The sequence below is a fragment of the Anabrus simplex genome, chromosome 8 (assembly GCF_040414725.1).
Source record: "Anabrus simplex isolate iqAnaSimp1 chromosome 8, ASM4041472v1, whole genome shotgun sequence".
Lineage (NCBI taxonomy): Eukaryota > Metazoa > Arthropoda > Insecta > Orthoptera > Tettigoniidae > Anabrus > Anabrus simplex.
The window spans coordinates 170,182,361-170,254,449 of NC_090272.1; positions in this window are offsets into that span (position 1 = coordinate 170,182,361).

Sequence of the window (72,089 nt, forward strand, 5' to 3'; positions counted from 1 at the left end):
CTGTATATGTATTGTTTTCCGGTTACTTATCATCCGGTGCTCAACTTGCCCAACCCTGCTGTGGGCAAACGAGAAGAACAACGTAGGCTGGTCTAGCACAAGCACATATCGTATTTATCTAAATAGCAGAGGGGCGCACTAAAAACTTTCTGACCATGTGGCAGGTGCTCAGGAGGGTGGCTTTCTGTAGTTCAACATAGGTGTGATGATGCAGATTTAATGCTTCCAGGGAGCTGTGCATGCTTTTCAGAATAATACCAGTACATGATATAACTAGTGGAACTGTGCTGACTGATTCTAGTTTCCATATGCGTTGTGTTAGTTCGTTTCACCCTTTCCAAGGTTGATAGGTTCCTCATTATTAAATGTGACCAGATAATTTCAATGCCATAAGTCATGATTGGAAGAATTTTTACTCTGAATAGCAACATTGCTGTCTCAAGGCTGAGTGATCTAATGTATTTTATGCATTGCCATTATTGCTTGAATTGCCTTTTCTGTGACGTGTTTTGTGAAACAATATGCGCTCGATTGCAGGGTGATGCCTAAATATTTGAAGTCTGGTACTATCTTTAATTCTTTATCCCGAATGAAGACCTCTGCTGAGCCGGGTACTCTCCCTCCTTTCCTGAAGATCATGGTGTCTGTTCTTGAGATGTTTATGAACAGGTTGTTTTCGGAGCACAAATTTTGCACCTTGGAAAGGGTGAAAGCGAGCTATATAAAGAAGCTGATAGGCGTATCAAAGACGACACGATCTAGACTCGTATATCTCCTGGCAAGGGAATCATTTCTCGTAGAAGATCTCAGGACAAGTATGCCCCTACTGAACACCGATGCATCAGAGAAACTGCTGGCAGAACCGACGGAGAAGAGAGAAGAAGAAGTCCAACCAGACTTCTATGGCACAGGGGCAATGATATATCGCTCGTGGATAAAAGCTAATTTTGAATTAAGACATGCCATTACAAGATTAGCAGTTCACGGTTTTCATCACATACTCTGCAATTCAAAACTTCCATGACCCAAGTATAGACTGTGAGTGCACACGATGTGGAAAAACGTGTGAACAGTACCACTTTTAATTATGTACAAGAAGAACAATTTCTATAAGTGATTATGCAAACATGTAACCCATCAAAGTAATCTATATTCTCAGTTATGGCTATTTGGCTGTATTAAATATATTATTATTTTATGCATTGTATTTCTATTGCCAGTTCTGTGTATTTTGATATATTTTTGGCTATTGTTGTTTGTTGATTGGAGGTGTTTGGACAAGCAATTTTTTTTATAAAGAATACGGGCTTTCTTGATTTATCGATTAAAATAATATCTGGCCCATTGTTGCGGAGCGTAACATCGGTTATGACTTCTCGGTCCCATAGAAGGTTTTATGAAAAGTTTTCGAGAACGGGTGGAGGTGTGTATATCCAATACGCAGTTGATGACTGAAGAAATCCACATTTATTATTATTATTATTATTATTATTATTATTATTATTATTATTATTATTATTATTATTATTATTATTATTATTATTATTATAGACAGTTCTAGAATGTAGGTTCATCTTCAATCACATATGAGCACAAAGATAACTAGACTTGCGCAGTGTGAAGTGGAGCAGATGCACCTTTATCAATTTCCCTGTAAGTGACGCTCTGCTAAAGGCTTCTGGTAGACGGCGGCCCTTAGCCTATATCCTGTTCTTTGTGAACTTTAATGAGAAACCGGGTACAAAGAGGAGAAGAGCACGTTGACAGGAAGAACTTGGAAGGAGTTGTGAAGATTCCATCACGTCGTACATTTTGGCTAATTAATACGCTGTTTAGTTATTTCATGAATTCAAATTTTCACTTTAACACATGCCCAAAGGTAGAATAAGAAGAAGAGTTACGCGATTTATTCTAGCAATTAAGCATGCACTCTGTTGCTTTAAACTGTAAAGAAATACAGGTGCACGCTAGAGAGCGAGTCTTTGAGTTAAAACTCATTGTATTTGTGTCTTACAAAGAAAAAGAAGTGAGAGAAATAAACTGCAGGGAAATTTCTCAAAGAGCATCAAAGTATTATTCATACAATGAAATACATTTTCTAAGTTAAAAGGAGCTGGCATGATTTAATTAGATATTTTCAAACCAAAGAATATGTACTCTTCAAGATTACTTGTAATGAAAAAGCATCAGGGGAATTATAGACACTTCACTTCTTTTCTATGCAAATATTTTTTCTTTTGGTAATGAATGCTTTGAAGAAGGGAGATCTTTAATTTAAATCGTGGGAAAGAGAAGACATTCTGGAATGGAAAACCGATATATAAAGACGATGACTAAATGACAGAATTTCGTCTTAGACAAACGTAATGATAGGCAATGGGTGAAATAAACAGTGTTGATTAACTCGTTAGATTGCAAAGAACTACTATTATTCTCTAAGAATGATTATGTAACATTAAACACCAACGCTCTGTGGGTGGCGGCGGTAAAAGAAATCCACGGTATCCACTTTCGGTCATAAAAGGGGATTAAATTGAGTACCAATGGATCTGAATTTGGTAGCCATGGTTCCCCTAGCTGAGTCTGGCATTGTTTCCAGGAACTTATCTCGGGCTGCTCACTGTCATCTTTCTCGTCCGACCTACATTTGTCACCTTTTGTTCTCTTCCCAACCCGACAGCGTTTAGGCTTGTGAGACCTAGGGCGTTTTTCATGGCCTTCGTTATTGACCCTTCTCTTTCCTTCGCCAATATAATCATTCATCGTTGTGTCGGAATTCACCAATTTTCCTTCTGATTCGTGCTAACAGAGGATGGTTGCCCAGTTGTACATCTGCTTAAGGGGGGCCTACACCTTTGACAAAATGGGGTGTATTAACCTTTTTTCCTGCAGCAATGGAAATGAAGACTAAAAGGAAACTTACTATGACAAACACACGATTCCTTAACAATATGCCTAAATGCCTAAATATTTAGAAATCATATAAATCTATGCCTTTATATATAATTCGTTACTAAAAATGGTGGTGTCTCATGGCCACTATTTTGCCTTTTCGCTGATAATCTCGAAACACATGAATATTTTTCTATTATTTTTAAATTATCAATATTTAGCTACAATATAATATTAGAATCAGATATTTTTCATGAAGTTGTTTTCAATTAATGAACTTTGTTTATTAATTTTCATAAGAAAATATTTTTCAAACTTAACAAATGAAGCTATCTCAATAATTCTAGTATATCATCTTCTTGTATATGCAATGTTCATACATACAGACTTTCATCTTAATATTTAAAAACCTTTCAGAATTATCGGAGAAAGGATTCTGAAAATCGAAATTTACGGGAGACGAGCAACAAATTTACCGATGAAGGGCTTGCTTGGGTGACAGGGCTTCACATTTCTGGTCATAACTTCCAAAGTACTGGAGATATTAATAAACTTTTGTACTAATATAAAGATAAAATTTCAATTTTTAATGAAAAATATAAATTGGAAAATCTAATTTTGGTCGGTCAAAGGTGTCAGTCCTCCCTACAAACAATCAACCATCAACACCTTAAAAACCAGAACATAAGTTATTAGGGGAAGAGAAATAAAGACTATAAATCGTTTAAAATAGATCACACAGAATATATTATTAATAATTAGTTTCTAAATGCCTTGGCTTGTCGAAGCAAACTTCATCTTTGAACTTCATCAAGTGAATAGTGGTATTCGGATGATCTTGCATCAGATATTGAAGGTACTTGCTCCTTGAACTCCCTAACCTTCTCTTTCCCAGATAATTTATCTTAACAAGGTCGGTCAGGAAGCTATTATGTCTCCGGGTATGCCCAACTAATTTTTCCATCTTTTTTCCTCATTATCGTGAAGAACTTTACTATCATTCAAGAAGCATTCATTGGATCTCCTTTCGTTTCAGCTAATTCCCAGCATTCGACTTTTCCCAAGTTTCGAGCCATTTTTTGTTTAGTTAAAGCCCTGGATTCTTAAAAAACATACTTGCATGGTACATTCAAGCTATTTTGCGAAGCACTTTTCAACTTAAATATCCATGAGCTTACTTGCCAGCAAATTTCTTTTGTTGATGTAAGCTTATTTGGCCAGTGCTATTCTCCTCTTGTTCCCCATGCTACACCTGTTGCCCAGTGTAAAAATGCTTCGAAGACTGGGGATTTTTATAACTTGTTGCTCAGCTGAGTGGCTCAGGCGATTGTGCTCCTGGTCTTCGGAACCCAACTTGGCAGGCTCGATACTGGCTCAGTCCGGCGGTATTTGAAGTTCCTGAAATTCGTCATCCTCGTGTCAGTTGATTTACTGACACGTAAAAGAACTCCTACAAGACAACATTTCGATACCTCGACGTCTCCGAAAAGCGTCCAAAATACAGTAGTTAATGGGATGTAAAAACATAAGATTATTATTAAATGCTGTAAATTGTTCAACCTTCCTGTTCATAAAGCTTGATATTTTTATGAATTACCTCAGGTTGTACGATGACAACTAACTTCTTAGTTTTCTTTGAACATAGCTCACCTTTAAGTCAGATAGTGTGGATGATAGCACTTCTAGCATTTGAAGTATGTTCTTTTCCTGAGTTCCGGTCTAGAAAGCAGAGAATAACTGCCGAAAGATTCGTCGTGATGACCACACGACACCTGGTAATTTTTAGGCCTTTCGGGATGAGCAGCGATCGCTTGTTAGGCCCTTCGGGGCAGTTGCACCATCTGGAGGCGGGGGGGGGGGGAGGTTCTTCTGAGTTGGCGACTACTGCTGCATCATCTCCAAAACGAATGCACTGAATTTACTGACTATTGAACTTAATGTCGTCTGTGCTGGCCGTGAATTTTTTACCCCCTCTTCAGGAAATACATTATACCAGTGTGGAGAAAATGTGCTGCCTTCTCTGACATCTTTGGTAATGCCTACTGTTATGGGGAGGAGGGGGTAAAGTAAACAAAAAATCTAAGATTTCATCGTGGTCCAATACACATTTGAAACAGTTTTTGAAGGTCTGTTCAGTTTAAAAATTGAAGTGTGGTAACTTACAATATGATGGAATTCATGAATGCCACTAGGGAAAGCAAAGGGGGAACCTCCAATTAAAATAAGTTATTAACTAATTGAGAACGAATTATATTAGATTTAGAAAATTGTACTAATCACCTAAATAAGATTTAAAAGTATACATGTTCAACTCTATGATGGTCTAGAATTACTTAGTGTCATTAAGTAGTAGAAATGGTGGACACTAGTTAAATATAATGGCAGTGCAGGGATGATTAATCTTCATTCTCAATTTGCGAGGAACCTACCGGATGGGTGTCGAACTGATAAGAAATTCTTCTTCGTGGTCATTAACAATGTCGTCTACACTGTTGTAGACTATCTCATCTCTAGATGAACTTTGAAGCACTATATGTTTTGGCGATTTTAATTATTTATCGTACGGCTTTTATTGCCGGGAGTATCGGAGGACATGTTCGCGTGGTGCAGGACTTTCTATGTGACGCTCATGGGTGAACTGCACGTCTTCATGTGGGATGGTGATAATGACGTAGGGAGAGGACGAAGCCGGATGTTGGTATATGGCTTACTCCTATTGAATAACACCAAGGGCCCTGTTCATGGCTTAGCGTCTCCATCCCTTGGACGAATGATCATTAACAACGTTATATGTCCTCACCCCACATGAATACTGAGAAGAGATTTGGAAATTGAATCTAGGTTTTTGTCACGAAATCTTGTGATTAGAAATTGTATACCACTATTTCTCCTACACTGCCGGCCAACATTCTGGAGAACGAGAGAAGATCCAAAATAAGCAACTCGATTTAATCTGAATGACTGCCGACAAGAAAAGTACAGTAGTGTTACAAAAATGTTGCAAACTTTTGGCTCGGAGGACATTGGAGTGTGGAGACGAGCTGCTCGGCTAAGCGATAAGTTCCGAGCTGTCAGTGGAGAGGTGATGTGGAATGAAATCACTAAACGAATAAGTTTGAGTGGAAATTTTAAAGGAAGGAAAGATAATAACATGAAGATAAAGTTTGAATTAAAGATGGCAAATTGGGCCCAATATTAATTTACAGGAAGTGAAATTAGCATTTCGAATAATTTATCAAAGGATATATTCAATATATTTGCAGGTTCTTTGAAATCTTTTAAGAAAAGTCAAGATAAACAATTGATAGTGAATCTGCCACCGGGATGACGGCCCTAACTGCAGATCATTGATTGATTGATTGATTGATTGATTGATTGATTGATTGATTGATTGATTGATTGATTGATTGATTGATTGATTGATTGATTTATGGAACTAATATTTTGTTACAATGTCAAAGAACCTTGGGTATTAAGATACTTCGGCACTAGAGTTCTTGACGAAATGATTTCTTCTGTGGAGTTCGGAACGAAATTCCAATCAATGTAAGGGAAATATGAGAATGCGGTAGACGTAGTTTCTAGAATTTAAGGGTAAGTATATGCTCCAAATATTTCAAGGTTGCTGTGTCTCAGAAGATTGAAAACCAACACTACTATGTCTGGTCAGACCGTTCGAACGTTTACAATCACAGTCCACATGGAATTACACGTGCAATTAGCAGTATTTTATGATCATTAAAGATATAGTTGGTGTTCATCTTCAAAAATATTGTGAAAGTAATGTTTATTATTTCCTGCGTGTATGCGATACCCGACTTCTCGGCTTAATGGTTAACGTAGTGGGCTTTGGTTCAAAGGACCTTGGGTTCGATTCTGGGAAGGGTCGAAAATTTCAACTGCGTATAGTTAATTCCCCTGGTTCCGGGACTGGGTTTTTGTGTTTGTCGCAATTCACATCTTCATCTACACACAGCTCACTTCAAACCACCACAGTAAGATGCAACAATGAACGCATCCTTCCACAGTGTTAGCGTGAGGATATCCGGTCATAAAACTGGGTTGAATCCATACACAATTCTGACCCCAGAAACCTGAGCACTCTTTCCTTTCAGGAAAAATTCCAAGCTATTGCAATGTGTAACGTTCTGGCCCCGAAAATTTCAGAAATATGGACGCAATTATAATGACGTTGCAGACCTTTGTTTCGGGCAATTGTTTGCTAATTGGTAAGTCGTATCACAAAACAGATAGCATAAGCGCCGCTCACTTTTCTGAGATCTACAACTTTGGTCAAATGACATTTTGTCATGTCTCTATCCCATTTTTCTCTCTTTCTTTATTACAATCAAAACTCTCCAACTCGACTGTGAATAGCAATAGGAAACGTGGCCTGCCAGTATCATCAAAACTTCCCAACGGGCACTTATGTCGGGAACAACGTATGGGGACCTCCCCGTGGTGTTTCTCGGATAACGCTGAGAGACATGCAGTTTAATATAATCTTACTCACTGCATGTACAGTAATTTACGTAGAAATCCGTGTACAATATAGAATACCGCGGCGAAGCACGGGTATATTTACTATGAAGTACACACAGTAATTTATTCGGTAGGAGCCAATGACCTTCAATATTAGGCCCCTTTAAACAACAAGCATCATCGTCATCATCATCATCATCATCATCATCATCATCATCAATTTATTCGGTAGTACGTCGGTTATTTCAGCGACGACGTTTGTCTGTAAGCATGATGTACATTTTAGTCAAAATTTCTCGTAATTCTTTGAAGCAATTAAGTTTTTTTTTTTTTCATTATTAAGGTAATCTCCATGATTTTGGTGCAAGCAACTTCTCCCAATTCCTTCTTTAATTTCGGAGTTCGAGTTTTATATTTGTAAAATATATACTTTACCTTTTCATAGATAAAGATTCATGCCGTATTTCACACACTGTACAAGTATAAAATGAGTTGATAAATCTCTTATGACATAGTTATTTTAAAAACATTTCCTAAAAAGTGCACGATATTTCTGAGGGAAAGGAATAATCAATCTAATATCATCTCTCTCGCAGTAATGTTTTGCTCTTGTTGGTGGTTGTATTGACTAACTTTGGGAGCTTAGGAAGACTTCGTGGATTGAGTGTTTTTGGCATGTTTTGTTTTTTTTTTTTTGCTAGGGGCTTTACGTCGCACCGACACAGATAGGTCTTATGGCGACGATAGGATAGGAAAGGCCTAGGAGTTGGAAGGAAGCGGCCGTGGCCTTAATTAAGGTACAGCCCCAGCATTTGACTGGTGTGAAAATGGGAAACCACGGAAAACCATCTTCAGGGCTGCCGATAGTGGGATTCGAACCTACTATCTTCCGGATGCAAGCTCACAGCCGCACGCCTCGACGCGCACGGCCAACTCGCCCGGTGGACATGGTTTTAAACCGGCTGTACTCGTAATATAGGGCTTGTGTTGGTATGTGTGACTACTAGCTTTTCTTAAGTTGGTATAACTGCGTTTGAAGTTGAAGCTAGGCAGATATACCAGAGATGAAGAACGTATCAGCGCTCATAACTAACGCCTTAATTCGACAGTAAAACCCTTAGCAAGTAGGAAGTCAATCATGATACTTTTGGCCCTTCATTGCTCAAATCCATCCTGACGGCGTGCTTACAACGAGCCCTATAGTTGCATAGACTCCGACGGCTGCTTACAGTCCCTGGCCAAATTATTAGGCCACTCTGAGATTATTTAGAAAAAAACAAATATATCTTCTTTTATATTTTAATTTTTTGTGTTAAGTGTACAAATAACATTTGTAAACATTTATGAACATGACATATTGCAGTTTTAAAGTGATTACACCATGTTAAGACTATCAGCTCAATATTTTGTCAAGCCGCCTCTTGCTTTAATTACTTCTTGAATTCGTCGAGGCATGCTGTCTATATTGTTTACAGCCATTTGTACCAAATGTTCATTTGAATTCCAATGCCAAGTGATTCTCTCAACCAATGTCACTTTGTTTGTGATTCTTTCTTTGCCAATTTGACGCTTTAGCAGCTCCCAGACGTTCTCAATGGGGTTCAGATCAGGTGAGTTGCCAGGCCAGTCTAGTAACGGTATTTTATTGTCAGCCAGAAACTTTTTCGCAGATTTTGCAGTATGACATGGGGCGGAATCTTGCATAAACATTATTTCTTCATCATTTGGATACCAACCATGCAGTTGAGGGAGGAGTTGTGTTTCAAGCACCTTTTTATATTGCACTTGATTCATCATCTCTTCCACCACGTAAAGGCGTCCAAGTCCCTTAGCACTTATCACTGACCAAATAGTTACGAGTTGAGGATGTTTCACAGTTTGTACAATACAGTCTTCATTATATTTTTCATTAGGCCTGCGTTTCACATACTGTTTCCTGTCAGACAATACCTCGAAAGTCGATTCGTCGCGGAAGCACACCTGAAAACAAACTACAGTGCATGCTAGACTTTGCTATAATCAATATATTAATGTGAAAATAGTTTCCAGAACTGATACTCACCTTCCTCCAGTCATCAGCAGTGAAGTCCTGTACTTGATTCTTCATCCTTTCTGTGAGCTTTGGTTTCTTTGATTGCCTGCAGCTCTTGATGCCAAGGTTCTTCAATGTTCGCCGAACTGTTCTTTCAGATGCTGGAATTCCCACCTCATTTAAACTATCCACCACATCTTTATTCGTTGCAGTTCTATTTTCTTTAATTCTTTTTATTAATTTACATTAACCTCTTGGCGAAATGATTTTTTTCCGACCACAGGAACCTTTCCTCCTAGCACTCAAAGTCAAGCCCTTCTCTAACTTCTCCTTTATTCTTCGGATTGACTGTCGCGAAACATTGCATTTTCGGGATATTTCACTTATATTATAGTTCTCTTTTGTTAAACGATGAGTTATTACAGCTTTTTGTTAATCTGTTAGGTCTTTGAGCTTGCCCATGTCAATATTCAAAAATTCCTCTGAAAATTTTTTCCTAGTGAGGGAACTGCCAAAAATTATTTGAAAGAAATTGAAAGAAACTGCACCAATGAACTAAATCACAATAATTTCACCACAGCCAACTTCACAGACCGCACTGATACGCTGACACTCAGCTAAATGGTACTAAACAATAAACAGAACATTTTCAGGGAATAGATATGTCTAGACTACTTTTTTAATTTGTTACATTATTGGCAGTTTAAGAACTGATCAACAGTCAGGATTACATATTATTGGCCAACAATAAGTGAGTGATGTCTTCCAAGTGTTAAATGACCTTGAACTTGACAAGAAATATGGAAACTAAAAGCATACTGTATATTTTACATCTTTTCTTGGAGGTGGCCTAATAATCTGGCCAGGGACCGTATATGAAGGAGAGTTCGGTGGCCCATCAATAGGAACATTTTCTTCTCCAGAACAACCCACTTCAATTCTAAGTTCATACAGTTACCATCAGTGAAGGGAAGTATGGATGCGGATACAATAGTGCTCTAAAAGGAAAATAAAATACCAAAACAAACAAGTCTCAGTTTGAAATTACTAGAAGAAAGGTACTTTTGTATTTAAAACTTCCCAATTTGGAGGAAATTGTCCAGTTCCTCGGCCTTTGATAAAAGGCTCCTCTAATACTTATACTAAAAATACCCGCAGAGTTTCCTGTAGGGTCCGCTTTGTCTCTGAGCTTGTTGGGTTCTATCTTTGATTATATAAGAGAGACGACTTCTGTGTATTCGTTAAATGAGGAATTATTGACGTAGTCACCGCAGAAGATTTGCCATATCCCTTCTTTCCTGTCTGAAACGCTGTTTATTAGTTTGTAATGCAAAAACTTGCCATTATTTGTTGTAAAATTTATAAACCACATCGTAAGCAATTAGTCTTTATTTTTGGCGAAGTTAGAGCTCATGGCCCTCTTTCACACTTACTCACAAGGTTTAAAAATTAAATATTTAAGACAAACATAATTTTTTTAAATACAACAAATCTTAAAAATATAGGCCTAGCAATATTAGCAAATATGGATAAAGTAAGAATAGAAGTAATTATAGAATGTACAACATGACAATATAAATGAACATGATTATAGTCTAATTATAAAACCAACAGTAGTAATAATAAAAGAAGGAAGCAATAATAATAATAATAATAATAATAATAATAATAATAATAATAATAATAATAATGAACACGATTATAGTCTAATTATAAAACCAACAATAGTAATAATGAAAGAAGGGAGCACAGTGAAAACCTGTAACTAGCAAATACATTTCTAATTTTTATGAAAATATGCTCATTCACGCACGCATTCATACTTCGCTCATCGTACAAGTCAGCTAGAGTATTCAGCAGATAATTTCGGCAATCCATCTTAAATGTCCTACGTGAACTCAAATCTCTAATGTTACCGGTACCTTAAACATGCATTCTTCTCGAACTGTACTCACGAAATTTTCTACTGTTCTCTCTAGTTGATAATAATAATAATAATAATAATAATAATAATAATAATAATAATAATAATAATAATAATAATAATAATAATAATAATAATAATAATGGTATTTGCTTTACGTCCCGCTAACTACTTTTACGGTCTTCGGAGACGCCGAGGTGCCGAAATTTAGTCCCGCATAAGTTCTTTTACGTGCCGGTAAATCTACCAACACGAGGCTGTCGTATTTGAGCACCTTCAAATACCACCGGACTGAGCCAGGATCGAACCTGCCAAGTTGGGGTTAGAAGGCCAGCGCCTTAACCGTCTGAGTCACTCAGCCCGGCTCTAGAGTTATTCGTATGTTACTTGGATGTAATTCACTATTCGAGCGAGAATGAAATAAAACTCTATGATCCTAAGTGCATTCCATGCGTGTCGAGTGTTCAATGTACTGTAAGGTCTACTACCCTAGCAATGGTTATACTAATTATGGCAAAATAGAAAAATCTCAGGCTGGTGTACCGACTAAGATTTAAATCTTTGGCGAGATTCTTGTACAGATTTCCACCTAGTCATTCCGATTGTCCGGCTCCATGGCTACATGGTTAGCGTGCTGGCCTTTGGTCACAGGGGTCCCGGGTTCGATTCCCGGCAGGTTGGGAATTTTAACCTTAATTGGTTAATTTCGCTGGCACGGGGTCTGGGTGTATGTGCTGTCTTCATCATCACTTCACCCACATCACAACGCCCAGGTCGCCTACGGGAGTCAAATCAAAAGACCTGCATCTGGCGAGCCAACCTTGTCCTCGGACACTCCCGGCACTAAAATCCATACGCCATTTAATTCCGAAAATTTTCTTGTATTGGAGTCTATTTGCTCAGTGGAGGATTATGGTTGGAGAAAGAACTGCCGACAAAGGTTCTTGTACGCCAGGAGAAGGAAATGTACTTCAGAGAAATTATCATTGCTGAAGAGTTCTGTTTATTTACGGAGAAGCTGCTGCAATGTAATTAAATATTCGAAGCATGAATTTGAATCAAATATTGTATAAAACAATATCACAAGTATTGTAATGAAACGAATTAATGAAAGCTAATTAATGTCTTAGCAGTATAAATTATTTTAAGGGAATATGTTTGGCGTGAAAATGTTTGTACAAGTAAGAAATTGGAACTTTAGTCGTAATAAGGGAGAAATTAGATCTGACGGCAGAACGATAATGGTGCGGTATTGGTTCATTTGACATAAAGCTCAGTAGAGAAGTGAAATTTAAGAAAAGCACAGCTACCAATTTATTCGGCACCTCACTGTTCTACAGTTAACTGTCCCGTTGGACTATATAAAGTCGTACAAAAGCGAAATAAAAGAATGTAAATTACTGATTCAATATGGCCCTCTTCTATCCCATGGTGTCAATATTTTGGAGAAATATCTCAATAACTTCCACTTAAAAGATGTCGTCACTCTTCCCCAGGATATGTTTCAGCTCAGCAGAATATCTTGTTCAGTGTGTCGTTGCAAGTTCTACCTCTAGAGCTCTCCTTTCCAAATCATTCTCGGCGAGCTTCACACACCTGCTCAGGTAATCGTTGGTCGTCCATTTATTTCAGGTGTCTGTCTGTCTGTTAGGTCATCAGCCCAGAGGCTGGTTGGATCCTCAAATAGCACCACCAAAGGTTATGCGGTTATAAGGAAACTCCAAAAACCAATGGCAGCACCAAAATGAGGCGTACTAGGCAAGATGAGGAGTGAGGTAGTTTGCCATTGCTTTCTTACTGGGTCAGAAAGTACTATTGCAGCACGACTGACCCTATGAGCAGAACCTTTCATAACACTCAGATGCACTAGTCGTGCTCTGAATGTCGTTACTCAGCGCTACCCATACCCCAGCAACTTCCATATTGTCACAGCCATGGATGTTGACTGGGACTTCGGTGGAAGCTACACTTTACTCTGGCCTGTCCCAAGAGATGGGTGCAAAAGTACTGTATCCATCAAGAAATGACAGCAGGCAAATTTCACAAACCATTTAAGTTGAACCATTCCCACGTGATTTTCCAGGTGATGGGTATTTAATATAATTCTAATAGTTTGATTCCTAACTTTAAATCTTCTCGTTTTTACAATAAATAGAAGTGAGTATTCCACCTAATCAATACATATTTATTTTTATATGACTGTTTATATATATGTCACACTGTGGAACTAGTTTCAAACATGCAGGTTGTCTGAAAGGTTTTTGGTTCAAATTAAAACAGGTGATAGTGAGTCCACAACCGATTATATTGAGATAGAGTACCAATGGTCAGAAATACATATTTATTGTGTTATGGACATACACAGGGTACACCACATAACAGCAGCGTAACTCAAAGTAACTGTTCTCAATGCATGTATTACAACGGCGCAAGCAGTTATGCCGCACTCTCGCAAAGATTCCGGGTGTCTGTTTCACACTGGAACATCGGGTGATAAACAGTATACAACTCCGACCACCAAACAGACGTAATTTACACAACTTACCTCATAGCACGTGTGCCAAGTGACGACCGCATGCATCGCACCAGCGCATTAACCCTTGCCGCATGCACACCACTATCCCTGGTGTCAGTTGTCCATTGCATCAGTCAGCTTGTGATGTGTCCATGGTGAGGTGTGTTACTGTGTACAGTGCATGATGCGTAATCTAAAGATGGAACGTTACTCGTCACGACAGTTAACAGACATGCGTTCAATGTACGGTGCGGCAGGATGTACTGCCCATGAAGCTGCGCGAATGTACTGAGAACGCTTTCCCGACAGGCGTCATCCTAATCGGAAGACGTTTATCTCCGTTGATACCAACTTACGCCACGCCACAGAGAACAAGCCAAAGTTCCCGCCAAAGACTTGTCCGAACACTTGACTATGAGGAGATGGTGTTGGATCGTGTGGCCGACCAGCCACCAATAAGCTCCAGATAACTTGCCCGTGAAACGCACACTTCGAAGGATACAGTGTGGCAGAACAGATAATACATCCCTATCATAAAGAAAGTGTGCAAGCACCAGAACCAACGGATTTTGAGCCCTACGCTCACTTCTGTAAGTGAATTATCCACCGCAGTGCTGTAGTGCCGAACTTCGTACAGATTTTATTGTTCACGGACGATGGTGATGGTGTTTGCAACAGCCGCGTCATAAGTGAGAACAATCCCCACGCAACCCACATCGGTTGCCACCAGCAACGATTCTCTGTCAACGTATGGGTGGACATTGTCCAAGATCACCTAATAGGACCTTATTTGCTGCATCCCCATTTGACTGGTCCACATTACCTGGTGTTCCTGCGAGATGTGCTGCCACAGTTCCTGAAGACTGTATCCCTTGTTGTTCGCGAAAGGTTATGATTTCAACACGACGGTGGATCAGCCCACTTCGATGTTAACATCCGCGATCATCTGAACAACACGTACACTTAGCGTTGGGTTGGAAGGGGAAGTCCTGTTGAATGGCCAGCGCGATCGCCGGATCTAACACCTATGGTGTATGAAATCCCTGTAAAAACAGATGAAGACCTGCTTGCTAGGGTCCAAGTTTCCCGTCTCCTGGTACAACAGAAACCAGGGATCTTTGAGAGAGTACGGAAGAACTTCATGCGCCGTTGCCATGCATGCATTGAGACTGGCGGTCGTCAATTTGAACAATTACTATGAGTTACTTTGTTATTTTTCTGCTTACGCTGTGTATGTCCGTAACACAATAACTATGCATCTCTGACCATTGGTTGCCTATCTCAGTATAATCGGTTATGCACGCACTATCACCTGTTTCAATTTGACCCAAAAGGTTTGAGACACTCTGTAGCCACTTATAACTAAAAAATTGACAAAGCATTAGACTCGCTACGTACAGATAAGACAGTGACAACACTTACATATTAAAAATTGGGCGATGTGCTCATGAGCTGTGTTGTGAAGTTTGATGTGTCTGGTGACGTCACAAGAAATATAAATTTGAAAATTAAATCAAAATTATTTCTAATGACAATCACAGTGGATAAAAGTAGTTGAGTTGAGCTTTAGTCTGTTTACAACAGCGGTGACGGTGCTTCCAGAGATGCTATCTCCAACAACCAATAATAGTCATCTATACTCTATACCAGGGCTGGCCACAACGAGGCTCGCGAGCCGCATGCGGCTCGCGAGTCAGTCTTGTGCGGCTCATGATACCAACCTTAGAGTAAAATTAAATGATATAATTAATGGAATCTAACGACATCTCGCGGCTGGTGGCAGTCAGTAGCAGTGATGTGCGGCTTAACGTTATTAGCGCTGTAGGTCAGTGGTGAGAGATGGGAGGTGAAGATAGTTCCGGCGCCTTCCATTTGATAGTGCTTTGAGCGGGAGAGTGTGTCAGTGACCCAGTGTCGTGAGGTGAAGCCAGTCGCGTTCACGTATAGGCAGTAGCGAGTGTCGATACTTTTCTGTGTGCAGTTGTGTGCTGTTTCAGTACAGTTGTGGCTTGGTGTCCGAACAATTGCAATGTTGTCTAAGAAGCATAAATATGAAGAGGAGAATCGAGCTTTTAATACCGACTGGGAGGAAGAATTCGTTTTTGTAGAAAGAAACGGTAAGCCAATATGTCTTTTGTGTCAAATAACTTTGTCACATTTCAAGGCCAGTAATCTAAAACGCCATCGTGACACTAATCACAGCGGTTTCAACAAAGATTTTCCTGTTGGCTCTCAGTTAAGGAAAAACAAATTGAAATCACTAAAAGGAAAAACTTCATGGTCAGAGTAGGGTTATGTCAATTTTTACCAAGGAAGCAGATTTGACAACCGAAGCTGGCTTCATCTTGGCTTTTAATACTGCAAAAGCAAAAAAGCCTTACATAGAGGGAGAGTTTATTGAGAAGAACATGGCACAAGTTATTTCTGTTTTAGAACACGAAAATAAAAAGTGCAGAAACTGATCAACGAAATGCCCGCTGCTAGGCACACAATAGAGAGGCGAGTTTCTCTTATTAGTACGGATATTTTAAATAATTTACAAAATATCTTAGCGAGTGCTCAGCAGTAAGTCTGGCTCCGGACGAGTCTACTGATATCAAAGATAAACCTCAACTAGCTATATTTGTGAGGTATGTGTCAAAGGACTTGCAGGTGGTGGAAGAACTTTTAGACCTGGTTACTTTGAAGGATACTACTCCTGGTTGTGACATTAAAGAAGTCCTGGATGGTGTTTTACGCAAAACTCAGTGCCTATCGATAACATTGTCAGCTTTGCTACCGATGGTGCACCATCTATGACTGGCACTAAACAAGGGCTTATTGGGCTGTTAAATGCTGACACATCATTTCCTGATTTCCCACCTGTACATTGTATTATTCACAGAGAACATTTAGCAGCAAAATATTTTCAGTACTCGCATATTATGCATGTAGTTCTAATAATTGTGAATTGTATTCGCTCATGTACCAAAACACACCGAGTTCAAATTTTTATAGAAGATATGAACAATGATGAGCTTCCTGATGATGTATCTTGGTACTGCTTAGTAAGATGGCTATCAGTAAGCAATGTTCTTGACAGACTTTTTGAATTACTTAATCCAATCAAACAGTTTATGGAAGGAAGATCATTCTCTGAACTTTATGACCCCCAGTGGTTGTTAGATTTGGCTTTTTTTTTTTTTACAGATGTGGTCCAGCATTTAAAAACGCTAAACATATCTTTACAAGGAAGACAGTGCTTTGAACGAGAGAGTGTGTCAGTGAGCCAGTGTAGTGAGATGAAGCCAGTCGCGTTCACGTGTAAGTAGTATAGACACTCGCTACTGCCTATACGTGAACGCGACTGGCTTCATCTCACTAAACTGGCTCACTGACACACTCTCTCGTTCAAAGCACTGTCTTCCTATGTAAAGATATGTCTTAATTGGCCCAGGCTGTATTTAGCTTTCATAGGAAGTTGAAGCATTTTGGGAAAGACCTTCAGACTGAAATATTTTCTCACTTCAAATGTTTGAAGAAAATTACTGAACGCCTTCCTGACGTTCGGGTGGAAACTGAAGATTACATGAGTAAAATGTCTGGACTTGCTGAAGAAATCAATGGCAGATTTAATTTGAGATCACTTAAACCTTCATTTTCATTCCTGGAAAATCCTTTCTCTGTTGATGTTGTGGGCGATGGCACTCCTGTTTCATCACCAATAACAAAGGATACAGCAGCTGTAGAGTTGGAGCTACAAGAAATGCAAGAGGACGAAGGACTAAAAGGACTCAAACGAAGTGTCGTTTCTACCATAGAATTTTGGAAGAATGTTCCAGAAGAAAAATACACACTAACAAATCAGTGTGCCAAAGACTAATCTCAATCTTTGGGACTACTTATGTGTGTGAATCACTGTACTCAGAGATTAAATTCATTAAATCTAAATATCGATCTGAACTAATTGATGAACATTTAAGTGAACTTGTGCGAACTGCGCTTATCAATTATCAGCCAGACTTCAAAACACTAACAGCAAAAATGAACACTCAAAAATCACTTCTCAAAAGTAAAATCTCATTCATTGATGTGTACCTGAAAAATAATGTTATGTGTAGTGTAGAAAATAAATGTTCCTTCATTTGTTATAACATGAAAAACGTGCCTTCATTTTATAAATCATTTTCTAAACATGCTCCCAATTTTTTGTCTCCTAAATTTTAGGCTCCCAGAAGTAAGGTTAGTGGCCACCCCTGCTCTATACTAATAATATTATAAAGAGGGAAAATTTTTTTGTTTGTAACGAATAGACTCAAAAACTACTGAACTACTGAACCGATTTTAAAAATTACTTCACCTATAAAAAGCTACATTGCCAGTGAGTAACATGGGCTGTATTTTATTTTCAAAACAATGGGGGACACGGGGAGAGAAATAAAAATAATGGGCTAATATGGGCAAAATATCGAATTTATCGTACAAGGACGAGACAAAGCTCAATGTAATCCTCTTGACGCAAAGAACAAAACTCGGTAAGCCCTACGGGCACGAAAACCATGTTTTAAGAGCCTAAAACCAGCCGTTACGGAGATATTGGCACCACACTACCCCTGCTCTATGAATCGGATAAGGTAATGAACTGCCGTAACCATGGCAACGTCAGCTCCAGGATTCTACAGCAGCTAGATTATGCATGTACGTTTTGCATAGCTGCTAACCAAAATTGATACACATATGACTTCCTATCTGGATAAAATAAACTGTTGTGTATGACGCTCATAGCACTCCTTTGGGCGGGGATAGAAGGGAGTGAAGTATAAAAATAATAGCCCCGGATATCTCCGTAATACAGCGACCAGCGGTTGCCGACGGGGATCCGTTTTTACGTACTGGCTTAGGTTTGAGCATTTTGCGGAGTCTGTTACCTATAGTTTAAACTATTTTCTATCAAATCATGGAGTAGTAGGATCACTGATGTTATTAGTGCCGATATTTTGGTCCACTTTTAAGATTATTGTAATTGTGAAAACAACCTATATACTGTACACAATTATCAAGATGACTTGAAAACATTTCTCAACATTTATACTCAGATTCATTATATGGTGTGCGACATGAGTGACAAGCCCTAGGAATCATAATTATCGATAATAATAGTAGTTTATTTTATGCATCGCGCATTTCCTTGATCATTTGTAACAGTTACGAAATGTCGGATCAAACAATTACATTCAATAATATTTATATTTGTGGTACTATCTAGGAGAAGTATACTTACACTAAGCCTGCAACTTAGTAGACTACACAACAACTTCTACTCGAGGAAGACAGCCTTGCGCCAGTATTTTTTTTAAGTTGCTTTACGTCGCACCGACACAGTTAGGTCTTAGATTTTACAGCGACAATGGTATAGGAATGGGTTAGAAATAGGAAGGAAGCGGCCGTGCGCTAAACTAAAGTACATCCCAAGCATTTTACTGGTATGAAAAGAGGAAACCACGGAAAAACCTCTTCAGGCCTGGCAATAGTGTGTTCGAAACCATTATCACCCGAATGGAAGCTCACAGCTGTGCGCCAATTCACTCAGTCTTTCGGTCAGTAGATGGGGGCACCGTGAGGTCCGTGGTACAAGAGTATTTCGTCACATATCTCTTTGTTATTTTTCTTCTTGTCTTTCAGCTTCTTCTTCTACTTATTATTATTATTATTATTAGTATTATTATTATTATTATTATTGTTACCGTGTTTTTGTGGTAGGTAGGCGTGAAAGAAGGTGCTGGGTGGTGAATGGATCTCAAGCTACGAAAGAGAAATTAATTTCAAAATTTAACAAGGTTATATTTTCTTTTCAAAACAAAGATATAACAAGCATGGCAGGTACAATGTAGCAAATCAACGGGGAGTCACAATATTTACAGGATTTGGGCTTCGAGCCTCGAAAACACAATGCTTGGGCAATCAGCCCAGTTTTACCTCAAAGACACTAGTTTCAACAGAGGGGCAGAAAACCCCATTCATACCTCGGAGCCCTTGCTCCAAATTACACTAAAAAGCCTCCACGAGACATATGACACTTCATTTTCAAAAGAGCGATCCGCTCTTAAAATTTAAGCCTCTCAAAGGCCACACCAAACTCTACCTTCAAGCTGTCCTCTAAGGACGTATTCACAGGGGTAAAATACCCAACCTACAGAGGTCTATTACATGAAAAGAAGGTTGATTACATGACCTCTAAAATCACAATTTGAGAGGAGGCGAACTTGCACTCCTTAATACACTTTGTTTCTAAGACCTACGTTGGCTCTTAGGCCGCTGATGCAAGGGCTAATCCCATACTACTGAGGTGATTTAAGAAAACACAAACTTACATTACATTACTGAAGAATAGGTTGCGAAAAATAAGTTCACCTCAAAACAGTGTGAGTGGGAGCTCGAGAGGGTTAAGCACTCTCTATCCCGATATGTAGTTTGAAAGATAGAATAGATACCAGTTGCTTTTACATTTGAAAGGAAAGTTACATGGTGGAAGACCTAGAACCCGCCGCGAGAGTTAAACTGCCAACTCTAGCTAGAAAAGATGTTATTAAGAGGCCATTACCTGAAGTTGAACAGCTGGTGAAGAAAGAGGCGCTTCCCGCCTCCTGCTATGTACTTTACACACTGAGAGATGGAACAAAAGTGGCCCGGAGACCCCAAAATCAGCAGTTTATATCCTCTCGCGGAAGATTCTAGGCGTTAGGGGAAATAAAACACCCTCCCACAAAATCTTTATTGGTTCGGGAAAAGAAACCCCTACATAGAGGAAGAAGAAACACATTATTGGTGGAAAATTAATTAAAGAAATTCGGGATTGGCTAGATCCAAAATAAGGGGAAAAGGAGGGGTATACCGCCAACTTAAACCATGACAGAAAGAAATTTAACAAAGAACAAACTCTTGAAATAAAAATTTCTCCAACAAAATAGTTCTTTGATTTCGCACTAGGTCGCACTATTGTTGATCTTCAGTAGTGTCCTCTAGAAGAGAAAGTTCACACTTCTTACTTCAAGCGAAACAAAAACACATCAAAAGTGACACAGTTCAAAAACTCAAAATTTTCCACGTGGTGACATCTTCTGAGAAAGTAGAGAATTAATAGAATAGATAAAGTTCAACCTTCCTCCAGAAGAGGAGTTTCAACTGGCGCAACTTTTAAATAAATGGTGTAGAGGTGTACCGCCCGGTACAGACCTCCCCCCCCAAAAGTTCCTCCAGGGGTGACACATGAAATCAGTTTGAAACAAAGTCCAAGTAATGATGTTGATACGAAGATAGATAGCAGAAGCATTTACAAGATTTCTTAATTCAGTTTCAAAATGTTGTTGTTGCAGGTGAATGAAAGTCTTTATGTTTGTAAAAGTTGAATTTCTGAAGATAAACATTTAATACTTGAAATTGAAGGAAAAATTTGCAATGTCCACCAAATATTGCTGTTGAATTCCCATGAAGCGGAATTAAGGTTGAACAGAAATGTCTATGTAGTTGATGTAGGCTAAGTTGAATGGCCAGACCGGCCGTTGCAGCTTGCGTCCAACGGAGGCCGCTCGGACCCCTTAAGTACCCTGAGATACCGCTCGCCCGCACTATGAGGGGAGCAGAGGTGTTGAAGTACGCCGCGCCCGCGGTGAACAGATACAGGCTGCGGGCATGTAGCAGGTCGTGCGCCGCACATCAGCCTTGGCCGGGAGGTGAGCTCCGGCTCGCCGTGCACATGTCGTCCTCGCTGGAGAGGAGGGGGCCCATCCCCCTCCCCAGTCGCTGCACGGCGCTGCGCGGCTGCGGGGGCGCTGAAACATTAAAGCTAGGCGGCAGAATTGTGTTGGACAATCATTTTCTTTGAGGGTACAGGCTTGTGGAGAGGTTGAGGAGCCAGCGGCGTGTAGATATCCATGGCATTTACTATTATGAAGCCACAGTGTAAGGTGGAGCAGGAGACGGGAGCGTGGTAATGGCCGTGGCAAGAACAGGATGGCAGTTTAACGGATCGGGGTGGGTTTTACAAAAGGCTTACATCTAAAACCAAAATATTACAGAAGGGGCAGAATGCCTTAAAAGTGAAACTCAAAAAAATATAACCTTCATATCCTTTCAAAATAATATGAAGCAAGTTAACACAGAAATTACACCGGTTTCACCTGGGACAGGTGAACTCTAAATATCCTCTCGGTGGCTGGATTACTTAACAATAAGGTAACCGGCGTTAGAAAATCGAGAATGATACAAGGCCCCTGAAATCTGGGGGCAAGCTTGCCCGCGGGAACAAAATTTTTGACCATTACTAGGTCACCTACCTTTAAAGGGGTGGGTCTCCGTCCACGATCATACCTTTCCCTAACCTTTTCATGAGACACTTTAAGATTGGCTTTAGCCTTCTTCCAAAGATCTTTAATGTTATCCGGATCTATTGTCTCGGGGAGAATGTCATTCAAAGACCAGAGGTTAGAGAGCGGCGAGTTGGGAACAAACTTGAACATCAAAGAAGTTGGAGTAAACTTGTGAGATTCATGAACCGCCGAATTCAAAGCAAAAGCAATCCAATGCAGGGACGTGTCCCACCTGGAAGGATCTTCATGATGATAGGCAATGAGTGCGGACCTGAGATTACGGTTAACCCGTTCCGCCAGAGATGGTTGAGGGTAATAAGCAGAAGTAGTTACATGAGAGATGGACAAGTCAAAGCAGAATTTACGAAATAAATTTGATGTGAACGCCTTAGCATTATCAGATACAATATATTGGCACGGACCAAAAGAAGCAAAAATAGAATTTAGGCAAGTAATGGTGGACTGAGCGGTAGCCAGCTTAGTCGGAAATAACCAAGAAAATCTAGTAAAGCCATCTACGCACATAAAGATGAACTTGTTAGCATTACCCTTTGACTGGGGGAAGGGTCCTACATAATCGATATACAGACGTTCCATGGGGCGCGACGCTTGATGCGAAGACAAAAGGCCTACCTTGGTGGACATGGTGGGTTTACTGAGCAAACAAGATTTACAAGCTTTTACAAGTTCACGGATTTCACCGTCCATACCTTTCCAGATGAACATTTCACGAATCTTCTCACGAGTTTTAAAGATTCCAAGATGCCCTCCTAATGGGGTCTCATGATAATACTTGAAGATCATAGGTACAAGAACAGCTGGAACGACAACTTTCATCATCCTATCATGCCTCGATGGGCAACATAGAACACCATTCCTCAGAACATAAGGGACAACATGTTCCCCAGAAGAAAGGGTTTCCATTATCGGAGCCAGCGTCGGATCTTCACGTTGGTATTTCTCAATATCCCTAAAAAGCATGGGAGCATCTGTTAAGATGGCATTAACACCAGATAGTATGGACTCGGGAGGTGATGAACTGTCGACCGTTTCGTGGGTCTCGACGTCGTTATGAAACATACGGCTGAGTCCATCGGCAACAACATTTTCGGTACCTCTGATATGCCTGACATCGAATTGGAAGGCAGAAATACGGATGGCCCAACGGGCTATACGACCTGTACGACGCGGCCTACCTAAGACCCAGCTTAAGGCTTGATTATCTGTCTCCAGATCGAATTTGACGTGTTCCAGATAGAGACGGAACTTTTCTAAGGCGAATAAGACTGCCAAACCTTCAAGCTCATATATGGAGTACTTGGCTTCTTGAGCCGATAGAGTCCTAGATGCATAGGCGATGGGACGCCTCCCTAGTTCAGTCTCTTGAAGAAGGACTGCAGCTACAGCTGACGACGACGCGTCCGTTTGGACGATGAATTTCTTCGAGAAATCAGGCATAGCAAGTACAGGGGCATTACAGAGAGCTAATTTAAGATCTTCGAAAGCGGCTTGTTGAGAAGGTCCCCACTCGAATTTGATGCCTTTCCTACGAAGAAGGTTTAAGGGCGCCGCTCTATTAGCGAAGTTAGGAATAAACTTCCTGAAGAAATTCACCATACCAATGAATCTAGCGATACCTTTGATGTCCTTAGGAGGTTTAAAATCACGGATGGCCTGTGTTCTAGAATGATCGACAGCTACACCATCAGGTGACACAATATGCCCTAGGAATGACATAGAGGGCTTAGCAAAGGCAACCTTGGACAACTTAACAGTTAACCCAGCCTTACGAAGGCGATTGAGAACTTCTCGCAGATGATCTAGATGTTCTTCAAAGGTCTCTGAAAATACAACGACATCATCTAAGTAGTGATATAAGTACTCAAATTTGATGTCAGAAAAGACCCTATCTAGTAGCCTAGTGAGCACAGCTGCCCCGGTGGGGAGCCCGAAAGGCACGCGGTTGTATTCATATAAATTCCAGTCCGTGGCAAACGCTGTAAGATGTTTAGATTCTTCGGCAAGGGGAATTTGATTATAGGCCTGATTCAAGTCCAAGATGGTGAAGAACTTGGCCTTACGAAACCATGAAAAGCAAGAATGAAGGTCGGGAAGGGGCACAGATTGCAACACCACCTTCCGATTGAGAGCCCTGTAATCAATGACAGGCCTGAAGCCTCCTTGGGGTTTCGGGACTAGAAAAATAGGCGAAGAATACGCTGACTTAGAGGGCCTAATAATACCATCCTTCAACATCTGATCGATGATTTCTTTCAGAGCCTTCATTTTAGGTGGAGATAGCCTATACGGTGGAAAACGGACAGGAATTGAATCCGTGACCTCAATTTTGTATTCAATAAGGTCAGTAACACCAAGAGTATCAGAGAACACCTCGGGAAACGACTGACACAGTTTCCGAATACTATCAGCCTGCTCCTCAGGTAGATGTCTAAGGTCTAACAACATCTCATCCTGGGTAGGCGAAATAGCTGAACATGATACAGAATTACACTTTAACAAGGGAATTCTACAATTGGACGCAAATTTGAATGTGCACGACCTACTCTGGAGATCGAGCACAAGACCAGTGTGAGAAATGAAGTCCGCTCCCAATATGATGGGGCAAGACAAACGCTTGGCCACAAACAATTTGATCTTCCATGTAAATTTAAAAACCCGAATTTTGACATGTAAGGAACCTAGAATTTCTAATGGAGATGAATTAGCCGAAACATATTTAACAGGAGATGAGTCATAGTCAGGGAGTTTACAAACAGATTTCAATTTAGAATACCAATCAGCCGAAATAATGGAACAAACACTGCCTGAATCTAAGAGAGCTGTTATAGGCTCGTTATTTACCTCAATCTTAAGAAAAGGAACAGGTGCGGGGGTATCCGCCGCAATCCTAAGACATTCTTTAGGGCATTCAAAAGATGAACTTGAAGGCTGATCGTTCTCTGCATTTACAATCTGTTTACTAGGGGCTGAGTCTCGGGAAGATGGATTAGTCGGCTCAGCCGACGCCACTAGTCACTTTTTATTATTGGCATAGCTGGAATTTGCACCAGAAGTTGAGCAGGAGGGGGTGCTATTTGAGTTTGGGCAATTCTTGGCGATATGTGAGAAGGCCCCACACTTAAAACAGCCTTGTGATGACCCTGCTCCATTCCTTGTCCCACTTGACTTGATCAGAGGACACTTATTCCGCAGATGGTCAGGCGACCCGCAAGCATAACATTTACGGGGATTGACTGGTCGGCGAGGTGGAGGCCGAGTGTTACTAAAGGAAGGCGGGGGTTCTTTCGCGACACGCAAAGAATCGGCGTATCTAACTCCTTCCGCTGAGACTGCCAATGCTTCAAGTTCCGAGAACGTTTGCGGGCACGCCGCGAAACACAAATATGACCTATAGGATGGTGAAATACCTTCCACAATAGCTTGTACAATTTGATCCTCAGGGAAGTGAAGAGCAAACACCCTAGTATAAAACTTAATATCTTGGATGAAGTCTGCCAGGTTTTCATCCAAGCGCTGTACCCGATAATAGTATTTCTGAATAAGGGAGGACCTGGCCCTAGCCGGGATGAAGTTAGCTAGCAAATGGGCATGGAAATCCTCGATAGAAGATTGCTCGGCAATGGCTCTAACTATTTTGTCAGATAGAACACCAATAGCATAAGGATAGATAATTTGCAAAATTTGACATGGGGAAAGAGAAAACACAAGGGCATGATCCTGAAATTCCACTAGAAATCTTAAAAATGAAATTACATCACTGGTGGTGTTTACGGAAAACTTAGAGATACCCCTAAGCAACATTGCCAATGGATGAGGCAAGCTGCTGAACCCAGGTGACATAGTCGTTAAAGGTTTCAATGGCAAAGAAGTTAATTCAGAGCGGATGTTACTCAATGACGCACGGCGTTCAGATTCGTTGTTCGATGGGGCAGAGATAGTTTGAGCAGCAACGGTTATCCTATTGCCTTCTCCCTTAGCAGGTTCTTCCTCACTACTTACATTCACAATGGTGGGCTGATCAGATTTGGGGGGAACTTCGCCGGTTAGCAATTGAGTGACCTTATTAGACAATTCAGAAATAGTTTCAAAGAGCGTATTAGCTTGCTTCCTCTGAACGTCATTCACCTTCAGAGACAACAGATCATTAACTCTATTTGCAAAGTGATACAGCCTGCCTTGCACCCGCTTAATTTGATTAGGAGACGGATCGTTTTCATCAAAAAAGCTGACTACAGATGCTAGCCCAGTAATATTCTCGACGATCGTGGAAAGAGAGTCATCAATTTCTTTCTCTCCCAAATTGGGGATGGAAATGGGCAAATCAAGGGACTCTCTAAGCTTGTTGGTGTCGATTGCAACCGTGCCTCCAGATTGCACATTTCTAATAGTTAACTCGTATATCAACTCCTCTTTACGCAAATAGTTAAGGAGGAGAACATCGCGAGGGCCGGGCATGATGACAGAACAATTTTGAAAAACTCAAAAAAATTCCAGCAACTGAGACAATTGTTAGAGTTCGAATCAAAGCAATGTTTAGCCGTCAAAAGGGGCTAAATTGAGACCCATTCAACCACGCTCTGCTACCACTTGTTACCGTGTTTTTGTGGTAGGTAGGCGTGAAAGAAGGTGCTGGGTGGTGAATGGATCTCAAGCTACGAAAGAGAAATTAATTTCAAAATTTAACAAGGTTATATTTTCTTTTCAAAACAAAGATATAACAAGCATGGCAGGTACAATGTAGCAAATCAACGGGGAGTCACAATATTTACAGGATTTGGGCTTCGAGCCTCGAAAACACAATGCTTGGGCAATCAGCCCAGTTTTACCTCAAAGACACTAGTTTCAACAGAGGGGCAGAAAACCCCATTCATACCTCGGAGCCCTTGCTCCAAATTACACTAAAAAGCCTCCACGAGACATATGACACTTCATTTTCAAAAGAGCGATCCGCTCTTAAAATTTAAGCCTCTCAAAGGCCACACCAAACTCTACCTTCAAGCTGTCCTCTAAGGACGTATTCACAGGGGTAAAATACCCAACCTACAGAGGTCTATTACATGAAAAGAAGGTTGATTACATGACCTCTAAAATCACAATTTGAGAGGAGGCGAACTTGCACTCCTTAATACACTTTGTTTCTAAGACCTACGTTGGCTCTTAGGCCGCTGATGCAAGGGCTAATCCCATACTACTGAGGTGATTTAAGAAAACACAAACTTACATTACATTACTGAAGAATAGGTTGCGAAAAATAAGTTCACCTCAAAACAGTGTGAGTGGGAGCTCGAGAGGGTTAAGCACTCTCTATCCCGATATGTAGTTTGAAAGATAGAATAGATACCAGTTGCTTTTACATTTGAAAGGAAAGTTACATGGTGGAAGACCTAGAACCCGCCGCGAGAGTTAAACTGCCAACTCTAGCTAGAAAAGATGTTATTAAGAGGCCATTACCTGAAGTTGAACAGCTGGTGAAGAAAGAGGCGCTTCCCGCCTCCTGCTATGTACTTTACACACTGAGAGATGGAACAAAAGTGGCCCGGAGACCCCAAAATCAGCAGTTTATATCCTCTCGCGGAAGATTCTAGGCGTTAGGGGAAATAAAACACCCTCCCACAAAATCTTTATTGGTTCGGGAAAAGAAACCCCTACATAGAGGAAGAAGAAACACATTATTGGTGGAAAATTAATTAAAGAAATTCGGGATCGGCTAGATCCAAAATAAGGGGAAAAGGAGGGGTATACCGCCAACTTAAACCATGACAGAAAGAAATTTAACAAAGAACAAACTCTTGAAATAAAAATTTCTCCAACAAAATAGTTCTTTGATTTCGCACTAGGTCGCACTATTGTTGATCTTCAGTAGTGTCCTCTAGAAGAGAAAGTTCACACTTCTTACTTCAAGCGAAACAAAAACACATCAAAAGTGACACAGTTCAAAAACTCAAAATTTTACACGTGGTGACATCTTCTGAGAAAGTAGAGAATTAATAGAATAGATAAAGTTCAACCTTCCTCCAGAAGAGGAGTTTCAACTGGCGCAACTTTTAAATAAATGGTGTAGAGGTGTACCGCCCGGTACAATTATTATTATTATTATTATTATTATTATTATTATTATTATTATTATTATTATTATTAGGCTGTGTGTTATGCTTGGAGTAAATTGCCTCTCGTCCGTCCTAATTATGATCTGGAACGGTCTTCAAACAGTGTTTTGAAGACTGTAATGAGGAGGTAACTGAACCGAAAGATTAACACTGTAAGCTTGCGCAACACAAGTTGATTTGTTAGATTCGATGCGACAGCAACGCGGCAAATCTTGTGGTTTCCGAATTGGTTTCTTGAGCCATCTAACCCAAGTTCGATTACATTGATGCCATCAGAGGGCTATCGTTCCACTCGACAGTGAGTGAATTTAACGAATGCGTTACGATAATAATGATGAGCACTGTTGTCTGCACTGACAACACGGTAACTCCTGCTCATAGAAGACAGGCGTCGGCGAGTGGATAATGCAGTTTTTTTATGTGCCATTAACTACATTTTTATGGTCCTCGTAGACGCCGAGGTACCGGAAGTTTCCTCCCACATGAGCTCTTGTACTTGCCAGTAAATCTACCGACATGGGGCTGACGTATTCGAGCAACTTCAAATACCATCGGACTGAGCCTGAATCGAAACTGCGAAATGTAACTTAACAGTTTTCCAGTATGTTGAACACATAAGTTAAATATAAAATTTACACTATAAAATACCTAAAAAACACATTATTGAACACTATTAAATAATAATAATTATTAATCTGTTCCTTCTTTCTTTCTTTCTTTCTTTCTTAATCCGTTTGTCCTCCAGGGGTAGGGTTTTCCCTCGGACTCTGCAAGGGATCCCATATCTACCTCCACAAGGGCGAGAAACTTTGGGTCGTGGAATACAACTGGTGAGGAGGATGAGTACCTCGGCCAGGTGGCCTCGCCTGCTGTGCAGTACAGGAGCTTTGTGGGAGGATGAGAAGAAAAGTGGTACGAGGTCTATAACGGGGTCCACTCAGCCTTGGGAGGTCAGATGAGTAGATGTGGCTTCGATTCCCACTTCAGCCATCCTGGAAGTGGATTTCCCTGGTTTCCCACTTCTTCTCCAGGCAAATACGGGGATTGTACCTAACTTAAGGCCACGGTCGCTTCCTTACCTCTTCCTTGCCTGTGCCATCCAATCTTCCCATCCCTCCACTAGGCCCCTGTTCAGCATAGCAGGTGAGGCTGCCTTGGCGAGGTATTGGTCATTCTCCACAGTTGTATCCCCCGACCCAGAGTCTGAAGCTCCAGGACACTGCCCTTGAGGCGGTAGAGGTTGGATCCCTCGCTGATTCCGAGGGAAAAACCGACCCTGGTGTGTAAGCAGATTAAGAAAACGAAGAAGTAAGGTTCCGAATTTTATTCTATCTTGAATGGTTTATTCGTGAATGCCAGTTCCATTTAGGTCTTCACTAATTTCTTTCAGATAATTATTGTGATTTTTCATTGATAAGGTTGTACGGCTCCATGGCTAAATGGTTAGCGTGCTGGCCTTTGGCCACAGGGGTCCCAAGTTCGATTCCCGGCAGGCTCTGGAATTTTAACATTAATTGGTTAATTCCGCTCTCAGGGGGGCTGGGTGTATGTGACGCCTTCATCATCATGTCATCCTCATCACGACGCCCTGGTCGGCTATTGGGGTCAAATCAAAAAACCTGCACCTGGCGAGCCGAACTTGTCCTCAGGCACTCCCGGCACTAAAAGCCGTACGCCATTTTTTATTGATAAGGTTATTTAACATTTTCTTTGTGAGTCTGTTATTATCCATACTATATAAGTGACTATTGAATTGTAATCGCCGTTTCCTGATAGTATTTGAGATTTCTTTCTGTGACTTGATAGATTTCATGTGATTCTTTGTCACCACATTTTATTTTCGCATTTTGGTCGTAAGATTTTTCTGAGGATATTCCTTCCCTGCTTTTCGATCGTCTTTATTCGAGATTTGTCACCAATTATAATAGTTCCAGATGCACAAAGTGCTTCACTTTTAACTACTGTGTTAAAATGTCATAATTTTGCTTTTTTTGTTATAGTTCCTTCATTGTAAGTATTCCAAGTAATTTTGTATGCTCTTTGAAGTTTTGCAGTTCCTTCTTTGTTAGCTTGCTGATTTAACCCTGCTGGTTCAATAATTTTACCTAGATACTTAAATCAGTCTACCTGAGCAATATTTTCGTAGTTGGTGATTAACGGTTGACTGTTGAAAGATGATCTAGTCCCTTCAGTGTACTTCGTCTTTTCACAAGAAATTTGAGTCCTGTTTTGGCTGCTATTTCATGGAGTTTTCCTACAGACTGGATTGCTTCCTGTCTGTTGTTGGTTAGGATAGCATTGTCATCAGCAAATGATAGGCAATTAAGATGATTTTTTCGGGGACATCTACCAATAGTTATACCTACAGCTTAATTTAGCCATACCCTAACCACTTTTCAAGAACTAAATCAAACAGTAAGGGAGATAACCCATCTCGTTGTCTGAATTCGGTTTTGATTTCAAATGGTCCAGAAATATCTCCTAAAAGTTTACTTTCGATTTTGTGCCGGTCAATGTTTGCTTGATCAATTTCCTTTTGTTCTTGTCAACTTGGAATTCTTCTCCTTCTTCTTCTTCTTATTATTATTTCCGATAAGTTCTGCTAAGGACCAATTCAATTCAGTTCTTCATACTATGCTGCTTTTTCTCTTCCGCTTCTTCCAATATTATTTCATCCTTTCAATATGCTGTTTCCTTATCTTCTCGGACCACTTCGCACCAGGCTTCTTGTTCAATCTTCCTTGGAATCCTTCCATACTTACTACCCTCTTTCTAAAAAATTCTCTGTCCATAGATTCTTCTTCTCTCATATTATTTATTTCTACATCTTTCTTTACTTCTTGAATCCAGCTAGTTCTTGCCTTTTTGTCCCAAAGGTACTTGAAAATTCTTTTTGTTAATCTGGAATCATCCATTCTGTAAATACGTCCGAAAAATTACAATCTCCTTTTTCTTATGGTTTTTGTTATGCTTTCTATGTATATTTCATTATTAGATCGTAGTTTCCATACTTCTGTTGTTTTCACAGGGCATAAGATTTTTCTCATGATTCTCCTTTCCAGTACCTCAAGTTTATCTAATCTATAGTTTAGTACTTTCTTTTTTTTTTTTTTGCTTTACGTCGCGCCGACACAGATAGGTCTTATGGCGACGATGGGACAGGGAAGGGCTGGGAGTGGGAAGGAAGCGGCCGTGGCCTTAATTGAGGTACAGGCCCAGCATTTGCCTGGTGTGAAAATGGGAAACCACGGGAAACCATTTTCAGGGCTGCCGACAGTGGGGTTCGAACCTACTATCTCCCGAATACTGGATACTGGCCGCACTTAAGCGACTGCAGCTATCGAGCTCGGTAGTTTAGTACCAGGCATTCACTTGCATATAAGCATTCCGGTTTCACCACTGTAGTGTAGTGCCTTATTTTAAGATTTTTAGATAGACACGTTTTGTTATAAAAATTCTTTGTGATACCATATGCTCTTTCCATCTTGTGTACCATTTCTTCTACTTTCTAAACCATTTTCTTGAATTATTTCTCCCAGATAATTGAATTTCGTTTCTCTTTCCACTGGACCAATATCTGTTGCCAAACATTTTGGAGCATTCTTGATGTTTGTAATAAATTTTGTTATTTCTCTGGAGATTCTCGAACCTGTATTATTGGCTATTTCTTCCAAGAGATTGATTTGTGTTGTTGCACTTGTTAGGTTTTCTGACAATATAGCAAAATCGTCTGCAAATGCTAGGCAACTTATTACAATGCCTTTGTTTTTTCCCCAAAGTTACCTGCAAAATGTTACGCTCCTTAAGCTTTACATTCCAAATTCTTACAATTTTCTCTAGTGCACAGTTGAATAGAAGAGGTGAAAAACCGTCACCTTGCCGTACCCCTGTATTTATAGTAATAAGTTTTGATATCTGACCCATAAATTTCACCTTTGAAATTGTGTCAGTAAGGGTTTCACGTATTAGGTTTGTCAATTTAGTTTTTACTCCAAATTCACGAATTGTTTAATCTATGGTTTCTCCATCAACCGAGTCAAAGGCCTTTTTAAAATCTACAAAAGTCACACCAATGTCTTTTGAATTCAATATCCTATGGGGAATTATGGATTTTAACTTAAATATTTGTTCTGATCAGGATTTACCTTTTCGAAATCCAGCTTGATACTCACCCAATTGCTTGTCAAGTGATTTTCCACTCTATACAGCAATATTTTTTGAATATCTTGTATGCAATTTGCAGTTATCAACCTTTTGTTTGTCCACTTTCATATGCATTGGGTGTATTAGAGCCACTTTCCATTCTTCTCGAATCCTCTCTGTTCTCCAAATATCTTCAAAGATTAACTGTAGCTCTTCAATGTTTTTTGACTGAGACCATTATTATTATTATTATTATTATTATTATTATTATTATTATTATTATTATTATTATTATTATTATTATTATTATTATTATTATTATTATTATTAAGTTAATTGAAAATCGTACTCCATCTACAAAAACAACGGATGGAAAGTAGCAGTGAAGAATGTAATATGGAATTCCCAGAGCCATCGCCGGAAATGGAATTACGATACCCTAGTGAGAGGCTTACTGCGAAGTGATCACGCTGTTTTAAGTGTTAACTGTCCATGTTTATTGCTCCAGGTTTTAACGTGACAGAAACACACGCATTCCCCCGTGAACAAAGGAAGAAATACACAATTACGATGAATCAGAGGGCAGAGCTGTGCTAAAACAATGGCTACAGAGAGGGAACGGAGTATAGATTTGTGGCTGTGTCTTTCAACCGTGCCCAAGAGAGATCTAGAAACTCGGCTGCTGGAGGCTGGAAAACACAAGAGACAAAAAAGAAGAATCAAAGAAACATTTAGTTGCTGTTTATTGTGTAAGCTGTAAATTCGTAGAAAGAGAGAGAGCAAAAGTGTGCTGGGACGACTTTCCAACAGCTGTAATTTTCCTCTTCGTAATCGCTTATCCCTTTTATACGGTTGCGGTCGGGTTGAACAATAAAACGAAGTGGCGGCAGTGATAGGAATGTGGTCAATGATACAATACCTGAGTTCGATATGCCAGCAATGTTAGTCTGTGGCATGCTTGCACATTCGGAATGAACTGTTCGCAGATACGCGCGAATAGCTTGCAGCATACAAGGGATAGTTAAACGGTCATCAATTCATAAATGAAATCTGAAATGCTGTATGACTATTGGAGCTTCATTACGGTACATTGTGTTCCAAGTTATGACTTTTATACGTTAGTTGAATTCCAAATAAATACATACGTGAAAATTCAGGGGATATCTAAGGTAGAAGAAGTTAAAAATAAGGACGCCTTTAAGGAGCAAGGAAACTATGGAGAACCATGGAGACTTTGAGTCGGGGTTAAAACTGCGAAGGAGGACCAGTACCTTGCCCAGGTGGCCTCACCTGCTATGCCGAACAGGGACCTTGTGGAGGGATGGGCAGATTGGAAGGGAGAGGCGAGGAAGAGAGAAGGAAGCGGCCGTGGCCTTAAGTTAGGTACCATCCCGGCATTTACCTGGAGGAGAAGTGGGAAACCACGGAAAACAATTTCGAGGATGGATGAGGTGGGAATTGAACCCAGATATACTCAGTTGACCTTCCCAGGCTGAGTGGACCCGGTTTCAGCCCTCGTACGACTTTTCAAATTTCGTGGCAGAGCCGGGAATCGAACCTGGATTTCCCGGGGTAGCAGATAATCACGCTAACCACTGCACTATAGAGGTGGACCAGAATAAAATCTACTAATATACATTCGTTGTTATTACGAAGTTTTAAACATACTGTATTTAAACATAACCCTACGTTTAAAAGGTATGATTCATTACTTAAAAAGCTGTATATGCTATAAACACTATACGCAATTTACCAAGTAATTTGAGCACCTGTTCAAAGGTGTGAGCTTTGCATTCGAGAAATGGTGGCTTCGAATCACACAGTCGAAAGGCCTCAAGATGGTTTTCTGTGTGTTCCCATTTTCACACCGTTTTTCACCTTAATTAAGACAACAGCCGTCACCCTAGCAATCCAAGCCCTTTCTCATCTTTGTTCACCGAAAACCTTCGATCAACTTTAAGCCACGAGCAATAAAAATCTACAAACAATTTTAAAATATTTTAAATGCATATTTATTTATTTATTTATTTATTTATTTATTACAGCCTATGGACGGCCATTTTACACTAATAATAATTTGAATAAGTATAAAGATAACAGTAGATATAATCAACAATATCAAGTATCAACAATGAATTATTAACAATAACAATATTACAACAATGGCAATGATAACTGGCATGTGTCGGTGAGAGAATTAGGAAGAAGAAAGGTCGAGGGTTGGATGGACGGAAGAAAATTGAAACCTGGGGAGAACTTCAAAGGAATCCTTTAATTTTTTGTTTGAAGGATGCGAAAGGTGAGAATATGTCGATATCGGGTAGTGATTTACCAAGAGTAGGGAGACGGTGGAAGATAGAGTGTTGTTGCAAGGTTAGGCGCGGACGGGGCAAATGATAAGTGTACCGGTTGCATGTAGGGCAGTGAGTAACGTCCATAGGGAAGTACGCCGGAAGAGTATTATATTTGGTGTAGCCATTGATTATTTTATGAAGGTAACATAGATCGGAGAACTGTAAACAGCATATTTATTTTTAGAAGGACGTAGAAGCTATAAGCCCCATGTGAAATTTACGTATGTTATTTTATTACCTGGAATGTGTTCGGAAAGTCTGTACATGTAAATTACAGATAAGCGGATTAGATTAATTTATGCCGTATACAGTTTACCGACACCCCAATCTCCCGAATCACCATTACTTTTCCCTTTTATTGTTTTCGAACATGAAAAATGTACAGCTGTGAACAAGGAACAACAATAATATATTTGTGAAACAGTTTCCCTACTCTTATTGCTCCATGAATAATTCTCATCTTTTAAAAAACAACGAGATCGGACACTTGGTGCTACAGAACTAAGATGGAACTGTGGTGTAAGAAGAACCCGTAAGATAAGGATTGAGTACACTGTAGGGAGTTCTACAGTGAAACCTTTATTATAGAAGTTAATAATAATAATAATAATAATAATAATAATAATAATAATAATAATAATAATAATAATAATAATAATAATAATAATAATAATAATAAATGTACCGGGAGGTACACCACAACTCCGCTTTAATTCCTTAAAATTTAGCATAGTTTTCAATAGACGAAGATGAACCGTTTTGATATTTCTATAAATTCCCTATTCCCACACGATGTGATGACCTTGAGTCCATATGCACCTGATAACACAACCCTGAATGAGCAGATTCCAAATATGGAATTTGGTTGACATGTACCGAGACAGACAGACAGACAGACAGACAGACAGACAGACAGACAGACAGACAGACAGACAGACAGACAGACAGACAGACAGACAGACAGAGCCTATGAATAAGAAAATCTCCCGATAGCCAGTATTACGCATGAAACGAACCTTCTTCTTCTTTTCCTACCGCTTTTCCCACACCTGTGGGATCACGGGTGCGAACTGCGTCACACATGTGGATTTGGCTCTGTTTTACGGCACTACAATATGTGGGACAGGGTGATTAGCTTTGCGTTCGGCAATTATTTCCCCAAAAATTGAGGTAGTACCCATTTCTGATGCAGGCTATGTGAACGTCGGGATCATGTACCTCTTGAGTGGCGGAAGTCTCGTTTGTAAGTTTCTCTACTCCGTAACGATGATTTGAACTCATGTCCTTTCAAATAAGCCGACCTCTCTTTAGGCAACCCAGTAAGGAAATGTAGTTGTGTACATTAAAATGTAAGTTTTTTGTTGCTCAATCAATCAATCAATCAATACTGATCTGCATTTAGGGCAGTCGCCCAGGTGGCAGATTCCCTATCTGTTGCTTTCCTAGCCTTTTCCGAAATGATTTCAAAGAAATTGGAAATTTATTGAACATCTCCCTTGGTAAGTTATTCCAATCCCTAACTCCCCTTCCTATAAATGAATATTTGCCCCAGTTTGTCCTCCTGAATTCCAACTTTATCTTCATATTGTGATCTTTCCTACTTTTATAAACGCCATTCAAACATATTCGTCTACTAATGTCATTCCACGCCATCTCTCCGCTGACAGCTCGGAACATACCACTTAGTCGAGCAGCTCTTCTTTCTCTCAATTCTTCCCAACCCAAACATTGCAACATTTTTGTAACGCTACTCTTTTGTCGGAAATCACCCAGAACAAATCGAGCTGCTTTTCTTTGGTTTTTTTCCAGTTCTTGAATCAGGTAATCCTGGTGACGGTCCCATACACTGGAACCATACTCTAGTTGGGGTCTTACCAGAGACTTATATGCACTCTCCTTTACATCCTTACTACAACCCCTAAACACCCTCATAACCATGTGCAGAGATCTGTACCCTTTATTTACAATCTCATTTATGTGATTACCCCAATGAAGATCTTTCCTTATATTAACACCTAGATACTTACAATGATCCCCAAAAGGAACTTTCACCCCATCAACGCAGTAATTAAAACTGAGAGGACTTTTCCTATTTGTGAAACTCACAACCTGACTTTTAACCCCGTTTATCAACATACCATTGCCTGCTGTCCATCTCACAACATTTTCGAGGTCACGTTGCAGTTGCTCACAATCTTGTAACGTATTTATCACTCTATAGAGAATAACATCATCCGCAAAAAGCCTTACCTCCGATTCCACTCCTTTACTCATATCATTTATATATATGAGAAAACATAAAGGTCCAATAATACTGCCTTGAGGAATTCCCCTCTTAATTATTACAGGGTCAGATAAAGCTTTGCCTACTCTAATACTCTGAGATCTATTTTCTAGATATATAGCAACCCATTCAGTCACTCTTTTGTCTAGTCCAATTTCACTCATTTTTGCCAGTAGTCTCCCATGATCCACCCTATCAAATGCTTTAGACAGGTCAATCGCGATACAGTCCATTTGACCTCCAGAATCCAAGATATCTGCTATATCTTGCTGGAATCCTACAAGTTGAGCTTCAGTGGAATAACCCTTCCTAAAACCGAATTGCCTTCTATCGAACCAGTTATTAATTTCACAAACATGTCTAATATAATCAGAAAGAATGCCTTCCCAAAGCTTACATACAATGCATGTCAAACTTACTAGCCTGTAATTTTCAGCTTTATGTCTATCACCCTTTCCTTTATACACAGGGGCTACTATAGCAACTCTCCATTCATCTGGTATAGCTCCTCCGACCAAACAATAATCAAATAAGTACTTCAGATATGGTACTATATCCCAACCCATTGTCTTTAGTATATCCCCAGAAATCTGATCAATTCCAGCCGCTTTTCTAGTTTTCAACTTTTGTATCTTATTGTAAATGCCATTGTTATCATACGTAAATTTTATTACTTCTTTGGCCTCAGTCTCCTCCTCTATCTCGACATCATCCTTGTAACCAACAATCTTTACATACTGCTGACTGAATACTTCTGCCTTTTGAAGATCATCACATACACATCCCCTTGTTCATTGATTATTCCTGGAATGTCCTTCTTGGAACCTGTTTCTGCCTTAAAATACCTATACATATCCTTCCATTTTTCACTAAAATTCGTATGACTGCCAATTATGCTTGCCATCATGTTATCCTTAGCTGCCTTCTTTGCTAGATTCAATTTTCTAGTAAGTTCCTTCAATTTCTCCTTACTTCCACAGCCATTTCTAACTCTATTTCTTTCCAGTCTGCACCTCCTTCTCAGTCTCTTTATTTCTCTATTATAATAAGGTGGGATGATACAGGCAGGCCGCCAGTCCACTGAAGAACACACGAATAAAACTTTCGTATAAAACTTTGCGCGGAGTTTATCACGAGCTATCGATTTTTAACGTTTCTTTTAGTAAGCAAGTCACTACCGAACTAAATTGAAGGTAACTATAGAAAAGTATACAAGAAACAATTAAAGAAATCGGAAAGCATAACAGTCAATATAAAGAGCAATCAAGAAGATAAGGATCAGTTACAGATAGTGCAAAGGGATCGCCAGAAAAATGCATGGAAGCAAAGATAGACCAAAAAATCAAATGGAAAAATAAAACTAGGAAAAACTAATAGTTTTCGGGCGCACTTCATTATACGACTAGGAAGCCAGGATTGAATAGAATGACCCTCGATCACCACACTACCCATATAACAGAAGAGAGAGAAAACCTTCCGATGGTCAGTATTATGTATAAAACGAATAATTTGCTTAAATAATACATGAACAGATTCATCCATACAATTTCATTTATTATTATTATTATTATTATTATTATTATTATTATTATTATTATTATTATTATTATTATTATTATTATTATTATTATTATTATTATTATTATTATTATTATTATTATTATTATTATTATTATTATTATTATTTAACCCTTTTAGCGTACAAGGTTAGTTTTCCTCTCGGACTTAGAGAGGGATGGCAGCTCTACCGCCTCAAGGGCGATGTCATGGGCGTGAGACATTTAGTCGAGAACATGACTGAGGAAGAGGACCATTACCTCTCCCAGGCGGCCTCACCTGCTGAACAGGGGGATGGAAAAATTGGAAGTGATAGCCAAGATAGAGGGAAGGAAGCGGCCGTGACCTTAAGTTAGTTACCATCCCGGCGTTCGCCTGGAGAAAAAGTGGGAAACCAAGGAAAACCACTTCAAGGATGGTTGAAGCGGGAATCGAACCCCGTCTACTCAGTTGACCTCCCGAGGCTGAGTGGACCCCGTTCCATTCCTTGTACCACTTTTCAAATTTCTTGTAAGTGTCGGGAATCGAGTCCGGTGAGGTAACGTGCATCTGGACAGCCTCCTGAAGTTCTTTGTCTGTTCGCCATAAATAGAGGTTTATGATCAGTGAACTCTCTACAGCAATCCTAGACATTCCAAGGTCCTCCCTGTACACAATTTTGACTGAACACTTGGGATACTGGAAACTTTGTTCACGTTGGGTCACAACAATGTTGACTGACGATCACAAAACTCAGCGAATGGCGTCAGCTGTAATGTTTCTCACCCTTTAACATAGTGAGGGGGAAGAGTTTTTAACGTCTATCGTTAATGACGATGACACTTGGGTCCTGTAAGACACTCCAGAAACCTAAAATGAGTCTAAGAAGTGTAAACATCCTTCTCAAAATAAGCCAAAAAGGTTTAACCTGATACTGAGCCACAGAGCCATAAAGGTGTCTTATTGGTGGACTTCATGGAGAAGGAGGCTGTCCAGAGGCTCATTGCCTCACTGGCGGCAGACTTCTTTGCAGAGGGCATTAGAAAGATTATTTTCACGATATGAAAAATGCCTAAATCGCTTTGGAGATTATGTGGAAAAATAAGTATGAGACTACTAAATTTTTAGCTATAAACTCTAATAATGTTGTTATGTCAATTCGTCTTTTTTTAACCACACGTGGATCCAGCAGACCCGAGACAAATTTGTTTTCCGTTTTCTATCTCATCAGGTGGTAGCCTGGACCTGGGCTACAATGTATGCTCCCACTCTTAGGTTAGCTTTGAGGTGCAATTGCTTTTAGTTCATTGTCATACTCGGTCTGCTATAAATAACAGTCATCTGGTCCTCTGAAACCATGTGTGTCTTGAGTGTAACATTTTTTGTTACATTTGCTCAGTTGGTTTTGTAAGTTAAACAAATGTTAGGACTTTTACATCAGACGTCCAGTTCTACTGAAGATATAAGTGCATCATAAAGTGAATATGAGTTAGGTTTACCCTTCAAAGAAAGACCGAAAGTCTTGTAGACAGTGTGCCAAGTGCAAGACATTGCTGTGTGGTAAATGTGATCATGTAGTGTGTCCAAAATGCTACAAAGAATAGCCTGGTTTGAATGTTCGTAGACAATAAAGATTCTGTGCCACCTTGAAAACCAAAGTAAGCGGGAGAAATTAACAAACAGTGTTACTGCTTATTATTGTGTAATACCCTTCTATTCACACCAGCTCATATGTATCTGATAAAGAAAACTGTAGTTTTTTCGTTTTAATTTAGTTTGTCAATTAAATACATCTTCAGTTTTATACATATTATTAATTTAAGGAACCAACATATTGTAAGGAAACACAAAAAGGTTTTCGAGTAGCAACGTTTTTGAAAGACTGATTTATTGGTGCAGCCATTTTTAAATACCTGCTCGAAATCCTAACTATTAATATTTTAAATTATTGTTATGATAAATTACTAGTAAATTAAGGGAATGTATAAAAATGTTGTGTATCTTATTTTATATTTCAATCATTCTTCTGTCAGTTAAAAATATATTGGAGGTTGAAAATAACAGTTCTCGTATTTGTAGATTGGAAAGTCTGCTCTGATTCTTTCGCCTCAACATCATCATTAGGGGAAATCATAACTAAATGATTAGTAGTAGAAACTGATGCTGGGTCATGAGATTGTATTACACCAATGTGTGTGTGTGAAACGTAATATTGCTTATCCTATGGCACTAGATTAATAATTTCGCAGTTAGAAGACGTGTACAAACTTAACTAGTCGATATCATTAATTCTCAGTAAGTTCAAGAAGTTACCAAATTCTAGAAAAACAAATGTAGTGCAATTTATATTTGTGATGTATTTTCCAGTGTTTCTTGATGAAATATTACATTCTATTACCGCAACAGATACTGTGTATTATTTCATTAATTCGGAACTTTCCATTTGCACCCCTAGGAATGTTAATGAACAACATGATACAATGCGGGTAGACCTCGCGGGTAAATGTTAATGCATTTGTAAAGCAGAGGTCAGCATCAAAGAATGGAATGTAATTGAAATCTCAGCCCAACTTATAAGCAATCTCAAATGATCAAGAATGTGATGGATTCCAGAAACCAAATCTAACTTGCACTAATTAAAAGCAACCGTATTATCGTTTTATATAAAATAAGAATTTTGTCTGTAAATTTTTCAGAATTTAAAATTAATGGTGTTTCTGTATCCGTCGTGTCCAGAGTAATAAGGAAATACAGTTTTATATTTTACGTAATCTCTGTCTGTCTGTCTGTCTGTCTGTCTGTCTGTCTGTCTGTCTGTCTGTCTGTCTGTCTGTCTGTCTGTCTGTCTGTCTGTCTGTCTGTCTGTCTGTCTGTCTGTCTGTCTGTCTGTCTGTCTGTCTGTCTGTTCGACACGAGAAAATGGCTCAAGAAAAGTTAATGCAAATCGGTATGTAAGGTCGGGGAATGAGGCACTACAATCTCGACTATAAATATTTTTTCAGTTTGAGTGAAATGGTAGTTTAGGGGAAGGCCTGTAATTTAATTGTCAATTAATTATGTTATTAGTGGTCCTATCGATAAATACTGCGTAACTTAAGTTATGTAGAATTACGTTTCAGACCATTTATGTCTTTTACATTTTCACCGTACCAACTATAATAACAGAGATATTCATGAATTTCGTTTTTTGTTGCTAAGTTCATATGAACGCCGAACGAAGAGAAAATGGGTGAAACGAATTTGATGAAAATCGGTATGTAAAGTCTGTGAATAAGGTACTGCACTTTAGGCTATAAATAATTTTCATTCATGCTAGATGAAATGATAGTTTAGGGGAAGGCCTCTTAAAATTTATTTTTTAAATACCTATGCTATTGGTGCTCTCGAAAAGTATTCCATACAGTTTTACCGTGCAGACTCTGATAATTGAATGCATGAATTTACACTTTTGTTGCCGAACTTCGCTAACATGGAAGAATTGTTTAATCATGTTAACTGGCGATGGTTTTGACATGATTTCCTCAAGGTCTTAAACTGCATGGTCATCGGTCCGTATGGGCAAGGAAAAATTGTGAAGATGATTATAAAGATTGGGAAAACCCCTGAAGGAACAATCGCTTGTATAAAAACACAAGACAAGAGGTAGTCATGAAAGAAGGAAAGAAGGACTCCCTTTACATTAGATGCTCTAATATCCGAGAGTCGAAACAAAACTGAATGTGAAGTCGTACAATATCTAAAGCTCATGAAACTAATCAACAATAGCATTGCATTGACCATTTTGTGACGTGATTTGTCTCTTCTGCTGCCACTCATCTTCGATGGGTGGTATTTATGTTGCGTCCCAGTAAAACAGCATGCCTGAATATTGGGGGACAGTAGCTGGGGAGTTAGATAACTTTACACATTCTATATTATCGTCCCGACAACGACGGGTACTACAGCTAGTCCTTTAGAAGCGGTGAGATCTTCCATGTGACACATTTCCCTTCAGAAGAAACCCTCTGAATTAATCGCAACATGGCGTAATGTCTTTGGTGCTGTTTATTAAATAATCCCTCTTCCACCTGAAAGATGAGAATAGACGTCTTCGCGGCGCAGCACTCGTTTGTTAAACCAAGACGGATTCTTAAGTCTCATCTGAATTGGAAAGTAGTCTCGGGACAGGCTATTTGTGGTTTGTCTTGAGTAAGTGACGTGTAATACATTCCTCCAAGAATCTAGCTTTTAAATATGTATCAGAGAAGGTGTCTCAGGGACTGATTAATTGAGGTTATTTACAAGAATTTAATACATTTGATACGAAGACAGGAATTTCAGATTTTGAAATATTTTTTTTATCGACAAGATAAGCGAGTAAAATGAATGTAAACTGCACTGTTACAACAGTTAAGTTTCATGAGGAGTTGCTGCTACTTACGTAGCTGATTCCCGAAGATATTTTGAGCAATAATTGTCATACAAACCTGTGTTATTCTCAATATTTACAGAGTTGCAAAAATGTTAATATTCTTAGTAAGACACATTTGTCTTAAAATAATGTAAACTCTTCAGAAATAATCCGTTATTTGTTTGCTCATGTAGTGCAGTTCAGCATGTGTTATTATTCCACACGGAAAATGTAAACATTTCTTTAGGAATCAGGTAAGAAATCCAAAACACATCATGGGTTTCAGACCTCGAGTTAATTAAATACAGGACTTTCTAACAGTTCATTTAAAAATAATTTACCATTCAAATTATAGGAATAAAAGACAAATGTGTATTGCAAACAGATTTCAAATTACTGTTACTCTGTAAGTATTGAGAATAGTACACCGGTCCAAATGGCAATTTTGGTTCAAGATGTCTTCAGCATTCAGCTCAGCAAGGCTCGGCAACTGCTCATGAAGCAGCCTGTATGTGAAATAATCTAACATTAGTCCCCAATGCAAATGACTCGCTTATTACTAAAAGGATATAACTGGGAAATAAAATAGAAAATACTGTTTTCGATTCTTTCGTATTCTTTGGAAACAAACACGTCGATTGATCTTAAACTAGGTCTGCTCAGGTAATTAGCATCGTGTAGAGAAGATACTTAATATTATATTATTATTATTTTTAATTTAGCTTTATGTCTCACCGACACAGATAAGTCTCATGACAACGATGGGATAGGAAAGGGCTAGGAGTAGGAAGAAAACGGCCATGGCCTCAATTATGGTACAGCCCTGGCACTTGCCTGGTGTGAAAATGGGAAACTACGGAAGATTTTTCGCAATCTTATAATCCGTGGGGATGTTTCCAAAAAGTCTCTATACAAATTATTGAATGAAGAAAGAAAGAAAGAAAGAAAGAAAGAAGGAAGGAAAGAAAGATGCAAGCAAGCAAAGTAACTAACTAGCTAACTGACAAAATCCAGTGTACTCTGCTTTAAAACGGGACGTGGCAATTAGGGAATCGCAACTGAGTCTGGTATTAATCTCAAATATATATATCAGAAATAAGGCGTTGCTCTCTTCTTAACGTCTTAGTATTTTTCACTTGAAATAGGGAAATTAGAGTGGAATGGATAGAAATAGACTAAGATGGTTTGGCCATGTTAAGAGGACACTAACTCAGACGTTAAGATTGAAGGAAGAAGAGCAAGGCGATGGTTGGACCCAATTAAAAATAGTGTCGTAAGAAATAAACACTTGGATTGGAACATAGTTAAGGAGCAGAAATGTTGGTTGGATAGAGAAAGGTGGATAAGTGGCATAAATATACCAACTCGGCAGGCTGAAAACAGAAATTGGGATGATGATGATGATGATTGTGATGGTGATGATATGCCTGACTCCTCTTTACCATCTTTCCTGTTCGATCTGTCCATCTCTAAACTAGAGCAAAAATGATTAAATACTATACTTTACTCTTCAGCTAAGTGATTATATAGAAAGAGCCGAATGTAGCTTCAGGGAATACCAATCTGTAAGGCGCAGTTTATCTCAAGGATATCCAGACATCATTGTCTAGTCGGTTGCTCTGATGAAATCATCCTAAACGACCGACCGACCGACATACCTGTGGTATTTCCACTCTTCACTACATCAAGCAGCGACAAATTGGAAATGTGTGCTTACGGAATAAGTAATGGGCTTCCCGTGGCAAGGTCAGCCGGCAACATAGGCAGTTCTTTCCATTTTGGGAAGAGCAGAAGCGGTAGCCTTCTCAATCAATGATCATTTATCATTCTCGACGCGTGCTGCACAAAGGTACGAATTCTACATCCTCGTTTGAGTAATTTACTTTCTTTTTCTTATATTTCTTGTTTCACTCAGTAGCAACTGTGTGATCTTAATTCTTGATTACTCATTATTTTAAGTACTGAATTTCACACAGAAGAAGATAATGAAACAGATGTTCTACTTCCGTAGACCAATTAAAAACAAGAAGTATTCATCTCCCCCTCCTTCTCTTCTTAACGTCTTGGCATTTTTCACTTTAAATAGGGAAGCAATGTCACTTATTATTCTTCCTTCAAAATTTATCACATTACACTTACTAACAGGGAGGAACATACCATTAGATATATTACTTGCAATGAATATTTAGAATTAGATACTGATAGGGGAGTGTAATTTATTGCCGACTTTTTGGCCGAATGGTCAACCTTGAGGCCTTCGGTTCAGAAATTCCTGGGTTCGATTCCCTGGTGAATGCGGGATTTTAATCACGTGCAATTAATCTTTCTGGCTCGGGGACTGGTATTTTGTGTTTGTTCCAATAACATATTCAGGCAGCATACCATACAATCAACCGCCATTGAAACAAGCAATAGTGATTACATCTCTCCACATAAGGTTGGCGTCAGGAATTGCATCCAGCCGTAAAACAGGAATAAATCCACGTGGGGACTTAGTTTGCACCCACGGACCCGCGAGGTGTGGGAAATGCGGTAGAAGAAGAAGAAGATGATGAATGCAGTTTAATGCAGCGATCTCATTTGTTATTTCAATCATTTCGGGTTCGATCCCGGCTTATTTGAATAGGCCTAGTATTTCAAAGTGCTCAAATACGTCAGCCTCGTGTCGGTAGATTTACCGGCTGGTAGTAAAAAATTGTGGTAGCTTAGTATTACCGAAAACCGTAAAATGACAAAGCCTGCACACGGTAGCTGAGGTCACGATGTAAAAATAATAGTGTGACATAAAATCTAAAATTATTATTATTATTAATATTATTATTATTATTATTATTATTATTATTATTATTATTATTACCTATATTATATTACGGTTTTCCTCATTAGCCGGTATTACCTAAGGATGTTCGCTCGTCCTGAAGATTCGTTGGAGGCGTTTCCACACACAAGTCTGTGTATACTGGTCTTTAATTGTGGCAAATGTTATGAGATGCCATTACAAGTCAGTTTTAGGATGTCCGGACGGGTCGTTCGCTGAATGGCCAGTGTAACCACTTTCGGTTCAGAGGGACACAGGCTCGGTTCCCAGCCGGTTAGTGGATTTTAATCTCAAATCGTTAATTACATTGGCTCGGAGACTGGGTGTTTGTACTGTCCCCGACATTTCTGCAATTCATTGTGAATAAGTTGGTTTACGGTGATCCCAATCAATAACATATTCATGACCCCTTTATATGATTTAGGTACTTCCACGCTATTTCTACGGCGTCGCCTATACTGTTACTCTTAATGGAAGTAAGAGAATGTGGATTGTCGTTTCAGGAAATAAATGTAAGAAAATGGTTCATATGAGATATGTTATTACAATAAAATGCTGAATTCATAACACAGTCCTCCACTACAATAACATGCAGTCTTCCATACACGGCAGATGCCGCCTACACTCAACGGAGAGTCTGTCGTATGAGGGCTGCACGAGGCTAGCAATAGCCATAAGAAATTATTATAAACTAATTTTAGGATATCGATTTGGAAAAGAACGCCGGCATCATAATCACTAGGATGAAAGGAACATTCTGCATATGCTGTTAAATTTTAGTTTTTCTGTTGTTGATGTTGTTGTTGTTGTAGGTGGTGGTGGTAGTGGATGGAAAACTTGTTATCGAACGTAATACGATGTCTGTTCATCGAAAAGGTCAATTTGGCTCCTTTCCGGCTATAAAATTTAGAAAAATTCCTAGCTGCAAATTAACTTACGGATTTCAGTTCACCTCATGTCCGGTTCCATGGCTAAATGTTTAGCGTGTTGCCTTATGGTCTAAGGAGTCCCGGGTGCCACCTTAAGCATTAGAATCTTAATCATAGCAGGGTCCCATTCTCACAGGCGCGCAGTTCGCCTATCAGACCAGCACCAGGTCCCTCCGACCACAGGTCATTATTACTTCACCCCTTGAGGCAGCGAACCCGGTCAAGAAAACAACAAATCGTCTCACTGAGCACGTTTCATCACATTGTTAATCATCTGAGGAAGTGATTTATCTGCTAACGAGTTCTGAATTCCTCTGAGTCAAGGTGTAAAATATTCACCTGACGAAACGTATGACGTCAGGAAGGACATTCATGCTGATATTCACGGCGAAAAATCTTTAACTGAAATTTATCTTTATTGATTCTCAATCATCACTGTTGAACCTTGCTAGTTGTAGTAGGTCCTTAAAGCTCTTCCTCGTCCGTTCTCGCATTTTGGAAGTCACAATATCATCAGGAAATACAATAGTATGGTATTTCAATCTTCTGCCTCCATATCATGGTTTTACTGCTCTCCTGATATAATTTATTAGGCCTATTACTATAAGCAGTAAAAGTGAAAATAATGTGACCCAGTGCTAACTCAGATCCTTCTCCTGATTGTAGTTAAGGTAGCAATATGTGTTGTTTTCTTTTTCACTTAGTTTCTTAGGACATTCGTAATAAGTTGGTTTACGGCGATCCCAATCAATAAAATATTTACGACTCCTTTGTATGAGTTAGGTACTCCCACGTCTTTTCTATGGTGTCACCTATATTATTACTCTTAATGGAAGCAAAAGAATGCGGATTGTCATTTCAAGAAATAAATATAAGAAAATAGGGCATATGAGATATGTTATTACAACATACTGAATAACTAACGAGTATATCGTATAACACATACATACTCATAGATGTTAAGGTGAGTGGGTGAAAAAAAGGATTTGAAATATGATAAGTAGGTTCTCGGACACATCATCAAGGCTAATGGGGCAAAGAAAGTTAAATAACAAGAAAATTAGAGACAGACTAGCAAATGTACCCGTGCTTCGCTACGGTATTCTACATTGTATACGGATATCCACGTAAAGACTGTGCGTGCAGTAAATGAGATTGTTTTAAAATTGCATGTCCCTTAGCCCTATCCGAGAAATAGCATGGGGAGGTCCCCATACGTTGTTTCAATGTAAAGTGAGGGTTGCGGAGTTGTGATGATAACGGCAGGCTCACTTGCCTACTGCCATTCACAATCGAGTTGGCAAGTTTACATTATAATTGCAGGCCCCATTGCCTACTGCGCGGTCACAATCGATTTGGGGAGTTTTAGTTACAATGGCAGACCAATTTCCTACTTTCAGACAAATTACTGTTGAGGAGTTTTTATTATAATAGCAGGCAACTTCCCTACCACCAGTTAAAATTGAGTTGTGCAGTTATCATTATAATGACAGGCCCTTTTTACTGCTGTCAGCCAGCTTACTGCCAGTCCACAGAATTAGTGAGTTTCCATGAAAACAGCAGGCACTATGCCTAATGCTAGTAAAATTTTAGATTGGAACATTTGTTTATAATGGCGGACACCCTGGCCTCGAGCCAAACACAATAGGGTAGGGGACTTTCGAACAAAACTGCATGATCCCTTGCCTTCGGCAAGACAAATCGAGGAGCGAATTATTCATTAAAATGGTAGGCCTTCCTTACTAATGCCAGTTACGCAGGAGTTGGAGAAGGACCCATTCCTACTGCCAGCAGTCAAAGTCGGTGTAGGGAGTACTGATTACAATAGCAGACACACCCTTCCTAGATCGCTACAAATCAACATCAATGAATATATATAGATGGACATACGAAAGTATATGCATGTTTACAATATTGTAGACCTTCATTTACAGATTAACTGCTGCTAAACGGTACGTCATATTGACAAAGTATTGTACCGTAAGGCGCAGTATTTAGCGATCTAAATGGCTGGTCCTGTGATATTTTCTCGCATCTCATCTATTCATGGGTCAGATTGAGTCACAAACGTTGAATAGGTTGAAATTTGTGTAAGATTATCTTACATTGCATTACTTTTCGGATAATTATGTGACATAGCATTTAGCTCACATAAGGGTACTGGGTAGGCCAATGTTCGTGTAGAGTTTGATCATACTATATTTCCTGTAAGTGATTGAAAGTATGAATTATATAGGTAAAGAATCCAAATTTACTTAAAATCGAGAAATAGAGACGGATCTAACGTATAAGCGATACAGATACGACAAAAAGTCATAAGACCAAGGTTGAAGATCACTCTTAATTCAACGAAGATTCTGCCATCCGTTACGTGATAGGACTTCCCGTTTATCCCACGAAATACCTCGAAACGAAGGTCTGCACCATCATTAAAATTGCTTCCATATTTCGATATTCTTCGGGGATAAAAAATGAAAAAATTAAAGATCTGTGAAGTTTTTCGATCGTTACAGGCTGAAACGTATAATTTTGCCAAATTTCAATTTTCTTGCTTGTCTGGCAGATTATGCTGCAATCTGGAATTTGGGTGAGGGGGTAAAAATTATGTCTTTCAGGAAATTAAACCAAAGAATATGCAGACGATAATTATTACCCCTCAAACGGGTATCTGTACGAAAATTTCACCAAAATAGTCACTGTACAGGCACACACAGTCGGTACGATTTTATTTATATAGATAGATAAGGAATCTGCTCAACGTACAACATATTTTGGCTACGTCCGCTGGACTTAACCTGCAAAACAAACCATTCATGATATCTCAATTATTAATCCTCCTGTCGAAAAATTCACATGAGAACAAAAGTTTTAGAAATGGATTTCCATTAAGGATTGTAGATTTCGATTAATTTCGGATGTGCGTATTTTGAGGAAGTGCAAAATCATGGTTCCGGTTTCGGATAAACCCCCAGTAAATTTAGGTATTCAGAAATAATATTGGCTCTAAAACCTACACAAGGACTGGTGGATTCTAAATATCAAGTTTGGTAGAAATATATTCAGTAGTTTTCAAGTTATAAAAGCTCACACAATCAAACAGACAAACAGACACCAAAATTAAGAAATATGCAGATGGTCATTATTACAACTGAAACGGATAAGAGTACGGAAGTTCCGCCAAAATAGCCAATGTATAGACAGACGGCCGGGTCGTTGCGATTATATTTATATAGATGACAGATAAGCATGGGCACGTTTGAAAGTGCAAACCTTCATTTCGAGATTTACTGCTCCTAAACGGTACATCATACCAACAAACGGTTTGCACCCTCAGGCGTCCCTTTTATCGCTCTACATGTTTGGTGTTAAAACAGTTTCTCGTATCTCACATATTTATGGGTTCGGTGGAGTTACGATATTTGAATGGGGTGAAATTTGGGTACATTTTCTTCATTTTACATTATTTTTCACCTATTTATGTGGAAGCTAGAATCATGAAATTAGGTTCGCATATAGCCATTGGTCGTGTCAATGTGCGTGCCTAATTCGATGACTCTACTTTCCTATAAGTGTGTCAAACTAATTAATACACGTGTAAAAAGCACAAAATTTACGAGCCATCGAAATATACAGCCAAATCTACCCTATAAGGGAGAGAGAGAGAGAGAGAGAGAGAGAGAGACGACAAAATATCACAGGATCAAAGTTGCAGATCACTCGAAATTGAACGGAGATCGTGCCATCCGTTTTGTGATAGGACTTACCGTTTAGTCGCGAAATACCTCGAAACGAACGTCTGCACCGTCATTAAATTGCCTATATTTCGATATTATTCGGCATAAACAGTGAAATATTTAAAGATCGTGGAAGTTTCCGTAGGTTACCGGCTAAAACGTATAAATTTGCTTAATTTCAATTTTTCAGCTCGTGTGGCAGATTGTGAGGCAATCTTGATTTTGGGCGGGGGGGGGGGTAAAATTTAGGACTTCCAGGAAACTATAGCTAAAAAATATGCAGGTGGTAATTATTACCCCTTAAACGGAAAGCTGTACGAAAATTTCGCCAAAATAGTCAATGCGCGCACACACGGTCATTACGATATGATTTGTCTAGATAGATAAGGAATCTGCTCCACGTATAACACCTTTTGGGCTATGTCCGCTAGACTTAGCCTGAAAACCGACCTTTCATATTATCTCCCTTATTAATCCTCTCGTTGAAAAATGCACACGGGAAAAAGAAATTAGAATTGGATTTCCAAACAGTTTGATCGTTTTCCAGTCAGGTTGGTCTTGTACTTTATATATTGTTGGAGAGTAAAAATCACCATTTCGGTCCCCTATAAAACCTCAGTCCATTCCGGGAATTTGAAATGGTATAAACCTTAAAACCCACCTTTGGAGGGGTGGATGCTAAATATAAAGTTTGGTTCAAATATCTCAGTAGTTTTCAAGTTGTAAGAAATACGCTTTACGCGCACCCGCTCTTGCGTTAAGTCCGGTGGGACTTGTACCGAAAAACGGTCTGTTAATGATATCTCCGTTATTAATCCTGGTATCGAAATGATGCACATGAGAAAAAAAAAAGGTTTAGTAATTAATTTCCATTAAGGCAGGTAGATTTCCATTAAGTTTGGTTGTGTATATTTTGAGGGAGTGCAAAATCACGGTTTCGGTTTCGTATAAACCCCCAATTAGTTCAGGGATTTAGAAACAATATTTGCCCTAAAACCTACCCAAGGACAGGTGAATTCGAAATATGAAGTTTGGTGGAAATATATCCAGTTGTTTTCAAGTTATAGAAGGACAGACACACAGACAAACAGACACCAAAGCTAAAAATTATGCAGATGGTCATTATTACACGTGAAACGGATAACTGTACGGAAATTTTGCCAAAATAATCAATGTACAGACACACGGTCGTTACGATTTTATTTATATAGAAGAAGATATATAATAAATAACTCGCTCAAAAACGCCAGGTGGATCAAGTTCAATCAAATTATCTGCCACATTCCATCATATACATCATAATCAACATCTTTATCATCAGCAAAGTTATCAAAACAGTGTTGCCACTTGATGTCTTCCCAACCTTTTTTCTAGGTTAAATAAGGGATTTATCTGTAAACTTCCAACACAGAAGGCCGAGGTTTGAATTATTCTTTGTCAAGGTGTAAAATATTCACGTGGAGCAAGCATCCAGAGAGAAATAAATAAAGAAAAAAAGAAAGAGGTAGGGTGTAAATACTGTTATCGACTGGGATACGATGTGTGAACATCGAAAAGGACGACTTTTAGTAAAAATACATTTTAGCTGCAAATTAACTTCCGGAATTCACTTCATCTCATGAGTTCAACCGAGTTCCAGTTTAACACTGGCATTTACGGACGTAATTCACACATAATTCTGGAGTAAGAGTAATATATCTGTCATATCTGTAAAGTGGATCTGAATTCTTCAAATACATTCATACAGAATGCAATGCCATTCATGAATCCCTGGTTATTAAAGCTTTGGGAGGTTCTCTGTTGGCAAAATCCAGGATATGCCGATTGTGTTTATCCCTTTGGTCATGTTGTCTTCCTCTTGGTGTCAGTTCGTACCTTAGAATCCCTCCCAGTACCAATTTCGAATGCCTGGCATCCGTCCTGCGAACAATACGGCGAACCACAGCTATATTCAACCACTGCTATATTCAGGTACCTCTTCTGTTCAGGACGTCATTCACTTCATCTCATGCTTTCTGCCCTTCTTTCCATCACTGCATGTAAAACCCAGCATTAACATCTCCATACCTTTAGTGCTGTCCTGAGTTGTCCTTTCGTAAATTCATTCAATGTTCAAGTTTCAGAGACACAAGTCAGCATAGAAAAAATACACTGTTTTCTTCAAATTTACAGGAATGTTTGACTTGAATATGGACAACACACCACAATACCAACCACCAAAGAAACAGATAATAGTGAGTATAACCCTGCACATAGGGCTGGCGTCAGGAAGGGCATCCGGCCGTAAAAATGTTCCAAATGCACATGTGCCTCACATTCCGCCCCTGGGAATGCACAGGTGTAGGAAAAGCTCTAGAAGAAGCAGAAGAAAACGAAGAAGAAGTTTTGTCCTGACGATTGATGAGAGCCTTCTAATTGCTTGGGTGCCAAGCTTGATGAGCGAAAAATTTCCAGTCTTTCGTCTCGCTTCATATTTACAAGCTGGTGAAGGTAGGAGTATCCACTGACCTTTCCTAGATGCGGCTTTCTGATCTGTAAACTTCCTTCGTAACTCATTTACTGTTTTGGATTTCGTTAAGCTCTCGCTCAAGCCCACTGACTGACATTACGGGGCAAGATCTGTAGACCTAACACAGGATTTGAATACTTCAAAGTCATTAGTGTACAACGCAAGGTCATCAAGGAATCTCTAGTTATTAAGCCTTTTCCCATCAATTCTAATTCCTTTTCATCTTAGCTTTCACGTTTATAGACGCTATTAATTTACACATAATTATTTCACATTGCATTCAACGGAGTAGAGTCGTCGCGTGTCAGTCGAGGCTGGCAAACATTTAGGAGCCACTCATTAATCTTCACATTCCTGTAAATTTGAAGAAAGTTTTAGATCAGTGTATTCTTTCTATGCTGTCTGTGAAACTTGAACAATGAATGATATTACTAAAGGAAAACTCAGAACAGCTCTAAAGGTGTGGAAAATTTAATTCTGGGCTTGCACGAAAAATGGAAAGAGGGGCAGAATATATGAGATGAAATGAATGACGTCCTATCGAGAAGAGATAGCTGAATATAGCAGTGGCTATGGAGCCAAGCTTTGCATTCGGGTTCGAACCCCACCGTCGGCTGTCCTGAGAATGGTTTACTGTGGTTCAGGTGGTAGTGTCGGCCTCCAGATCCCAAGATGGCGGGTTCAAACTTGTCAGAGGTAGTCGGATTTTTGAAGGGCGGATAAAAAGTCCATTCGACACTCCATGTCGTACGATGACAACATGTAAACGATCTCTGGTGTCGCATTTTGTGTTTACCCGACAAAATTCATTTAATCTCAGCCATAGACGCCCAAGAGAGTTTCGGTTTACTCGATCTGCCATCTAGTAGGCCTAGAATAAAACGGAACGTCGAAGTTGACGAGCAGACAGCCAGATGGTGGTAGCTGAGGCCATACGATTACTATTATTCCTATTCATAGGCTACATCGGATTCTTCCACATCCTTAGCCTATTTTCATTCACCATTATTCAATTCATATTCATTAACTCCTCAACTGAGGTTAGCGTCAGGAAGGGTATCCGGCCGTGAAAACATGTCATAAAATTCATCTCACGTTATCCTCTGTGTTGCGATGTTTCAAGCCTTGCCGGCCTTGGAGCTACGTCAGGTTATTTATTGACTCTCCTTTTCCAAGGTAGCGTATTCATTACTCCATGCGCTTTGTGGCAGATATGTGTGGTTAAATGCAACATCCCCATATATTTAGCCTCTAGCTCGGAATAGAGTCTTTGTGTGAATACAGCAACTATGGCAACTTCTAAGAACTTTGACGTTCTGTCTCTCCTGTTGTGAAGTGCGAATCTTGACTCAGACCATTATCTTTCAAAGATTAGGTCAAAACGTCTTCCAAGGAACACTAAGAAGATCAAGTGGAAAACATCATCAGGTTTGATACAGAGAAGCTCAGATCCAGTAAAGAGTTCACCCAGAAGCTCGAGTCTCAAGATACAGATAACTGGGATCAACTACAAGAAGCACTAGTCAAGACAGCTAACAATATAGCCCCATTAACAAAACCAAAGAAACATCCATGGTGTACTTACGAATGTGATGTCGCTTTGAGACAAAGGCAGCTTGTTTGGCAGAAATGTAACTCACAGAAGAATCAGGACAATCTATCATAATTCTTAGACGCAAGAAAGCATGCTGCCAAAACTATCCACGGGATTAAGCGTATTCTCGACATGAACCAGTTGATACAGGTAGAGAATGATTTAAAGAAAAACAATAGTCGAGTGTTCTATAAGACCTTCGAACGGAATCTCAGCAAATACAGTCCCCTAAGTCTACATTTTAAACGACGAGATGGTAAAGTTGCCTATAACAACGAGGACAACTGTCATATCCTGGCGAATTATTTCGAATTACTCCTCAACTCTGGAGCTCCAGATTCCAGTTTCACCTTTGTAGACAATGCGCCTGCCCACTCTGATTCATCACCTCCCGCAAAAGAAAAAATTAGACACATCATACCTTCGCTAAAAAACAACAAGGCACCAGGGAAGATTCAATAATTGCCGAAATGTGGAAAGACGCAGGAAACAAGGCAATCGATAAACTAACGGAGATATTTCGCAATATTTGGGAAACTGAAGAACTTTTATGTGGCTGGTCCTCTGCACTGATCCACCCTATTCATAATAAAGGTGACAGAATGAACGTGAACAATTATTGAGACATTTCTCTGCTCTTAATAACCTACAAGTTTCTTTCAACGGCTCTTCAAACTAGAGCAAAGGAACAGTTAGACTTGCAGCTGGGTGAATACCAAGGAGGTTTCTGGAAAGGATCTCCTACCTGAAACAGAGAAGAAAGAAATGTGTATAGTCACCTTCGTAGATTTCAGAAAGGCTGACGACTCAATTGACCGAGCCACTCTTACCGAAACCTTGCAAGAATTTGGCCTAGAAAATAAAAAAAGAGCAATTATCCAGCAGACTCTTAATAACACCCCCTCCAAAGTGAAATTTATGGGAGAGATTTCGGATGCCTCTGAAATCAGGGCGGGAGTCACGCAAGGAGATGGTGTCTCACCTTTACTTTTCAACTGCGTACTTGAGAAAGTCATCCGTGAGTAGAGGAAGGGAATGAGCAGCAAAGGTGTTGAAACAGGGATGGCTGTAGAAATATGAATCTGAGTGATAGCTTGGCCTTTGCAGATGACTTTGCAATTCTTTCAGATTCACTAGACATTGCCGCAGAACAAATCAATTAGCTGGAGAAACAGGCGGCAAAGGCGAGACTCCAGACCTCCTTCGAGAAAACAGAATTTCTTACATTATTAAGTCAGCACCGAGAGTGCTAGAGGTAGGAGATGCAAGAATCAAACGAACGGGGACATTCATATACCTTGGAAAATTGGTAAATTCCAGTACTTCTGAAAACGAATGATTTACATCACGAATCTGGAAAATGGAAACGGCATATCAACTAATCAAAAACGACTACAGGAAAAAAATCTATATTCATGAAGTCCAAGATACGACATTGCTATATCGTAATAAAACCGGAGGCACTATATGCTGCAGAACGCCTTACTCTGAATAGGAAAGGTTTGATTGAGAAATTAGAAATAAAAAGAAAGGCAGATCTTAAAGAAAATCCTAGGGCCAATCAAAGACAGTGATTTTAGAAGACGACCTAATCATGAACTCTACACACTTGTGGAAAAGTTCACAGACACCATTCGCAGGAGGAGAATTGTTGTCTATAGCAACATCGCCTGCATGGATCCTACAAGCTGAGCAATAGGATCGTTAATTACTTCCTCAACATGAAAACCAAAGAGGCGTGATTCACGGAGGTAGAAAAAGACTTGCAAGAAGTGAGGATAACACCGGACGAAATCCAGAAATGCATTCCGCTAAAGAAGAAACTCCAAGTGCATCGTGGTTTAGAAGAAAAGCCGAAACTAATTACTGGCAAAACATGAACTGAAGCGAGGAAGGAACAGCATAGGATTCGAATGCGGCGAAGGTTAAAGCCCAAGCACAAGGGAAAGCAAAAGGACAGATGAAATACCGTGGTCCGTAGATGGCCGAAACGGCAGCAAGAAGAAGCAGTAGAAGAAGAATACAATATTATTTATTTTACGTCCAAATACTTTTATGACCTTCGGGGACACTGAAGTGACAGAATTTTGTCCCGCAGGAGTATTTTTTCGTGCCTGGTGTTCTATCGACACGAGACCGGAAGTAACCGAACTAAGCCGGGATAGAACCTGCGAACTTGAACTCAGAAGACCACCGATTTTACTGTCCGAGCTACTCATCCGGGTAATATGGAGCAAGTGCTAATAAGACAGAATCTTTGTTAATTTATAGGTAACAGGCCTACAATAAAGATAATGCTCAATAAAAACGAATTGAGACTTAGACCTAATACTTATACACATAAGGAAAACAAATAAACAAACCCCGTGAGGCTACAGCCTTGATGTTCCTTGGAATACCAAGTGAACACTGCTCAGCTAGAAGGTATGTAGGCTATGGGTCGTGCGTGGTCACCGTGACGATTCCTCTCAGCCGTTATTCTTGGCTTTCGAAAAACGGGCCTCTTCCTCACGGTCAGATAGCTCCTCAATTATTCTTTCATGAACTGAGTGGATCTGGAATCAGTCCTCAGATCCAAATAAAACCTGATCTAGCCGGGAATCGAACCCGGAGCCTCTGGGTAAGAGGCAGGCTCGCTACAGCTGTATCGCGGGGTGGCACATATTAATTTAATTAATTTTTGAGTCACATGCTCTTTGGCTGAATGATCAGCATTGTAGGCTTCAGTTCGGAGGATCCTGAGTTTGATTACCACCTAGTCTGGGTACTTTTGCTGCGTCTGGTTAATCCCTCCCACTGTAGGGCTGGGTATTTGTGATTGACTTGATTCAAAACTATTCATAAATATACAACACACCGCATCACCAAACACCACACGAACACGTAATTGATGAACTAATTCTTCCTCACAGTGTTGGCACCTGGAAAGACATTCTACCTTACAACTTGGCAAGTCATCAAGTGCGACACAGAGCGTATCCAGAAGTCCACAAGGGTGTGGGTAAAGCAGTAAAAGGAGAAGAATACTAAGAAAAACATTTACTTACTTAGTCCATTTACCCTGCAGGGTTGGTTCTTCCCCCGGGCTAGGAGAGGCATCTCACTTATATCGCCTCAAGCTCAGTACCTTGGAGCGTGAGACGTTCGGTTGGGGATACAACTGAGAAAGAGGGCCAACACCTTACCAAGTGGCCTCACTTGCTGCGCTGAAGACAGGCCTTATGGGGGAAGGGAAGAGGAAAGGAAGCTGCCGTGTTGTTAAGTTGGGTACCATCCCGGCAATTTGCCTGGAGAAGAACTGGGAAACCACGGAAAAGTTTTTCGAGGATAGATGAGGAAGGAATCGAACCCCCTCTACTCAGCTGATCTCCGCAGGCTGGGCGAACTACGTTCCAGTCCACATACCAATTTTCAAATTTCATGGTAGAGCCGGGAATCGAACCCGGACCTCCGGAGGTAGCAGCTAATCTCACTAATCACTACACCACGGAAGTTGATGGAAGAACAATATGGAGTTTAAATTATTTATGATCTCTTTGCCTTTAAGCAACCTTGAGATGAGAGGTAATAATAATAACAATAATAATAATGTTATTGTTTTACGTCCCACTAACCACATTTTGAGATTTTCGGAGAAGCCGAGGTGCCGGAATTTTGTCCTTCACGAGTTCCATTACGTGCCAGTAAATGTACCGACACGAGGCTGTCGTATTTTAGCACCTTCAAATACCACCGGACTGAGCCGAGATCGAACCTACCAACACCTCAACCGTCTGACCAACTAAGGCCGGCAATATAAATTAATGATTACATAGAATAAATAAATAAATAAATAAATAAATAAATTGCAAATGGTGTTATTTTATGAAATTTACGTAACCAAATATGAAAATAATGAATGCAATTAAGTCAAGTAATCATGATGTTTACATGTATTTATTATGTCTCTAAATCTAGCTCTGTTAATTGAAACTGGATCGTGATACAATTTTATTCTGAATCTATTATGGAGTTTAAACGCATGTCATATTAAAAATGTATGTGTATATTTTTAAAGGACATCAGTTCAGAAACCGTGAATGACCACAAGGATCCTGAATTTTTACAGTTTATACAGTTTATTATATTTATTGCAAAGAAAGGAAACACTAAATTATTTATTTTGCAATTTAAAATGGTCACTGAGCCTTTTAAAATGACCAATTTTTACCAGAGTCTTGTGCTGGATTCCAAGTTTCTTCAAGATTTCCCACGTATGCTTAGGTACACTGCCTCTGCTTCCAAACAGCAGACCAATCACGGACCAGTTGTCTGGGGGAATGTTATGTCTCTCACTTAGACATGGGACGCATGGTTCATTAATGGTCTTCTTTTCCTGGTCGACTTCCTTGGCCTGGGATCTCCTTCGAACCGGATGGTTGGATCAAATCTGGATCGAGTCTGCTGGTGGATGGCAACAATATCTGTTTTTCTGTTGGATCCCTAGGAAGAGATACAGAGTATTTCTTCATAAGCTCGTCAAGTCAAATCTCTCAGTGCAGACGCTAAGGTTGGTCTCACTCTGCGATGACGGGTGTACCTAAGCAATTTCTCCTATGTGGCAGTATCCTAACACATTACCAAGAGTTTTATTCTCGCCATAGTCTGGATGACGGCAGCGGATTGTGCCAGGTCATCCATCAGGAACTGAACAAACTGATTTTACACGACATTTTGAGAGCGTTTGCCCACCCGAACTTGATAGTCCAGAAGTTTGCTTTAGGGTGATCCGTATAGGCTTCAACGCCTTTCCTCTTAAAGAAGGTAGTGTCGAAATGCGGAAGCTTAGTTCTCGTAGTAGTTGACGAATGCGCCGACCAGTCAGTGGATTATTAGTATCATCAGTATCTAACTTCTCCAATACTGACTTCTTTCCGACCTTGAACCTGAAAATAGTTATTCCTGATTTGGCAAGTGATATTGGCGTTCGTAATCTAATTCACTGTAGATGAAAATAGATATCTTCAATTCATGAGATATTTTACTTTTCAAGCATTTTCAGGCATTTCGTTACAAGTTTTTGCAAAGAAAGGAAACACTAAATGATTTGGTAGAAGTGATAATCATACATGATGACTTTCTGAAGTGTGATCATCTTCGCAGGAAACACAAAGGACACCGTGGTTTCCGAAAGAACTCAAGCTCAGAACAGGCAACAGTGGACTGGAGAGAGAAAGGAGGCCTACCAAAAACGAATGCGAGAATACTGGGCAAATGTTAAAGACCATGGCTGTCTGAATCGAAATAATAATAACAATCGTATGGTATCAGCTACCTTGTGCAGACATTTTAATTTGACGTCATATTGGCTGCCCGTGTGGCAGTTCCGATATTCCACTTTACAAAATAACAAACTAAACCCAATCCCTGTTAGATCTATGCTTGAATTGTCCGGCTCCATTATTAAATTAATACCGTGTTTCCTTTGGTCCAAGAGACTGCGGGTTCGATTTCCAGCCAGAATTTTAACCTAAATTGCTTAATTCCTCTGGCTCGGAGACTGGCTGCCTGTGACGTCTTCAACATTAGAATTCATCATAGGTAGGGATCCATCATCACAAACATGCAACTCACCTATAGGCGTCAGTTCGAACAGTGTTGCCAGGTCACCCAAAATTCAGGAGACCTCCCGATTTTTTCAATACACCAGAAAACCAGGAAAAATCTCCCGAAATTTCTTCTGATCCAGAATTAAGGAAACGTACAGTAAATAATGATTATTTGTACATAATATATTTTTGCCAAAAAAATCTTTCCTCGTCTCACTACATAATGTTTTATCGATAACATCACTCGTTAGGTACTTCCCCGCATTCATTTTAAGCCCGAATTATGTAATCTCCCCCCTCTTATTGAACACAAAACTCACGCGTGACCGCATCATTTGAAGGGAAATCCCCAATCCCCATATAGATCTGTATCCTGCTAAGACTTCAAAATATGCTCACAATTTTTTTTATTTTTTTATTTTCTTGCTAGGGGCTTTACGTCGCACCGACACAGATAGATCTTATGGCGACGATGGGATGGGAAAGGCCTAGGAGTTGGAAGGAAGCGGCCGTGGCCTTAATTAAGGTACAGCCCCAGCATTTGCCTGGTGTGAAAATGGGAAACCACGGAAAACTATTTTCAGAGCTGCCGACAGTGGGGCTCGAACCCACGATCTCCCGGATGCAAGCTCACAGCCGCGCGCCTCTACGCGCACGGCCAACTCGCCCGGTGCTCACAATTTATACGCCTGATGAATAATTACATTTACAGGAACAGTGGGAAGAAGAAGAAGAAGAAGAAGAAGAAGAAGAACAGAGTGGCCAGAGAGAACGGGTGAGTAAAATTGTATATTTTTCTCACAATAACTTCACGTGACTTTTACATTCTTTAATTTAATTATATTATAAACTTTTTGTGCTCAAGAAACTATCGGATTTTCACTAAAACTCCCGAAATTTTTAGGCACAATCTACCGAGTTTTTATTTGTAGATCTGGCAAAACTGAGTTTGAAAGACCTGTACCAGGCATCATCGGGAGCCATGTGCTATTATTATTATTATTATTATGATTATTATTATTCATCATCATCATCATCTGTTTACCCTCCAGGTTCGGTTTTCCCTTCGGACTCAGCGAGGGATCCCACCTCTACCGCCTCAAGGGCAGTGTCCTGGAGCTTCAGACAATTGATCGGGGAATACAACTGGGGAGTATGATCAGTACCTCGATCTGGCGGCCTCACCTGCTATGATGAACAGGGGCCTTGTGCAGGGATGGGAAGATTTTTTTTTTTTTTTTTGCTAGGGGCTTTACGTCGCACCGACACAGATAGGTCTTATGGCGACGATGGGATAGGAAAGGCCTAGGAGTTGGAAGGAAGCGGCCGTGGCCTTAATTAAGGTACAGCCCCAGCATTTGCCTGGTGTGAAAATGGGAAACCACGAAAAACCATTTTCAGGGCTGCCGATAGTGGGACTCGAACCTACTATCTCCCGGATGCAAGCTCACAGCCGCGCGCCTCTACACGCACGGCCAACTCGCCCGGTGATGGGAAGATTGGAAGGGATAGGCAAGGAAGAGGGAAGGAAGCGGCCGTGGCCTTAAGTTAGGTACCATCCCGGCATTCGCCTGAAGGAGAAGTGCGAAACCACGGAAAACCACTTCCAGGATGGCTGAGGTGGGAATCGAACCCACCTCTACTCAGTTGAACCCCCGAGGCTGAGTGAACCCCGTTCCAGCCCTCGTACCACTTTTCAAATTTCGTGGCAGAGCCGGGAATCGAATCCGGGCCTCCGGGGGTGGCAGCTATTCACGCTAACCACTACACCGCAGAGGCGGACATTATTATTATTATTATTATTATTATGGTTGAATCTTAATACATTTTGACGGGTTATCACCAAATGTTGACCATAAATATTTTAAATTCCGACATGGAGTGCCACACAGAGATGTTCCAATATGTCAAAAATCCAGCTACATCTGTTGGGTTTGAACCCGTAACCTTGTGGTCCGGAGGCTAGCACTCCGTATTACTAATCCACAGGAGGAGGTACAGTTCATTGTTTGTGCTCTCTGACCTGCGTGACTGAATGGTTAGCATTGTGGTATCCAGATCGCTGTAGGCTACAAAGTTTTTGCTACAATTGAAACTTAAGCCTACACAAAACTTAGACTGATGAAAGTAAAATCGAAAGCATTGTAACATCGTGTAAGTAGCTCAATCTAAAGATGAACATCTCCGTCGAGTGTCAAATTTCAGAAAAGAAAATTGCCCTTATAAGGATGGTTATTTCTCCATAAATCTCTGATAAAATGACGGGTTGTTCTCTGTGAAAATTCTGGGGAAATGGAGAGTGTGAAATCCCATGTTCCTTGAAATCAAGAGGAAAGGTGTTTCCTGACTGTCCCAAACCCGACAAATGGGTAGGTAACAGGAATGTTATTTTTTTCATCTGAATGATCGAACTCTTTGAAGGTGTGTTGTAACGTACAGTGTTTGCCCTAGAGGAAGTTCTGGCGAGGCTGATGCATTTGAGTACTTCAAATACCCCGGATTGAGCGGGGATCGAACGCACTCTACCGTATAAGCCACTCAGCCTGGTAAGAGCTCATACGGAGTAGTCGAGTGTAAATTTACGAAGTAAATGCTATTGGATGTTTTGACGCGACAACATCTCACTCCACAGCATGCACGAAAAGTTGGCAGGTATATTACAGCCTCTGTCTGCCAAGCTGTAATTGCTATATCCAATGTTCCCATATAAGATAAATATCACAGTAATACACTGACTGAACAAATGTCACGGGATAGCGGAGCACTGATGCACACCACACGCCCCCTGTGCCGGCTGCAGTTGTATAGGAGACCTTGTGAGCAGTGCCTGTGCATATGACAGGTGTAACATGGAGCGTCGTCGTGAGCTGACAACGTTCGAACGGGGTATGGTGGTTGGTGGCCGACACATGGGAAGTACGATTTCGGGAGTGGTGTGGGAATTCGCCTTCACACGATCTACCGTGCCCAGGGTGTATCGTGAATGGTTGAATGCGGGTGCCACCGTCCACAACAGATGAACTACCGGCCGTCCAGCCACCCTCGATGACCGTGACCGGCGACATCTGAGACGGATTGTCAATAGTGACAGACGGGCAACCGTACAACAAATCACGGCTCAATTCAACACAGGCCGTACTAGACACGTCTCCCAGTGGACAATCCGTAGGAACATAGGTACGCGGTATGTTGAGCTGCTCGGAGACCATCTCCACCCATTTTTGGCCTTCCAGGGCCCAGACGGTTCTGCGGTGTTTCAAGATGATAACGCGCCGCCACATCGTTCCCACGTCGCCTGGGAATGGTTCCAGGAACATGCAGCGGAGGTCCAAAGACTGCCATGGCCACTTAGAAGCCCCGATATGAACCCTATCGAGTATATCTGGGATGTCCTGGAACTCAGGCTCCGTGCCATGGATCCTGCACCCACGAACAGACCAGCATTGGCGGCCGCTCTGCAAAACGATTTGGTGTCAGCTGCGTACAGAGGACTACCAGTGACTTGTCGACTCACTTCCACGGCGTCTCACTGCAGTTCGCAGGGCCAGAGGAGGCCCCACACGCTATTCGGTGACTATCCCATGACATTTACTAATTCAGTGTACATTTAGTGTGATGATGCAAACTCTCTCCTTAGGGACCTCGTTATTGGAACCATCAATTACGAGCACTGTACACTCCGAAGCACTATAGTGAGTGAATGTGTTGTAAGATTTAAAAAATCTGGTCTCAATGTTTTCACAAGTAAACAGAATGGGAAAAGAGTTCCACAGAATCGAAGTGCACTTTCTCCAGAAATCTAATTTATGAGGAGAGGAAAAAACTAATTTCAGTCTATACCAAAAAACATTGAACGAAACGAGTGAAATTATATAAAACTATAATGTTGCCAGTTATACTTTTAAAAACGGAACACATTTTGTTTATTGCCCTAAAAGTTATACAGAAATAAAGTTTGGAGAAAGTTCAATTTGGCTCTCATGAATGTGGACAGAATGCAAATTGATATCATAAAATACTAGCAGTTTTCCGCTGGCTCCGCCCGCAATGTACAAAGTATGGTGTTGTTCGTTACCTTCCTCATGGATGTATTTACAAAGTTCCGACTTAATGAAATAAAGCACATGATCTGATGCGGTAATAGAATGTAATATTATGTCAGCAAAACACTTGAAAATACATCACACAAAGAAATTGAATTAAACCTTCTTTGGAACAACACTACGCGCTGAATTGTTGAAAAGTCCTTGAAAGATCTTCGTCATGGAGACAAATGTACTCATAACTTTTCTCACAATCTACCAATTTAAGTAGTTATTACCTCAAAGGAAAGCGCTTGATCCACTGAGTGTTTTTAGACCAAAACGAACTGCGTACCTCAATTAGAACGAAAGATTTAATTGCTTCAATGAGAAAAAAATGTTGAAGAAATGGGATGTCAAATTGAATGTGCACTCATAACTTTCCTCAGAATCAACCAGTTTGAATAGTTAAGATCTGAAATGAAAGAGCTTGATACACTCAGTGTACTTAGGCCAAAACGAACTCTGTACCTCAATTAGAACCAAAGATATGATAGCTTCAAAGAGACAAAAAATTGAAAAATTAAATAATTTGAGGAAGACGGAGTTAAGTGATTTATAGTACCTGATGACAAATCTGTTAATGAATACCTTCCAGTTAAAAAAAGAGTGAAGGAAATTGACTGGATAGAATGGCCAGACTGACTGACTTTAGTTTTCATCAATTTTTTATAATTTATGTTGAAGTATATAAACATCTTATACGGAATTAAATGTCAGCAATATCATATTTTAATGTTTTGAAATTGTTAATAATATTATTATGTTAAGGTTACGTCCCGTTATAATAGTTTGGTTGTGCTGTCAAAGGGACAGACCATAAGAAAAATCACCAATTCACCGTAATGTGAACTAAATTTATATGAAAATGTTTTTCTCTTCTTGTACTGTACCCCACAGCATTGTGTTTCATTATGCTCGAAGAACTCTTTCTCATCAACAATATAAACATAGAATTTCGGTGTTTCAATATTCCTCCACTCCTCACGAGAGTGCTTGTTAAACAAGATCTCCACATCGTTTTTATTTTCTCCGAAATTTTATAGCTGCGTGCAGTAATGAACGTATTTCTGAATGAACCTAAATGAGTTTTGAAATGAGGATCAGCACACATAGTCATTTCCATGCAGATTCCCTCAGTGAATTATCACCTGATTATATTACAAATAATCACTGTGATGGTCAAGAGGGAAACTCTGATTTGTTAACCCTAGCTTTGAACCATACTGCACTTAATCCCTAGGAGGAACTCCTTTGCGAGGCCAAATGGTGACTACCACAGAACTGAATGTTGATTAAGTGTTGTTAGTCACCAGGCTCCTTATCATCCTCATTGGAAAATACTGTAGTAAAATATACTATACCGTCAATTTTGCACAGTTTTGTAGAAATTGCACTTTAATCAAATCAAATCAAATATAAGTACCATTATCAAAATACAAGTACAATTTCTGAATATTGAACATTTGTACAAAAGTTTTGAAATTAGGCGATTTGTCCGTCTAAATACTAATATTTCCCTCTCATGTAGGATACCGTTAGCAAGTCCTCTATAGCCTCGTATCTCAACGGTTGCCATATGCCCTTCAGGTAAAAGGGTATGCGGGGTCGAAAGTGTGACATTTTCATGATTTGCTTCATATCGACGTCCAAATGTAAATTCCGACCCATGATGCGTCTATTGGTGAATAGATGATCTTACGCCCAGCTAATCGGTACCATTGCGGTAGACTTAGGGCAATTAGGGCAGAAGATGCATGGTGTATGAGTTGTCTAAATTACCAAACGTTTAACATATTACGATGCTCGGGTTATATTACTGTAGCCAGTCACCCGTGTCGCTAGGTGACCAGTCAGATAAGTTAGTTCGCTATAAATAATATATATAATATATTAGCCGCAAGGAAAAGAAATCAATAAATGATTTTTTTTTTAAATTCATTTCATTTATTCAATTTACTGGGGTGACAGTTGCCCAATGTGAAGCAATTCATTGTCTCTGCAGTAATTACTTGTAAAAAGGAAAACGTATTGGTTGACTATCTACGATGTCTTGCGCCGGGTGACATTCTCAAGAAAACACAGAGGGAAGTCCCTCCACTCACTCTACCGTAATTCTTCTACTTGTAACAACCAAACCTGTCTTAAATATTTCCATTCCTTGATTGAAAATTACTTAGTTCCTCTTCACTTGAACTAAGCACTAAGTTTTAAACTACCCACAAAAATGTTGTATACAATACTTATCTTAATTTTGGTGTGTATTGTTACAGTTACAATGAGGTGAGACAATGATTCCAGCCAATCAATACATTTTTACTAGTTTCAAGCATATAATGTTCATCCTCAGTCCCTTAAAGTAAACAATTGACAAATTATTAGATTATATGTATATAGATAAAACAATGACGAAACTTATACTTAAAATTTGGTGAAGTGCTCATTGTGTCTTAAAAAAGTAAACCGGGTAAATTGACCGTGCGGTTATAGTCGCGCAGCTGTGAGCTTGCATCCGGGAGATAGTGGGTTCGAATCCCACTGTCGGCAGCCCTGAAGATGGTTTTCCCATTTTCACACCAGGCAAATAATAGGGCTGTACCTTAATTAAGGCCACGGACGCTTCCTTCCCACTCCTAGGCCATCCCTATCCCATCGTCGCCATAAGACCTATCTGTGTCGGTGCGACGTTTAAGTAAATAGCAACAAAAAAACAAACATAAAAAAGCAGATTTTTGCGTCTGGTGACGTCACAACAGGTAAATTCTTGAAATTAAAATTACTTCTAATGACATTCATATTGGATAAAATAATATTTTAATGAATGTCAAATTAATAATAATTTCATGTGGCTATTTCTAGCCGGGTGCAGCTCTTGTAAGACAGACTCCCCGATGAGGGTGGGGGGCATCTGCCATGTGTAGTTAACTGCGTGTTATTGTAGTGGAGGATAGTGTTATGTGTGGTGTGTGAGTTAAAAGGATGTTGTGGACAGCATAAACACCCAGCCCCGGGCCATTGGAATTAACCAATGAAGGTTAAAATCCCCGACCCGGCCTGGAATCTATCCAGGGACCCTCTGAACCAAAGGCCAGTACGCTGACCATTCAGCCAACGAGTTGGAAAATGTCAAATTCATCCCAGCTGATTAGTTGAGTCTGTGGAAAGTACGTCTGTGAAAATTTCAACATTCACTATAATCATGAATGTCACATGAGTACTAACGTTTGAAACCCACAAATGTTGGGGTAATAAGATGATACTGAGGAGAAATTGCCAGTTTTTCGTGAGAGAGCTTTAATAGAGTTGATTGCCTATGTTTAATTTATAAACTTCCATATTGTTTATTGAAGCCGTGCTCCTACTTGAAGAAAAATTCGAAGTTAATTACCCAATTCGATGCAATTCATTGACTCTGTAGTTATTACCGGCCACTTGTAAAAAAAAGTGTCAAAGTAATCTTTCCAGTTTGACCTTGTCTTGAGCGAGAGCATGTTACGACGTCACATGGTTGATTAGGTGGAATCCTTACCTCAACTCATTGTAATAACCTAAGAATGTTTTCTCGGATTACCAGTATTTTACAGCAGTACTGAGTGATAGAGTACCGTGCAGTTTACTGTAGTCTGTATGAAGTTATAATTACACAGTGACAGTTCCGTGTCACCTACCACAGTTCAGTTTCTTTCCGGGTCCCTCAAGGCGGTGGATCCGATTAAAGGAGATTGGCTGCTAGATGATTGATGTTGACTTAGTAATTAAAGGGGAGGATCTATCTTCTTCAAAGGACTTCCAACGTCACTTACTTCAAACGGAGTTTCTCGAGCAGAGCTAACGTTATTAAGGGTGATATATCAGTTCCCCTTTATTGAAGCCGTGTTCCTACCTGGACAAAAATTCGAAGCTAATCACGTGACAAATTAATATTTCTGGTTTGAAACTGTCGTAGGTGAGAGCATGTTACAACGTCGCAGGAAAATTAGGTCACTTCGTAGAAAAGTTTAGAATTCGAATTTTTACTGGACGGTCCATACCCCTCCCCCCACCCTCTGAACGAGGGAATGGAATGCATTCACGTATCCCCTGCGTGTTGTAAGTGGCGTCTAAATGGAAACAACAAGGTCTCACAACTTGGAAACGTGGATTGGTGACAAAGGCTCCCCTAACAGGTTCCACTATAACTACTAGTGCTCAATGTTTTCATTCCACCCCCGAAGGGGAAGGCGGGCCCCTTAGACAGTGACGCCGTCTCTCAGGCCAGGAGATTTGTATTGGAGAAGGGGATTTGTGGTGAAGTTGAGGGGATTGGCGGCCGTCCCGACTGTTCTGACATTTGTCTTAGTTCAGGAGAATGGAAAACCATTCTCGGGACAGCGGACCGTGGAGACCAGCCCCCTCCGTCTACCGAATACAGCGGCGCAGAATCACAGTAGAATCAACGGCCACCGCTCCTCCTCTGCTCCATTGGTTGGTCGGAGTGTAGATGGTGGCTTTAGTTCTCGCTGCCGGCATTTCTGAGACTAGTTTTTCGTTGTTAACCATGGACTGTAGACTATCTCGATTAAGGCCACGGCCGATTCCTTGTAGGTTCTATTTCTTCCGCTTGCTTGTGCAAACCTCCTCGCTGTCAACATTCCTAACCAATCAACCTTGCTCAACTCTCCAGACTATGACAGTATCAATTTTGCGAGGCCGAGGGAGTCTCTCAATTTCACATCCTTCGTGATTCTTACCTTTATTTTGCCGATACTCTCATTCTTGCAAGGATCAAAATTCTTCCTTTTCTCTTCTCTCAGTGATATTAAGAAGGGTTTGTTTTCCAGTTTCCTTTAAAACAATAATCACCAGCTGCACCGCTATCTTTGGTGAGGTAAGGTAAGGGTTATTCTGCCCGAAGGCAGGTCCGAACCTCCACAGAGGTGTTCCTGAGCCGGAGTTTACGTGCGATACGGTGGCCAGTTCCTTTCCGCTCCTCCATCCCTTACCCCCAACCAACAGCGCGTGGCAACACATCCAACTCCTGACCACGCCCAATGGTGCTTAACTTCGGAGATCTCACGGGATCCGCTATCTATGGTGAAAGGAACATTATTTGAAACGTTCGACAAGAGATGATGGGGGTGGTGATAATTATCATTTTAATATGAAGTAAAACTTGGAAATCAACCTGTCTTTACACTAATCAGAAAAAAAATGGACGAGGTTCAATCCTTACAAAAATTAAGCAAAGGAATGCAAAGTCATCTCCGTACAGGCCATGAAGGCCCCTGGAGGGGTGGAAGGTAAAGGCTTCCACTAGCCGTAACCTCGGCACTTGATGGGGTAGAGTGGTTAGCTTTACACCAGGCCACCTTTGCCCCCCAGGAATTAACCTGGTATTCATTTTTGGTGTAGGCTGCATGAACCTCAGGGCCATGCGCACCTCAGGATGTGGAAATCTCGTTTCTTGAATTTTACGACTTTCTGAAGGGAATTTGAACCCACCTCTTTCCGGGAGAAATGAGCACGCTTTTACTGCCTCGGCCAGGCAGCCTCTTTCCAAAAATAAGGGTATCATAAATAAAAAAGTGAAGAACAACGAAGGGCGTGAAAATGAAGGACATACTAGGTATATAACTGGAGAGGAGGGCCAGTACCTCGCCCAGGGTGCCTCACCTGCTCTGTTGAACAGGGGCCTTGTAGTGGGATGGTGCTATAAGCTTTACGTCGCAGCGACACATATAGGCCTAGGTGTTATGGCGACGATGGGACAGGAAAGGGCTAGGACTGGGAAGGAAGCGGCCGTGGCCTTAATTAAGGTACAGCACCAGCATTTGCCTGGTGTGAAAATGGGAAACGACAGAAAACCATCTTCAAGGCTGTCGACAGTGTGGTTCGAACCCACCATCTCCCGAATACTGGATACTGGCCGCACTTAAGCGACTGCAGCTATCGAGCTCGGTGTAGTGGGATGGGAATAATGAAAGGGATAGGCAAGGAAGAGAGAAGGAATCGGCCGTGGCCTTCAGTTAGATACCATCCCGGCATTTACCTGGCGGAGAAATCGGAAACGAAGGAAAACCACTTCGAGGATAGCTGAGGTGGAAATCGAACCCCCCTCTACTCAGCTGATCCCCCGAGAAAGAGTTGACCCCGTCTCAGTCCTTGTACCACCTTTAAAATTTCGTGGCAGAGCCGGGAAACGAACACGGGCCCCCGGGGGGTGGCAGCTAATCACACTAACCTCTACACCACAGTGACGGATATTTGTCATTCTAAATTTTAAATATTTTCAAAAATACAAGGTATTTGCTTTCAATTTTTGGAAAAGTAACTTATTTGTTACGATATATAACAGAATTCACGTTATTTGTCACCAGATGGTATCTAAGGAAAGCATTCAGGTGTTATTTCAACCGGTATTTGGCATTGTACGTTGAAATTAGCGCTGTTACTCATTTCATTAATTCAGCAGCCAATCCACGGGTGTCTGCTCATTTCAAGAACTCAACGAGACTGTACAATAATTCATGAACTGTGAAAAATTCCGTGCAGTTCATGAAAAGAGCACGTACACTATATGCGTGTAACATACACATACATCTTCTTTATATACTGTTATGCCTTTACAAGCTGTCCTCACTTCATCATTCCACCAAGATGTTCGCAATTTCCCATCTTCACACACAGTAGTTTATCCTAAAGCATTCCTGTAGGCCACCCATTCTCATTCTAAATCCTGAAACTCCGTGCTGTCTATTTTTTTTATACATTTCACTAATCATATCCATGCACATCTATCTAATTTCCTCGTCCTTGGAGATACTCTACACCTATTCGTTTGCAGACGGCTTTCAGTTTCTTTGCCCTAGATCTAGAGATACTTAGTTCACTACAGGTCAGACAATGGTCTGTATCATCGAATCTTTTTCGGAAAACCCGCACATTCTTAACAGATTTCCTGAATTCCAAGTAGTATTTGATGTAGTCTATTACGGACCTGCTGCCCCCACCATCCCATGTCTAGCTGTGAATAGCCTCTTGCTTGAAGAATTTATTCGTAACCGTTAATCCTATACTAACCCAGAAGTCCTGTAAACGTTTTCCATTCATATTAGCTTCCATATCTTCTTCACATTTACCCATCACGTTCTCATATTCTATTTTCACAACTCTCGCACTGAAATCGCCCATTAGCACTATCCTATCTTTGTAATTGACCTTGAATACGATGTCACTCAGTGCTTTATAGAGATTGTCAACTCCATCTTCATCTGCACCCGAACATGGTGAGTTGACTGAAACAATTCTCGTCCTAATCCCTACAACTTCTAAATCTACGCACTCCATTCGCTCATTTGTGTCTAACAGAAACTATGCTGCGTGAAACTGTATTCCTGATGTACAGCCCTACTCCGTACTTTGCCCTTCCCTTTTTTAACCCCTGTTAAGAAACTTTTATTATCTCATATCTCTTCTTCATAATCTCCATATATCCGGATATAATTAAATGCAAATACCTCCCAACGTATATTCTTTGCTGCATCACCTAGTTCAACGTTTTTTTTGTTTTTTTTTCATAAGTTCCACTAACAATGATCGCTTCCCATTGAATGCCATTTCAATTTTTTCTCTAAAAATATATTTGGAATATTTTTAGCAATTTGTTTTATAAACATTCTTAACTGTATGTATCAGATTGTATTAAATGAATGATATTCTCTCCCCACCTGGTGGTTGGGAGAGATTATTAAATTTACTCAGCTATGACGCCCCATCGTAAGCTTACAGGTTACCTATACCGTGCAGTCAATACGGTAGGCGTCCGACTCAG